Raw genomic sequence first — 72,089 nt, 5'->3', positions numbered from 1 at the left:
GCTGTGCAGTCTGGGCTTGGTGGAGAGGTAACAATTGCAATGTAATCCTGAATCTTTTCTTATTTTTGTGCTACACCCACGTGCTATACCCATTGTTGTGCATAGATAGTTGTTGAAATCAATGTTTTGGTGAGGGGAGAATGGGTGCTGGAAGGCCTTATGACACCATAGTGCTGATGTCTTCCCACACAATTTTTCTTTTTTTAAAATTTTATTTAAGGCATACAAATTTAATATACTCCATGTATACAGATTTAGAAACATAGTGATACTTCCCACCCTACCGTCCCTCTCATCCATGCTTCCAATTTTCCTCCTCCTTCCTCTCCTAGTCCATCTCTTAATTTTTACAATGATCTACTTTCAGTTTACTTTATACTCATAAGATTAACCCTACATTAAGTAAAGGGTTCAGCAAATAATAAGAAGAAAAATACTTCTTCAACAATAGAGACAAGGGCTGCAAGCAATCCTTGAAGCTGAGAATTTCAATTTCCCTTCTGTACATTACACATTTGGTGCTCTACTAGTTACCATAGTTTAAGGAAAACATATATTTGTCTTTTGGGGACTGGTCACTAAGTATAATGGTTTCCAGTTGCATCCATTTTGTTGCAAAAGACAGGATTTCAGGTTTTTTATTTTTACTTTTTTTTTTTAAAGCTGAGTAGTATTCCATAGTGTATATATATACCATAATTTCTTTATTCAGACATCAGTTGATGGACATCTGGGTTGATTCCATATCTTAGCTATTGTGAATTGAGGAACAATAAACATGGGGGTAAAGACAACTGTTTCATATGCTGATTTCATTTCCTTTGGGTAAATTCTCAGGAGTTGGATTGCTAGTTCAAGTGGTATATTTATTTCAGCTTTCTGAGTTATCTCCATACTGTCTTCCACAATGGCTGTACGATAATTGCTGTACGAGTTACATTCCCACCAACAGTGGATTAGAGTACCTGTTTCCCCAGATTCTCATCAGCACTTATCACTTGTTGATTTCTGTATGACAGCAATTCTAACTGAGGTGAGGTGAAACCTCATTGTGGTTCTGATTTGCATTTCCCTGATGGCTAGTAATCCTGAGCATTTTTTCATGTGTCAGTTGGCCATTAGAATTTCCTCTTTTGAAAAATGCCTGTTTAAGTCCTTTGCTAATTTCTTAACTGGATTGTTTGCTTTGTTGTTCAGTTTCTTGAGCTCTTTATAGATTCTGGATATTAATCCTTTATCACATCCATAGTTAGCAAGGATCTTTGGTTTCTCTTCATAGTGAAACCATTTAGTGTGTTAAAATGTATACTAACAGAGAATTTTAGAATACTGGAATATTTCCTCAAGTAGAAAGATGAGAAATTAAAGATAAATTTATGCACTCACCAGATATTAATTATGTAGCTGCTTTGTGCAAAATGCATAATAAATACAAATTTCCTGAGGATATTTATATTTTAGAATGATCTGGATATTGCATGAGGTTGATTGGAATGTCCTGTATTTGAGTGAACATCATTGCTGAAACCATGTGTAAAAGGATTTCCTGGGAGAAATGAATGACTCTATTGCATGAATTTGAAAAAAGAAGTCTTGATTTAGTAGTGACAGAGCCAAAATAATATTTTCTAGTAAACAATAGTGAAATAGTTCAGAAAGGAATAAATCAAATATGCCTTTATAGCATAAAGGCTTTGACTAATTGACTTGACCTAAAATAGTATGTATGGTGTCTTGGAAAATGTGGTGAATTAGATAACGATGTTGGGGAGGCAATAATACTGAATATCATAGCTAAGAAGTCAGTTGGACAGCATCAAATGGTTGAAGGGTTAATCTGAACTCTTTTTCTTATGTTTAGACCTATCTTCTGGAATGATAAGGCTTTCCTTTTTGATTTGCGAATAAGATTAACTTAGTTAAGGATCACAAATTTGAAAGAGAATATATAGCATCACAAAGAAAGGCAAATGTTCTACTCCTGGTACCTAGTGTAGTACCTGGAATATAATGTCAGCTCAATAAATAAGAAATATTCAGGCAGAAGATAAGTCCAGAGTAAGTTCATTTCCTCACCACCCTGAGCATTTATTGCACACATTCATTGTTGATCATCAATTCCACTTTCTCTGAATAATCACCACTCTTTATATTTTGAAAGCTTGCTCTTAATCAATTCATAAAATCTGAGAAACTTTCCTAAATAGAAACACTCCATCTGAACTGCAGTAAACAAGATGTTAAAGCTTGTGTAATGGAAAAATGGAAAACAAATTATGCAAAGGAACTTTGAGCAATGACTAAGCGAGGGAAAAAATGACAATTTTTAAACTTCTCCTGCTTCTTTAATTGTTTTGGCATATGTGAGTATCAGAATCACGCAGGCATAGGAACTTCCGTACACCAGAAGATGCCACCGGGCTGCTCAGGTGTCTTTTTGGTGTTCCTCTGCATTGTAGAATAGACTCGAAGCAAAAAAGTAAGTTTTATATTTGAAATTATTGGAAGTGTTTTTGAGCTTTGCAATGGAAGCAAGTGTCGTGGGGTTAAAGACTGACCAAGTCTTCAGTGAACCATGAAATTCTCTCTGAACCAGGATTGTGTTCATCAGCGAGCTTGGACACCTACCAGGGATTACAAAGTGATATTTGATAATCAAGGCTGCTTGTGGTATCATTTGTTTGGGTTTTTAAACTGAACATGTATGTTTTCTTTCCTTTGTTTTTATTGCCTTTCTATACTTTTTTCTTTATCAGTTTGAAAGATAAGCTTCAGAAAACCATAATGATAAGAGTCAAAAAAATTGCCAAAGGAGTTTAATGGAACAGTTAAGATTTCTTAAACATAAATTTAAAAAATTCTCCTTGCCACCATCAGGGCTGTTCTTCTGGTTGTGAATGGTAGAAGGGGGCTGTTATGATGACCACCTTATCACTACCATTCCAACTGCACTATTGACAGTAGGAGAGGAAGCCCACATCTACAAATGCTGTAACTGGGGCAGATGGACATTAATATACAGAAACCAAGGTCATGCTGCCCTGCTAGTAAATGGAAAAGCCATGATTTGAGACTAAGTTTTTCTGTCTAGGCTTTTATAATATATGCATGAAACAGATACTTATTGAATTCCCAGATTTTTTTATTATATATGAATATACATAATCCTGCTATTCTTGGTGATTGTGTTGCACAATGTAAGACATATGCTTGCTCTTCAGAGACTTTATACTCTTTGTCATTGAGACAAGAAATGTTTTAACAAAAACCCTTCAATGGGGCTGGTGTTCTGGTGTAGCAGGCCAAGCTCTGCCTGTATCTCCGGCATTCCAAATGGGCGCCAGCTGATGCCCTGGTTGCTCTTCTGACCCAGCCCTCTGTTTATAGCCTGGGAATGTGGTAGAAGATGACCCAAGTGGTTGGGCTTCTACACCTGTGTGGAAGACCTAGAAGAAACTCCTGGCTCCTGGCTTCAGATCAACTGAGCTCTGGCCATTACAGCCATCTAGGGAGTGAACCAGCAGGTGGAAGACGTATCTTTCTGTCTCTCCCTCTCTGTGTCTATAACTCTACCTACTAAATATATAAAATCTTAAAAAAGCCATCAAAGTACTAGGCAATGAATAAGATGTGAAGACTTAACAGGATCTCTACACAGGAAAGTCAAGATAAGTATTTATTGTAATTGAAGTAGCCTTGTGGTTTTGGCAAATTAGTTGTCTTTTTAAAAATCAAACATGCTGGCTGGCGCCGCGGCTCAATAGGCTAATCCTCTGCTTGCGGTGCCAGCACACCAGGTTCTAGTCCCTGTTGGGGCACCGGATTCTGTCCCGGTCACTCCTCTTCCTGTCCAGCTCTCTGCTATGGCCTGGGAGTGCAGTGGATGATGGCCCAGGTCTTTGGGCCTTGCACCCGCATGGGAGACCAGGAGAAGCACCTGGCTCCTGGCTTCGGATCAGCGCGGTGCGCTGGCCGCAGCGGCCATCGGGGGGTGAACCAACGGCAAAAGGAAGACCTTTTTCTCTGTCTCTCTCTCTCACTGTCCACTCTGCCTGTAAAAAAAATAAAAAATAAATAAATAAAAATCAAACATGCTGTCATTCTTCCAAGACCCACAAGTCTACTCAAGGAGGCAAGACCTAGCATTTGCACAAATGTAGCTCTGCAGGATTTCAGAAAAGATGGATAGGATCAGGGAGGGCTCTCCAGAAAGGTGGGGCTTGAAAGAAAGGGAGAGAGACAAGAGGGAGATGGACCAGACCACAAGAATTGTTCATACAAAGGCTTGGAGCCAAGTCTCTGTGAGGAATGATTATAAAATATTGCATGGATTGGCTTACTATTACCTAGGTTTTCCTAGGAAGTAGTACAGAATAAGTCTAGAAACATAATGACACCCAGTGAACAGCAGGCAGGAGTAGGGAAGCAGACTGGAGGGGAGGAGAAGACAGGCAATTCGCCCCCTGGAATTGCCTGGAATTGGCTCTGTTCACATATTCTTTGTTTGTCCAAGTTCTTTTCTTCAAAACTTTTGTTTTATCATGAGGCAAAAAGGCAAATGAATGTTGAAATAATTATCTGAAGAACAAGGTATACAAATTGAAGAATTATTTTCATTATAGCAGGGTATTTCCTGAGATGAAAAAAAAAGTGAGCTATTTCCTTTATTATTTTTAATACTTTACTAAATGCCCGCTGGTCTTTGGGGGATCAAACATGAGCTCTGATCTTCAGTCGTTCTTCTTATCTTTGAAACTTATCTGATGAAAGCATTTTCAGCTTTTGAGTTGCAGGAACAAGCATTCTTAATAAAATTATATGGTACTTTCTTTGATATCTGATTTCTTCTGACATTACTATTACTGGATGCTTTTAAAAAACAGATTGTACAGATATTTTATTCTTAAGTACATAGAAAAACTTCAAATAAAATAGACATTTATTGTATAAGAACAGGAGCAAGTATATACTATTTTCCCGCTTCAGTTGACTAATAGTAAGCAAAGTTGGTAGGCCAATTCTGGACATTTCAGAAAGCAATAATAAAAAAAATGAAATGCTCTATTTCCAGATGTGATATTTTTCTCCATCTCATAGCTATACCTGGGAGCATTTAGGAAAGTCTACATGCAAACGTCCTCTTGAGATGTATGCTCCATGCGAATTAATTGCTAAGGAAAGTGTAGTTTTTCCCTCCTCTCAGGAGCCTGTTATGTGTAGCTTTTGTTCTACTTTCAAGTTAGTTTCTTTTTTTTTTTTTTAGTTTCCTTTTGATTGTTCAAGGGAGCATATGAAGGTAAAAAGAAGTATATAGTCAAATAATTACTCGTTTAAATTACTGAAGTCAGACAAGCAAAGACCTTAAAGAAGTAGGTCCTTTAGGATTATGTAAATCTTGGTGAGGGAAAAAATACACGTACTAAGAAGTGGTGAAGTGACATTGTGGATGAGGATGCCCAACATTGTTACTATTATTTAAACAATGTTACAGGAATTTAGAGAAGATATGAGGTCCATGAGGGGTGCAAATCATTCTGGACAAATAGTCATAGAAGTAATTGGGCAACCTGTTCATGTGTGATAGCAAGAGAGGTGCTTTTCAGAGTTAGGGAGACTTGAGTCTGGCCTGGTCAGGGGTGGCTACCTGGGGTAGTATGGTAGCTTGGAAATAGTGGGTAAAGTTAGAGTCAGGGGCTGGCGTTGTGGCACAGTGGGTTAATTCCGTATCTGAATGCAGGTTTGAGTCACAGTCACTCTGGCTCTGATCTAGTTTCCTGCTCATCTGTGTGTTGAGGTAGTGGAACATGGACCACACTTGGGCCCCTGCCACCCAGATGGGGGAACAGGATGCAGTTCCTGGCTCCTGGCTTCTGCCTGACACAGACCTGGCTGTTGCAGCCATTTGGGTAATGAACCAGTGGATGGTTGACCTCTTGCTCTTTCTGCCTCTCCTCCTTCTGTCTCTTTTGCTCTGCCTTTCAAATGAATGAATGAATGAATCAGTCTAAAATATGCTGGGGTAAGACTTGAAGTTTAGGTTCAGACATTTTGGAACGGGGATGGCCATAGTAAACTTAGCATCTCAGGCACATTGTATCATACATCTACCCATCAATTAGTTACCTTCATAGTTCATTGAACAAATAGTACTGGACTCCTAATGTTTGTCACACACACTGTCAAGTGTTCCGTGTCCAGGATTTTAGGGGGAAGAAAGACTAGAACAAGAGGAACTTAGAGGCTAATGTATTTGTCCAGATAGGAGAAAATAAGGATTGGTATTGGAAGATGGGGACGGAAATGAAGAGGAGGGATTTTATTTGGATGCTTTCATATTAACATGAAGCTGGTCATTTTAAGTGATTGACTACAGGGCACAAAGGAAACGTAGAAGATAGCTGTTGAATTTTGATGAGATGACTGAGAGAATTCTGTTGGTAGAAAGAATGGAAGTAGGTAAGAACCCAAGTTTTGTATGAAGATGAAGTATCAATTTATTTATTTTTTAAAGATTTATTTGAGTTACATAGAGAAAGAAGGTGAGGAAGAGGGAGAGGGAGAGTGAGAGGGGGAGGGGAGAGGGAGAGAGAGGCAGAGGCAGAGAGAGAGAGAGAGAGAGAGGTCTTCCATCCACTGGTTTACTCCCCAATTGGCTGCAATGGCCGGGGCTGGGCCAATCTGAAGCCGGGAGCCAGCGGTCTCCTACGCGGGTGGCAGGGGCCCAAGGACTTGGACCATCTTCTACTGGTTTCCCTGACCATAGTAGAGAATTGGATTGGAAGTGGAGCAACCAGGACTTGAACCAGCGCCCATATGGGATGCCGGCACTGCAGGTGGCGGCTTTACCTGCTATGCCACAGCATTGGCCCCAAGTATCACTTTAAAGTAGCAGCACTCTATGGTTAAATAGAGATGTGGGGTCAAAGCCGAAATGAAAAATCAGAGTTGGAATTCTGGGTATTAGAGGAATTAACTGTATAAAGTTAAACCTACTACTGAGTCTAACTTGAAGAGACAGATTATTTCCCATGGTAAAAGATCCAAGAAAAAATACTGGAGATCTTCATATCTGGTATGGGCAGACCATGGAAAGATGAAGACATAAGAAATAGAGAAATTAGAGGAAAATGGGAGAAGCAGAAGGATTCACATGCTGAGATTTTCATATATATGTGATATATAAATATTATTGAGTGCCTACTGTTAGGTGTTATTTTAGTATTTTTTGAGACTTATTTATTTGAAAGTCAGAGTTACACACACACACACACACACACACACGAGAGAGAGAGAGAGAGAGAGAGGAGGGGAGAGGGGAGGAGAAGGGGGGAGGAGATGAGAGGAGAGGAGAGGAGAGGAGAGGAGAGGAGAGGAGAGGAGAGATTTCTCATCTGGTGGTTTGCTCCCTAGATGGCTACAATGGCCAACTTGGGCTAGGTCAAAGCCAGGAGCCAGGAGCTTCATCCAGGTCTCCCATTGGGTGGCAGACCATCTTTTGCTGCTTTTCCCAGGCAGTTAGCATGGAGCTGCATCAGAAGGGGAGCAACCAGGACACAAACCAGAGCCCATGTAGGATGATGGCAGTGCAGGTGGTGGCTTTAGCTGCTATGTCACAATGCTTTTTAGGTACTATGGTCATAGAATTGACTATAAAAATCTCTGACCTCATGTAGTAGATGAAACTATAGTTCCATGCAATACAACACACATTTTAATTAACTGACATGCAATATGTTATAAAGATTAAGAATAAGGGTGTAACCCACAAATAATATAAAAATGTTTTTAAATGCAATATTTCCCCCTTACCCTCTTAGGTTTATGACTCAATGATAACAATGACAATAAAAGATAGTCATAAAAAAGGAGATAAGATGAAGTGTGGAATGAAGAGAGCTTTAGATGTATGACAGATGTATATCATCATCATCATCAGATACAATATAGTTTCTTTACAAGACTATAAATGTGCAAGTCCTTGAAAAAGAGGGTTGTAGAGGGGTGGGGCAGGATGAGGTACTTAAGACATTACCTTGGGGAGTGTAGCTGCTGAGTCTGTTTTAACTACTAACCTTGGCCTTTTCTGGATTGTCAGAAGAGTGTGTAATAGATAAAGGAAATCAAGCTTCGGTAGGATAGACAACACCCCCAGATGGTAATCAAATATTCCCTTCTTTATAATTATACAGTTTGCATTTGGGAGAATAGTGTTGTTTGTCAATGAAAATATGAGAAATATCAGAATGCTCTTTATACTTACTAGACACGTGACCTAGCGGGCACATGCATGCATGTGCCAATGCACCCACACAGAGGCAAAACCACCCAATTTGCCCTTTGGTTACTGACATCATCACTTGTAATTCTTCTCAAGGAATTTATGATAATTTTGTTGTGATCACTCTGAGCCCAGAGTAAATGTTCCTTTAACTAGGAAGCATTTTTGTATGAATAGCAAGGTATAACTGTAAATGGGCTGCTGGTGTGTATGTGTGTATCCAATGCGTATTTTGTGTTATGAAGTAATATATGGTAGGGCTATTATTTGTTTTAAAAGTCAAAAATAAGCTAGGTGGCATGGAAAAGAAATAAAGGCAGTTTTAGTCTTTCAAAGACCTATAATACTTTAGAATGTCTATTATTCAACGAGTATACATCAAACACAATTGATTTGCCAGGTGCGGAGAAGGAGAAAGAAAACTAACAAAACAAGTCTTTGGGAAGCAGAAAAAGACTATGCAGAAAAAACAACTATGGAGGTTAGAGGAGACAGAGGATAATAAGGAGATAACTAAATCTAAAAACTAATTTACAGCATCTTACCTGATATAGCAGTATATGGCAGGTAAGATAAAGAGATTTCTTTAGAGATATTGTTCATGCTGGATGAGTGATTTTCTTCTTCCCTCCTTGGCCCTAGGGAGATGGGTGGAGATTCTCCATAAGCAAGGCTGGATTAAGGAGCAACTTCAAGAATAGAATATTGTTGATTGGCCTGGGGAAGGCATCAGTGTTTGGATTGAGGGAATTTCTCATGGTGAAGAGTAGGCTCTTCGCTGGAAGAAGAGATAACATTTCATAGTATGGCTGGAGATGCAGGGGCTAGGAATATTTTGGCAAACAATATAATGTGGAATTTAGAGATCAAAGGCAGTAAAACTCCTTATAATGTTGGATTTATCAGTAGTCCTTTATCTTAAAAGAATTAACACTTAGGTTATAAAGTTAATCATATTATGTTACTGCAGAATTTTGGAGAACATCATTTGAGACAGCACATTAAAATTCCCTGACATAATGAGTATATTAGTTTAGGATTCTAGCAAGGACTAATGAATAAATATAACATTTCAGTACATTCCCAAGAACCTACTCTAGATTCACTTGATAAACCAGATAAGCTTACTGTTAATGGTTTTGTTCTGGTTGACTGGGTTAATAATGTGTGCTTAAAAACATGCCTAATGCATATTTATTCAAAAGCCTTAGACGAATCTGAGTGATGACTCTATGTGCTGTTAGAAACCTAATGTAACAAATACAAATTTGAAAGAAAGGCTATCATTAGACATTAGAATTACATAATTTTCATTTTTTTGCTATCTTTCTGCCCCCACCTAACTGCTATATGGTGGGACTTCATTTTCATTACAATAGATATATAGTGTAATTATCCTTTAAAAGAATTTGTATATTTGGAGAGAACTAATAAAATTATTATAATCATGTTGTGTGCAAAATGAAATATTTCCAATACAAATCTCTACAGTAACTATTGGAAAATAAAAAAAGTAATTCCTATTTTCTATATCTGCAACTTATGTTTATTACTTTGAATTTAAATCCGTAGGGGAAGATTCTTCTGGCATGACAATGAGCAACATTTTTTATAATCTGATTGAGGGTCAATATATTGAATTTCACAAGTATGAATTAAGCTTCTTTTATGATAATGAGAGAAATGGCAAATTAAAGCTATTAGCCTTACCACTATGGGCTTTCCACATTTTTGTACCTCAAGTAAAATTCTATATGGAGCAATTGTGTCTCGACCTTTCCCCTACTTTAGGTTTTTTTTTTTTTTGTCCACTGTCAATGATTCCATGAGTGTTTGTCTGAGTACTAAGACAAATAACTGAGACAAATCCATTTACAGTGATCACCAGGTCTGAAAGTTAGGAATGTTCCTGCTTGTGAGAGGAATATGTCTATGCAAGAGCAGTTTAAGTTAGCAGGTGTTTCTTTCGCTCAGGTGTCAGGAAGCCTAGAGACAAATGGCTGTTGGCATCAGACAGCTATTGGCAGGGCTCCAGCCACTCAACCCTTCAGGGCTGGTCTCTGTGCTGTTCTGTTCCTGCCCTCATGGTCAGTACTGCAGCACCAGACAACTATTTGTCTTTTTTTTTAAAGATTTATTTTATTTATTTGTGTTACAGAGAGAGGTAGAGACAGAGAGAGAGGTCTTCCATCCACTGGTTCACTTTCTAGATGGCAGCAATGGCTGGAGCTGTGCTGATCCTAAGCCAGGAGCCAGGAGTATCTTCTGGGCCTCCCACATGGGTGCAGGGACCCAAGCACTTGGGCCATCTTCCATTGCCTTCCCAGGCCATAGCAGAGAGCTGGATCAGAAGTGGAGCAGCGGCCGGCGCCGTGGCTCACTAGGCTAATCCTCCACCTTGCGGCACCGGCACACCAGGTTCTAGTCCCGGTCGGGGCGCCGGATTCTGTCCCAGTTGCCCCTCTTCCAGGCCAGCTCTCTACTGTAGCCCGTGAGTGCAGTGGAGGATGGCCCAAGTGCTTGGGCCCTGCACCCCATGGGAGACCAGGATAAGCACCTGGCTCCTGCCATCGGATCGGTGCGGTGCGCCGGTCACAGCGCGCTGGCCACGGAAGCCATTGGAGGGTGAACCAACGGCAAAGGAAGACCTTTCTCTCTGTATCTCTCTTTCACTGTCCACTCTGCCTGTCAAATAAATAAATAAATAATTAAAATAAATTTCCAAAAAAGTGGAGCATCCGGGACTAGAACCGGCACCCATATGGGGTGCCATTGCTTCAGGCCAGGGCTTTAAGCCGCTGTGCCACAACTATTTGTCTTTAAGGTGGAAGGACACGTGGGAAGGAGCCATGTCAGATGCATCCATTACTGGTATGGAACATTGACAGAAAGTACTGAAGACTGAGTAGGCTCCTCCTGAAGCCTACTGTGTAACTGTGTAACTGCCTCTGTGTAACTGTCTAGATCTTTGTCACATGGTCACATAGCTGTGGGTGAAGGTGGAAACATGAACTTTAGTTGAGATGGGAATGGCAGAAGTGAACTGGAAATGAGCATTGGATTAACTGGATAATAGTGTTTGCCATGTCTGCAAAGCCTGTGTTTTACTGATTAGGAGTAGGTGTCCTAGAAGCAGTGGGAAGAAAATACAGATGACAGAAGTTACAGAACCCATTGTCAGGGTTTCTTCTTTCCTTCCACCTATATTTACCAAGACTGGGATATTGGTGCAAGGGGAACCATGTAAATCCTTGAGCATATTCTTATTGTTTTTTTTTTCCCCACTTGGTTTTATTTAGTTCTCATCTATCATATAATTATAAGGAACAACACTGAGAAATCAACCCACAGCCTTATTTTTTAAATATATATTTTCATGCCCATCATTTGCATGATTAAAATAAAGACAGTTCCAGTGTATGTTTTCACTTAACACTATTTCATCATCCTTTCTTTCCACTGTCTCATTTTGTTCTTAATGAATGAATGTGTTGTCTTTATCGATCCCTTTAAAGGATTGAAATTAGTGCTATAGCTTAGTAGCCTTGGCTGTTAGAGTGTTCCTCAGGGCTACGAGACATAAGAGTCTTCAGGCCCACACTAGAAAAAGAAAGAAAGTTTTAAAAACTCCCCTGGTTTGAGAAGAGTGTAATGATGATGACGTAAGCATCAGCCAGTCAGATGAAAACCTTGCTGGTTCAACAGGCAAGTAATCTTTGTACGTAAATATCCAAGTTACTACTTATAAAATTTTATTTATTTAATTATTTGAAAAGCAGAGAGACAGGGACAATGAGAGCCCTTCCATAAACTGGCTTATTCCCCAAATGCCTACAATGTCCAGGGATGGATCAGACTGAAGCTGGGACAAAGGAACTCAGTCAGGTTCTCCCACGTAAGTGGCAGGAACCCAAGTCCTTAGACCATCACCTGCTGCTTCCCAGGATGCAGAAACTGGAAAGGAGAGCAGAGCTGGGACTCAAATCCCAAATATGGGATGTGAGTTTCCCAAGTGTTGACTTAGCCACTGCACCAAATATCCACAACCGGAATTACTATTTTAAATTTTATATACTGATAGTATCTCTCTTATTCTGTATACACACATACACTTCATTGTATTTTACTCCCAGGAAAGACAATGATCATCCTTTAGAATGAGCTCTGTCCTATAACTTGGTAACACTGACCAGGCTTTTGAATATAATATTAGCAAGTTACTGGAAGGCTACATGGTTGAAATTTAGAAAAAAAGGAAATTTTATTCGATATCTTCAAAATAATTTTTAAATTTATTTGACAGGTAGAGTTATAGACAGAGAGACAGAGAGTTATAGACAGAGTGACAGAGAGAGATAGAGAGAGAAAGGTCTTCCTTCCGTTGGTTCACTCCCCAATGGCCACCATGGCCGGCACTGTGCCAATCCAAAGCCAGGAGCCAGGTGCTTCTTCCTGTTCTCCCATGTGGATGTGGGAGCCCAAGCACTTAGGCCATCCTCCACTGCCCTCCCGGGCCACAGCAGAGAGCTGGATTGGAAGAAGAGCAACTGGGACTAGAACCCAACGTCCATATGGGATGCCAGTGAGCACCGCAGGTGGAGGATTAACCAAGTGAGCCACAGTACCAGCCCCAAAATAATTTTTAATACCTGTGTATGCCTTGTATATTTTTCATTGATATTTATCATTTTTCACCGTAAGATTAAATAATTGCAGGTTCCAATTTGGACAAAAGTTGTAAATACAGCTTTTAAAATACTGAAATTCTAAAATTAAGCTATTAAACCATTTTTAACTGTGTTCAATGGAATCTTGTTCCTCTTAGACAAAATGCTCATTGTCTATTTAGAAAAAAAAAACAAGGAAATTCTGCTTTCATATTTAGGATTTGTCATCATTTTTATTCCTTCTTGAATTTATATTTTAATTCCTTTTCACTATGAAATGTAATGACATATTCATGAAAATTTTGACATTTCATGTATGTGTGGATGAACAGTGCATGGTGTATAGTGCTGTGGTCAATAGGATAGAATGTAGAATTCTTGTGATCATGTTTTGCTCACTTATCAGATGAGTGTCACTGGAAAAGCCAGTTAACCTCCCTCTCCACTATAAAAGGCTGGGGAGATGGTCCATGTTCCTTGTTGTTCTTGTGAGGGCTAATGAGCTCACATACGTAAATAACTTAGAAGACAGCCTGGAATGCTGGAAGCATTAGGTGAAGTTTGCTGTTATTGTTAGATTGAGGCAGTATGTAACATCTATTTAACATCTGTTTTGTTCCTTTTTGGTTTTAATAGACTTAAGTGCTGATAAACTTTGTTTACAAAAAGAGGTAGATGATAATGGGAGGACTTTTGATACATATTGCCACTCAAATTTGAACTCCTTGCAAGTTACATGCAAAAATAATAAAAAGAAATCACATAGTGGTCTGACATCAAAGGTTTTTTTAAATGTAAAAATTGACAACTTGATGGGATCCTTTTTCAGTTTTATTGAAAACAAAAAGATGGAAATACACATCTTTCAAAAGATTTCTGTAACTGCAGTCATTCACCGTTTCAATTTCTGGGAAGTAGGCTACCAAAAGATTTACTCGACATATCAAATAGCTCTTAGAGCCTGTTATTCTTCCACTCAGAGCCTCCAAATTTAATTCAGTGTTCTCAGAAAGGGTTGAGAAAATACAAATGTTGGATACATTTCCCTGTTACATCTTGGTCAATAAAATATCCATCAGTTTTATAATGGTAAAATTTACATAAAATAAGATTCACTAATTTTAAATATACAGTTCTATTATTTTTGGCAAATGGATAAAGTTGTGTAAAAACCACGAAAGTCATGATCTAGATGGTTACTATTACCCAAAATATTTCCTTATACCTTTGTGCTTTCAAGACCCTCCTAGATGTTTGGCTTCTGATTGGCTTTCTGTTACTATGATTTTACTTGTAGATATATTGAGTATATACCTAAGAGTGAGATTTCTGGGTTCTATGTTTACTGTGTATTTAACTTTATAAAAAGCTGACAAATTTTAATTTAAAAAAAATTTTATTTGAGAAAAAGCGAGCTTCCATTTGCTGATTCACTCTCTAAATGCCTACTATGACTGGGACTGGGCAGGGGCCAAAGCTGAGAACTGAAAACTGAGTCAAGGTCTCCCACATGATGGGAAAACTTCAGTGTTTGAGCCATCATTGCTGTCTTTTAGGGTCTGCATTGTGAGAGGTCGCAATCAGTAACCAGAGCTAGGAATTGAACCCAGATTCTAATACGGACAGCGGCCATCTTAACTGGTAGGGCTGCAAGGCTGCTCTACTCAAGTGTTTTCAAAAGTGGCTATGCTACAATCTATAAGAACTGCTATATACATTCCAGTCATCCCTACCTACTATCAGCATTTTTTCGTGTTAGCTATTTCACTGGGCATGTGTCGATAACTTATTGTGGTTTACTTTACACTGATCTATTATGGAGTATCCTTCGGTGTTGTTGAGAATAGATTTTTAAAATGTTTTTGCTTAGTGTACACTACTTGTCCATTTTTATAGGGTACAGTGCAATATTCCCACCCATGCATACAGAATAAACTAATCAAATCAGGTAGTTAGCATTTTCTTTTCATTATATTTGGAACCTATGGCCCCCTTTTTTAGTTTTCTATACAGTCTCTACTACATTCTTATTTATTTATTCATTTATTTGAATGAGTAAAATTACAGAGAGAAATGGAGAAACACACACACACAGAGGGCTTCCATCTGCTGATTTACTCCCTAAATTGCCTCAACGGCCAGGGCTGAGCCAGGTAGAAGTCAGGAGCCAGGAGCTTCCCCCAAATCTCCCATGTGGGTACAAGGGCCTAAGGACTTGGGCCATCTTCCTCTGCTTTCCCACACACATTAGCAGGGACCTGGATCAGAAGTGAAGCAGCTGGGAATTGAACCAGCACCCACATGGGATACCAGTATTGCAGGAAGCAGCTTAACTTGTTTTGGCGCAATGTGGACTTCTCTACCGCATTCCTACTGACTGTAGTCACCACACTGTGCTGAGGACACTCAGACTTACTGCTTCCAAAGGTGGACACCTCCTTGCCATTGGCATGACCTTATGGGCTTTAATTTCCATTCTTTACTGAAGCATGTATAAAATTTCTTTTGCTCTTTTTGAAACTGGATTGCTGGACTTATTATTGACTTTTAAGAGTTCTTCATGCTTTAGAGCAATTATTTTATAGTATTCCTTTTATGATTATGTTTTAAATATAGTCTTTAAATTTTGACAATGCAGAATGAGCTCACCTAATTTATAAAAAATGACCTTTATGTCACCTAAATGGCAAAGCAAGAACCATTGTCAAACCAGTCAGCCAAATTAGACTTCCTGTCTGTCAGAAAAGTATATCTGTTCTGATTTTCAATTCTAAAACATACCTGAATATGGGTCCCTCTGTGTTGACAGTATCACGTCTGAGTTCAAATTCTAAGGGAGTTAGATAAAATGCAGACATTTGCCATGGTGTGTTATCTCCTAGAGGGGAAAACGGTGTGTGTTCTCACAGTGTTTCTAACCAGCACTCCTATGTTTGTGCTCATGGGATCACCCCCCAGGGTGTTGCTGTGTCTGGGTAAATAAGTGGGGATGGAGTGCTGACTTCACATTGATGAAGATTCTCTTCATGTTCATGGAGACTCTTTCCAAACCCAGCCCCCTTTCTAGAATTTCTCTGTTCCAAATATTGCCACACAGGGCAATAAACTAATTCTTTTTTTTTTTTTTTTAATTTTTGACAGGCAGAGTGGACAGTGAGAGAGAGAGACAGAGAGAGAAAGGTCTTCCTTTGCCGTTGGTTCACCCTCCAATGGCCGCCGCTGCAGCCGGCGCACCGCGCTGATCCGATGGCAGGAGCCAGGATCCAGGTGCTTTTCCTGGTCTCCCATGGGGTGCAGGGCCCAAGCACCTGGGCCATCCTCCACTGCACTCCCTGGCCATAGCAGAGAGCTGGCCTGGAAGAGGGGCAACCGGGACAGAATCCGGCGCCCCGACCGGGACTAGAACCCGGTGTGCCGGCACCGCAAGGTGGAGGATTAGCCTATTGAGCCACGGCGCCGGCTGCAATAAACTAATTCTAAATTCTTAAATAAATATGCATATAATAGGTAATGAAGCTTCTCTCAGATATCAAGAGTTGTTTGTTTGGTGTTAAAATATCTTTCTCCCCTGGCCAATGAACTATAGTAATAATAGAAATGAAGAGAATAAGTGGAGAAACTCATCATGAAGGAGTAAAAGAGGAGAAATTAAGACAACACAATTTCTGCTCATTTCAGGCAGGGTAGTTTTGGGAAAACACACATGTGGAAATTGAAGCATGGAAAGTGATTTGTTATTTATGCATGTACATCCCTTGGATGATCTCAAGAACTCCCATATCACAGTGTGATGACTTGTTATAAACATACATGTGGTTTTTTTAAAGATTTTATTTATTTATTTGAGAGGTAGAATTACAGACAGTGAGAGGGAGAGGCAGAGAGAAAGGTCTTCTATTTGCTAGTTCACTGCCCAAATGGCCACGACGGCCAGAGCTAGACCGATCTGAAACCAGGAGCCATGAACCAGGAACTTCTTCCAGGTCTCCTATGTGGATGCAGAGGCCCAAGCACCTGGGCCATCTTCTGTTCTCTCAGGCCACACCAGAGAGCTGAATTGGAAGAGGAGCAACTGAGACCAGAACTGGCACCCTTATGGGATGCTGGCACCGCACATGGAGGCTTAACCAACTGTGTGCCACAGTGCTGGCCCCCATATGTGGTTTTTGAAGAGATGAAGACTTGAAAAACAATGCAATATCAAATATTCTGAACATGATAAATAGTTTCCTGCTGGAAGAGTAAGAGTTTCCTAGTTCGAGAATAAAGTGATGACTTCAAGGAGTCAAATGAAGTTAATAACCTGAATGTCTTCAAGTCACACTGTTTTTTTTTTTTTCTTTCAAACTTTTATTTAATGAATATAAATTTCCAAAGTACAGCTTATGGATTACAATGGCTTCCCCCCCAATAACGTCCCTCCCACCTACAATCCTCCCCTTTCCCACTCCCTCTCCCCTTCCGTTCACATCAAGATTCATTTTCAATTCTCTTTATATACTGAAATTCGGTTTAGCATACATTAAGTAAAGATTTCAACAGTTTGCTCCCACACAGAAACATAAAATGAAAAATACTGTTTGAGTACTAGTTATAACATTAAATCCCAATGTACAGCACACTAAGGACAAAGATCCTACATAAGGAGTAAGTGCACAGTGACTCCTGTTGTTGACTTAACAAATTGACACTCTTGTTTATGGCCTCAGTAATCACCCTAGGCTCTTGTCATGAGCTGCCAAAGCTATGGACGCCCCCTGAGTTCACTGACTCTGATCATATTTAGACAAGGCCATGGTCAAAGTGGAAGTTCTCTCCTCCCTTCAGAGAAAGGTACCTCCTTCTTTGATGACCCATTCTTTCCACTGGGATCTCACTCGCAGAGATCTTTCATTTAGGTTTTTTTTTTTCCCCCAGAGTGTCTTGGCTTTCCATGCCTGAAATAGTCTCATGGGCTTTTCAGCTGGATCCGCATACCTTAAGGGCTGATTCTGAGGCCAGAGTGCTGTTTAGGACATCTGCCATTCTATGGGTCTGCTGTGTATCTCACTTCCCATGTTGGATCATTCTCTCCCTTTTTGATTCTATCAGCTAGTATTTGCAGACACTAGTCTTGTTCATGTGATCCCTTTGGTTCTTAGTCCTATCATTATGATCAATTGTGAACAGAAATTGATCACTGGGACTAGTGAGATGGCATTGGTACATGCCACCTTGATGGGATTGAATTGGAATCCCCTGGTATGTTTCTAACTCTACTGTTTGAGGTAAGTCAGCTTGAGCATGTTCCAAATTGCACATTTCTTCCCTCTCTTATTCCCACTCTTACATTTAACAGCGATCATTTTTCAGTTAAGTTTCAGCACTTAAGAAGAATTGTGTATTGATCACAGTATTCAACCAAAAGTATTAAGTAGAACAAACAAAAAAATACTAAGAGGGATAACATATCAAGTTGCTCATCAACAGTCAGGGTGAGGGCTGATCAAGTCACCGTTTCTCATAGTGTTCATTTCACTTTAACAGGTTTCCTTTTTGGTGCTCAGTAGTTGTCACCTATCAAGGAGAACAAGTGGTATTTGTCCCTTTGGGATTGGCTTATTTCACTCAACATAATGTTTTCCAAATTCCTAACAGGGATCACTTTTCAGTTAAAATTTAAACACCTAAGAATAATTGAAGTCACACTGTTTTTAACTTTAATGCTTGACCTCCCTATCTGAAGTCTCTCTGTCTCTCTCCCTCCCTCCCTCCATCCTTCTCCTGCTCTCTCTCTCACTTTATTTTAGAAGATGGTGGCTTTATTTATATGTACATAAAATACTCTTATTATTTAAATCAACTATCATTACACTATTTAAATTTTTGTTGATTAATGTTTCCCCTGTATGATTTTCTTAGGGAAATCCTCAATCAATATCAGTAGGAGACATAATTGTTCAAGTATTTAATTAAGAGTTTCTTTCAGGCACTATTCAAAGGATAATTTAGCATCTGAGAAATTCCACCTTTCTCTCGGATTGAACAGTGAGGAAATCTGGGCAATATTCATAAAGAAAGATGCAAAACCACTAAACATTATAAAAATTATCTTCATTTATTCAAGCCTTTAAAATATTCATTTTACATGATACAGAGGCAATAAAATACATAATTTAATCAGATTTTCAAGCTCATTTAAAAATAGAGAGCTGTCATTTTAGAAAGCTCAGCTATTTTTTTTCCCTCTAGCACATTAGGGGAAAAACAGAACTCACAAGATACCACATTTGTACAAAAGCCAAATTCTGTCTCACTTATCTCGATCAACAGGGAGAGAAAACCTGCTGCTGCAGCTGCTGGCATCCGGGTCCTTGATTTTGGGTATGTTGAAATTATGATATGAATTCAGAATGTGTCTTTACTGCACCTGTCTGTTTTCTGTTTGATGAAGAAAGTGTAGGGCGTACTAAACAGATAGACTGAGTGTCTTCCTTTCACGTCATTGGAAGCATATTCTTTAATATTTCCTAAGAAGAAAATCTGTTCTTTCTTTTCCCCATAACCCTTTAAAAATCCCTTGTCCACTTTAATATATTTGTCTAATGCTATGAAAATATGGGAACTTGCTGGCACTGTGGCTCAATAGGCTAATCCTCTGCCTGTGGCGCCGGCACACTGGGTTCTAGTCCCAGTCGGGGCACCGGATTCTGTCCCGGTTGCCCTCTTCCAGGCCAGCTCTCTGCTGTGGCCCGGGAGTGCAGTGGAGGATGGCCCAGGTGCTTGGGCTCTGCACCCGCATGGGAGACCAGGAGAAGCACCTGGCTCCTGCCTTCGGATCAGCACGATGCACTGGCCGCAGTGCGCCAGCAGCGGCGGCCATTGGAGGGTGAACCAACGGCAAAGGAAGACCTTTCTCTCTGTCTCTCTCTCTCTCACTGCCCACTCTGCCTGTCAAAAAAAAAAAAAAAAAAAAAAAAAAAAGAAAAAAAAGAAAAAAGAAAATATGGGAACTTACAACTTATTCATTTGTAAATGTGAACCTATTGTAAAAAAAAATACTACAACTTTTAAAAGCAGAACACTGGCCAGCGCCGTGGCTCACTAGGCTAATCCTCCGCCTTGCGGCGCCGGCACACTGGGTTCTAGTCCCGGTCGGGGCGCCGGATTCTGTCCCGGTTGCCCCTCTTCCAGGCCAGCTCTCTGCTGTGGCCAGGGAGTGCAGTGGAGGATGGCCCAAGTGCTTGGGCCCTGCACCCCATGGGAGACCAGGAGAAGCACCTGGCTCCTGCCATCGGATCGGCGCAGTGCGCCGGCCGTGGCGGCCATTGGAGGGTGAACCAACAGCAAAGGAAGACCTTTCTCTCTGTCTCTCTCTCTCTCACACTGTCCACTCTGCCTGTCAAAAAAAAAAAAAAAAAAAAAAAAAAAAGCAGAACACCTCATCCTTCTATTAGAAGAGCAAAGTTGAGTTCTCATTGCTGGAATGCTAATTTGTATCAACAAGGTCCAAAATCAGATCACCTAGATGCAAAAAATCTTTGGAACCAAAACATTTGAAAGGCAATCTGTGAGACAGTGAAAATACCCAAATGGAAAATGGAACTAAGCTACTAATTACTGGGTTATGAATATGAGTGCATTTTGTTGCAGAATGTGATAAAGTTAAATTAGATCTCATAGTGGAAAGTCCAACACCTGAACAATTATTTCCCTGGGCACCCATAAACTCTGATGCTACTGGTCAGACCCTCTTTGCTTCCAATGGTTATACCTACTCACATCATCCAAAGAACTCAGTCAGCAGTGTCCTTGCCACTTTGGGCCCTGGGACGTGTCCTCTCCTTAAATACTGTTTGATATTCTTCTTTTGATTCCTTCCTGAGTTGATTCTTATTATAGCTACTGACTATTGCACATCTAACTCTAGTTAAACATTGCAACTAGGGGTTTTGTTATTTGTGCTTTTCTATGCACTTCTCATTTTGTACCACTGAATTAGTTCATCCAGTAGTCTTGATGCTTCTCCCAGTAAGTCTATTGTCGTTGCTCCTCCTGTCACCTCCCTGCTCATGTTTCCTATGAACTGAATAGCAGTCATAATAGCTAACATGGACCTATTTCACACAGGCAAAACTTGAGGAACTCCCTCTCCATGGATCGATGGGTTCTGCAAAATTCAAACTGTTCAAAGGAATTCTGTTTTTCCTTGAGAGATGTGATGGCCATAGTGGACCCTGAGGTAGAGCAATGGCGGTACACTATCCTTGATGAGTTATGAACCTGATTTTAATTTAGGTTTTGAATTCTGTATAGTAACACTGTTCATTCTTTTTTGTTTTTGGGCTGCCACTAAAGAGAGATTCTTTTTAAATATAGGAAGTCAGATATTTGGCCATGTTTTTCCATAGGCTTATATAAATATAAATAAGGTGCAAAGTTTTTAAAATAATGATTAAAATGGCAGTGGAAGGCATTTATGTCCATATTTTACAGTTATAAATACTGGAGAAAAATCTTGATTATATAATCATTAATCATATCTGTTTTAATATACAAAAAAATCAGGTGCTCATTGCTGGGTTATGAGAGTCTGAATAAGAATTCAGTTTAGGTGTTACAAGGTACCCAGTGTCAGATTTATTTTTAGAATATTTTGGGGCATGCAAGGCAATTTCAAAAAGAGTGTGGAAAATGAAATTAAAGATGTTTATTTTGGCATGAAACTTTTGAAATCCACACATAATTTTTTCCAGAATATTCATGTTCCATGAACTTTTTGAAGACCCCTTGTATGTCAATGACAGGGTACTTATAATTACAGTCAGAACTCCATAGTTGTGGGTTCTGCACCTGTGGATACGACCAACCCAGGACTGAAATTATTTTAAGAAAAAAGTGCATGTGTATCAAACATATACAAGCTTTCCTTTTTCCTTGTCATTATCCCCTAAACAATATAGTATAACAACTATTTACACAGCATTTACATTGTAATATGTATTAGAAGTGATTTAGATATGACTTAAAATATATGGGATGTTACATATGAATACTATGACATTTATGAAAGGGACTTGAGCATCAGTACATTTTCATACCATTGGAGAGATGGGGAGAGTGTCCTGGCACCAATCTCCCATGGATGACTATATCTATGTGGAACGTATATAACAGAAACAGTGTTTGCCACCTTCAGGAATTGAACTGTCAGTGACTTTGTCCTCAAACCAATATATAGAGTCAATAGTGATTGAATTTTTACTTCAACTTTTTCCTACTATCCTACCAAAACAAATAATTAAATACGTTATATCTTAATAATATTCTGTGCAGTTTTTCTTTGTCCATGTGGTGTCTACTTTCACTCTGGTTGAAATCCTCCATTCATCTGATGAAACGATGACTCCGGCTCTGTTTTGGTGTCTTTGATGTCTGGAAATTCTGCATCATTTTTCCCATGACATTTCCTATATGCGACATATACTAGAAAATAATACACAACAGGTTAAGTAAACTCCATAATGATAAACTGCAAAATTACTTTGAAGAGTGACTATAATATGCTACTCACAAAGCAGTTAACATTTTCTGTAGACTGAAAGCCACTTAGAGAAAGCAATCATCCTCAGTTCTGTGACCACTCATGTCACACAGGATGACTGTACTTCAGGAAGATCCAGTGGAAAACTTTGGGGATGTTTGTTCAGGGCAATCACATGACTTCAAGCATCCAGCCCTGCATGTCGTACTTGACAACAAGAACTATTTTTTTCTGTATCTACCATATCCCAGTTAATGTACTAGTCTTCAAGAATACACTACATGCTATGGTCAGTGTAAGGACCTTGGTGAGTCGGTCCTTTGGGGAAGGACTTGGAGGAGAATATAACACTCCTGGCCTCCCCTTGCCTTCAGTCACTCATTCCTTTTGTAGGAACAGCCCTGGCTGATTGGTGATCAGCTGTCATCGCCTCTGTGGAACTGCTAATCTCTGGTAAAACCTTCTCTAAGCTTATTTTTGAGGTCATATGACTAGGACTGGCTCTGCCCTGCAACAGAACACTGGCAGTTTATGAGTTGTGTGTGTGTGTGTGTGTGTGCCTGCACATGTGTGAGGCAGTAGAGAGAAGGGTGGTGTTAGCAAGACCATTGAGTTGTATACTCAAGCCTTATTTTCTAATTCAGTTTTTTTTTTTTAATTTTTTTTGACAGGCAGAGTAGACAGTGAGAGAGAGAGACAGAGAGAAAGGTCTTCCTTTGCCGTTGGTTCACCCTCCAATGGCTTCCGTGGCCAGCACGCTGCGACCGGCGCACTGCACTGATCCGATGACAGGAGCCAGGTGCTTCTCCTGGTCTCCCATGTGGGTGCAGGGCCCAAGCACTTGGGCCATCCTCCACTGCACTCCCTGGCCACAGCAGAGAGTTGGCCTGGAAGAGGGCAACCGGGACAGAATCCAGCACCCCGACCGGGACTAGAACCTGGTGTGCCGGCGCCGCAAGGCGGAGGATTAGCCTAGTGAGCCGCGGCATTGGCCTCTAATTCAGTTTTATGTGTAATAAAAGTGCTATTTTATTATTTAAATATCACTTTTTTCTTCTACCTCTTTTTGATTCCAAAGTCAATAATGGAACAGAAGGTATTATTTACTGGACCCTTCAAATTCCAATACATCACCTATAAAATTGCTATAATAACATTATCTACCTGTTAGGGCAAGTGTAAATATTAAATGATATAAAATTAAATATCTAGCACGGCCCATGGAGAGTCATTGTGACACACAGCAGAGAGAGTGTCCTGCTTCAAAGATCTTAAATAGTAAAGAAATTACATAATAAAGACAGCAAGAGGCAGGCTGGGAGCATGGGCCAGTGGAAGGGTAGGGTGGCAAGTATCGCATGCTCCTCTATCTGCGTATATGAAACACATGAAATTTGTTTGCCTTATATAAATAATTTCTTAAAAAAACTCAAGACCTGTATCTTCTTAGAATTCATGCCTGTACTTCTAGTCATATGAGTTTCAAAGCCGCTGAACCACACTATTGAATTCAATTAAGCCTCTGTCAATTTAATGATCTGACACTTAATAAAATCTGTTCTGAACTGTGTCTCCCTCAACTTATATTTATGCCAAGGGTTTTGTTTAACCAAACTATGCATCTTATTTGTGCATTTTTAACCTTTCCTTACTGCTTCCTTCCTTCCTTCTTCTCTTTGGTCCAAAAAATATTTAGTTTTGTAGTTTGATCTCCAGACTATGTTTCAAGATATTCTATACACTTAATGATGATGCCTTCTTTGTTTTCACATTTACTGATAAAATGCGGGAAAGTACATGACCAATTCTAGAGCTCCCCTTTTCTCATTCCTTTAAGTTGATGTTCTGTCAGTCAATCTCTTGTGGGTTAACTGTTCAGCTAGTGCAGTAACCTAACTGTTCTATCAACCAGTCTATTTTATCTGATTTGTCTAGAACACATGAAAAGCTAATTATTTAGAAAAATTTACCAATGTGCCATATTAGAGGGATGCCCATATAATACAATAAGTTTATTAAATAAGAAGATGTGATTATTAGGTCATGTATCTATGTCTCCTAGTCCTCTGATAAATCAATGGGTGTTTTTGTTGATCCAGAATTTCCTGTTCTAGAAAGGAGGCCTTTGATTTGAGAATGGCAGCCCAGACAGTAGAGCACAGGGCTTTGGTACCCTCAGGCCAGACAGCTAAATAGAAAATAAAAGTCTATCCTTGGCATTTTGTAACTTAGTTTGTCATTCACCTCCACTTTACATCTCCCATTAAAATGCCGAAGTAGCTTCTTTATAAAAAGATAAAATTTAAAAATAGAAGTTAAACATCATCAGCCACTGGAAAGCAAAATGTAGGGGAAATATTCAAGTAGGTAAAAACCAATGGGACCAAATGGGAGAGGATCAAAACTTTCTGCTACAGCAGAAAAAAATTAAGGGTCAGGTGAACCACCCTGGTGCTTTAAATCAAGAAATTATTTCCTTAGATTTCTTGCTATCTGAGTGTCTAAAAAAAGATTATATGTGTGTGTGTATGAATGTGTCTATATATACATACACCTATCTGCCGTATCACTTAGCCTAAGTATCCTTTGTGTACCACTTTTCTGAGAAGCATGCTAAATTTACAAAACTCATCATTACAATGTTTTGCAAAGAATCACCACTTCCTGAGCTCCTTGGAAACATTGGGAAGGCACAAAGTACAATGGTCCTAACAGGTCACTATGCCTCTCTGATTCTTGCAGGAAAGAAAGTCAGTGGAGAAAGTTGGCCTTCTCTGTTTTTTACTGAAAGAGAATCTTCAGTAGGACCTTTTGGTAAAATTATGATCTCTCCGCCAGCATTGGGAAATCATTGTGATAATATGGTTGACTTTTCTCTCATATTCATTTGTACAATTCACTGCCAAGAACAAAGAATTTTAAAACTTGCTCTTTTAGCAAGTCCAGGACTCCTCAAAGAAGAACATCCTAATACAATGTGATTATCAGTATTCCTTACTTCCTAAGAAGATTGCTGCAAAGGCGATCTGGAAGATGCTGTAAATGAGCGGGAAGGTGAACACATAAGTGAGGTCCTCGGGGCTGAAGGAGAGCTGCACGATCGTGGAGCACAGCTGTGTGTTCTGCATCCCTGTTTCCAAAGCAACTGTTCGGCACCTGCAAGAAACAGAACAGACGTTTCAGATCCCTGTTTTATTTTGTTATTGGAGAACCTTAAAAGCAGATGGGAAGAGAGTAAGGACATATGTGTAGGGGGTTTGTCTGTGCTGTTAATGTACATACGTAATAAATCTTCAATAAATAACTTTCTATTGGCCGGCACTGCGGCTCACTAGGCTAATCCTCCACCTTGCGGCGCCGGCACACCGGGTTCTAGTCCCGGTGGGGGCGCCAGATTCTGTCCCGGTTGCCCCTCTTCCAGGCCAGCTCTCTGCTGTGGCCAGGGAGTGCAGTGGAGGATGGCCCAAGTGCTTGGGCCCTGCACCCCATGGGAGACCAGGAGAAGTACCTGGCTCCTGCCATCGGATCAGCGCGGTGCACCCGCTGCAGCGCACCGGCCGCGGCGGCCATTGGAGGGTGAACCAACGGCAAAGGAAGACCTTTCTCTCTGTCTCTCTCACTTTCCACTCTGCCTGTCAAAAAAAAATTTAAAAAATTAAAAAAAACCTTTCTATTGAATAATATATATTATAGAGCAATATATAAATATAAATATCTATACATAATATAAACACATTTAACATATGCATATGTCAGGAACAGACTATTTATAGTAGTGTGGCATACATGGCAAAGCTCCATCCTTTTCAGTTATGTCCTTGGGTAAAGCACAGAGGAAGGGCTCAGAAAATATTCAAGATATAGATTGTTATAGTTGTCCTGTTAAATTAGTTTTGTTCTGATTAATTTCTGATTTAAAAATCTGCAGGGTAAAAATCACTTTCTGTGTTCTACAGATGAGAAAGCTCGGAGAGAGTGGGGGGCTAGCCTGGGCCCCACAGTTGATAAAATTGTTAGAATGCAAGCCCAGATCTGTGCTAGGCATTGCACTTTTGTTGTGCCCAGTGCTGCACTTGTATTTCCTGGCATCACATGTGCACCATTTCCTCTACCTGCTTTTCTCTGCCTGTTGACTTAGATGGATTAGTGGGAGAGGAAATGTTTTTACCCAGTGCCAAATCCATAAATGCTAAACTCATTCTAATATTCAGCACTTTTGTATGACGACTTTATCCTGTTGCTGCCTGGGAGAACCCTCCGATATTACAAGACCAACCTCATCAGCAGTTTTCTGAAATTCATTCTGCTTGGAGAGTAAGACTACATAACAATGGAAAAGCCTGACTTGTACTGGATAGGGAATGGTCCAGAAGAATTTGAGCAAAAACAGGCAGTCAGTATTTTCTTTTTTGGTGACTTACATCATTTAAGAATGAATGAAGCTACTTAGAATGGCATACGCAGGAATTGAGTGAAGATGATTAAACATGAAGGATTTTGTCATCAGTATATATAATCATTATTGGTTGAGTCTACCACCCCCATTACCCCCAACTGCATTTATTGAAGTCCTAGCCTCTGGTATCTCAGAATGTGACCCTAAGTGGAATAGGGTCAGTGAAAAAAATGTCATCCATTAAGGTGAGGTCATAAGAGTGTGTGTTAATCCAATATGACAGGTGTTCTTCCAAAAGGGGAAATCTTGATGCAGAAACAGGTGTGTACAGAAGGAAGATAATGAAGAGATTCAGGGACATGATGGCCTACTACAACCAAGGAGAATGTGCTACAATAGGTCTTTCCACAGAGCCCGCAGAAAGAACCAATCCCGGAACACTTTTATTCTGACTTGTGGTCTCTGAAACCATGAAATAATACATTTCAGTAGTTTAACCACACAGTGTGTGGTACATTGTTATGGCAGCTCGCAACATCAATATAACAGCTGTTACAAATGAGAATTCCCAATATGGTTTAACCAAGTACCATACCTGTACCATGGCTGACCAGCTATCCTAGCCAAAAAAAAGCCAAGGGAGTAACCGGCCATGGGAAATATCGTCCCTATAATCCACAGCTTGGGTTCGATGATCCAGGCACTTTGGTACAATATTCCTCCTACCACAGCTATGAGCACAATAAGGACTGCACCTGCAATGGATCCAACCTAGAAAAAAAAAAAAAGGTATAAATGAGCACAGCAATCCTGTGTCAAAGCAAATGCAAATATGTTTGTAAGAAATGCAGCCTTGGGAGTCTCTTTCCCTCCGGGAAGTATAATGAAACTGGCTAGGTACTGAGCCCCCTGGGAATATTGGTGCTTGTCCCATGTTTTCATTTTGAAGAAAACCACAGGACACGGAGCTTCCTTGATCAACTGGCCTGAAGAAAATTTTCTAGCTTGCAAATGATTCTTGTCAGAGAGAAAGCAAACTCATTGTAGGTGACAAGAAGCCTTGACTTGCAGATGGAACATGGCCTAATCTGTCTCCTTTGGTTGATCATGAACCTTTCTGAATCTTAGTTTCTTGGCTCGCAGTTGGGGATAAAATCTTGTCCAGCCACATTTTCTAACTGTTGTAATAATAAGAAAATGGCTTTACTACTCAATAAGAGTTTAACAGGCAAATACAAACATAAGCCACTATTGTTATCTTTTCCTTTTCCCACTTTAAATATATTGAGACACTGTAAGTTTGCCCAGAGAAGCACAGAAGAGCAGCCAGCTTATTCTGCCCCCTGAGCTGCAGAATCCGTCTGTACCATCTCTTTCAGGTCCACACTATCCAGACTATAGCTGGTGAAAGGCAATGGATGCTTACTTTGTAAACAGCATCCACCAACTGCCAGGCATTGAACTGGCCATATGGTCACCGAAGTAAGAAAGATAAGTTCTTTTTCTACCACCGTTGCCTTGATGTGTTTTATAACAGAAATTCAGGAAGCAGAGAGAATAGCAATGTGTTTTGAGAGTAGAATACAGTTTTCTAGAAATTGGCCCTATGGGAGAGGAGACTGAGTGACAACCTCAAGCCCACATGGAAGTTAATAATATATTGAGAATATCACTTGTTGGCCTTTTGGCTAAGATCAACGCAGCATATGTTCTTATCAGTTTGGTATAATGAGAATAAAATAATTTAGTAGATGAAACAATTGTATCATTTCAATTCTCACTGTTGGGTGCAACCATGTGGCTCGCAGCATGGGAGACTTACTTTAAGTATAATCTTCGCCTTTTGGGGCCACTTGTGATTAACAAACATTCCGATGGAAACGGGAACAACAAGAGCAACCAAGGAAGTACCTATAGATGGCAGAAAGACAACTTGGATCAACAGAACATGCAACACCGGAAAGAGAACAACCAGAGTAAGCAGCCTGAAGAAGACTTAGGTCATATTTCAATCTTCCTTCTGAAAACACAAAGAATACTGAATTAAATGTACACACACACACACATGCATGTACACATGGACACAGCACATACACACACATATATACACACACATACACACATACTCTACTTGTTTACTTACCCACTCAAGTAAATAATTTAATATTATAGATAGAAAATTGGAAATATAAATCCTTTCCCTAAATCCTAATGCTGCCAGTATCCTTTAGTTTCAGTTTGCCAGAATCTTGGCTACTTTGGTCTATTGGATCTTTATATTCTAGAAAAAAAATAACTTGCTAAAGTGTGTGTGTGTGTGTGTGTGTGTGTGTATGTTCCACTCATAGTCATAGATAATATTTTATATCTGTATTTTACTTCATGGTAGTACAAATAGAAGAAGTATTTTAGATTTTCTTAAAAGAAATAAAATATTCCAAGTTAACTCAAGATATCCAGGCATTCTGAAGGTTAATGACTTCCAGTTAGAGCCAACTTCAGCTATTCACATCTAGAGCAGAGAGGTTAGAGAAGAGGGTGGAAAATCATGCTTTAAATTTTCTGTGAGATGATATATTTGGCGACCTCTCATGTAATTATAATTCTTTGTAGCAGCGTGCTCACCCAGCCAGATAAAAGAGTCATACTTCAATTTCACTGTGTTAAATTTACTGCCATTCTTGTGACATATGGTTTGTTTCTCTTTACTATTTAATCCACATTTGTCCAACAGCTGCTTTTATATAAAGTAGCACCAACAACTTCTAACATCTCATGGGCTGTTTCTTTTTCAAACATCCTTTTAAAGCAGTAAGAGAAAGTGAAATTGAATAATGAAATTCTCAGAGTGGATGTTGCCTAGTATTGCGTAAATTGACCTAGGGCTGGAAACACATTCACAAGAACATGAATGTTAATTTAAAATGAATACAATAATGATAAAAATATAATTTCTTTGTAGCCTTCTAACTGCCTGGAAAAACAAAGGTCTGCAAATACTTCTGCCCAGAAATTACTTGGTGAAATTCAGTAATGGCTAAAGAAATCAAGAGCAGGGGAAGAAAAAGACGGACGGGAGGGAGTAAAGAGAAAATGGTGGAATGAGGATATGGGAAATGCCCTGATTCACTGGTTAGACCTCCAGAGAGAGCTCCTTTGAGTGTCCTTGCCTCCAGCTATTTTGGGAAGGGACTTCCTTTGTTGCATGCCTAGACCATTTTCCAAATTTTGTGGAGTTTGCAAGCCTTAAATTAAAACCATCTTGACACAGTTGGTTTTTCTTGTGCTAGCTTAAGTGTGGGTGCAAATACTATACTTCGGACACAGTGTGGTAAACTTTGGTCATATGTTCTTTACTTGATGGATCTCTGGGGCTCTTCTCGCTCAGGGGCAGCTCAAGACAACAGGATGGATGTGCAAGCAGGATGCTGGCCAACATCTGCAACCTGTGGCAGAAGCGCTCTTCCTCTCCTGAGCAGAGGAGGCCATGTGAAGTTTCCTGGGATTTAGAGCTACCTGGGAAAGGCAGCCCTGGTTCCTGCTGGTAGAAGTGAGATGTGGTCAGTCTCTTCTCAGTGTGCCAAGGGGCTGGACTGGCTCTCTTCTTCGCCCAGGCTCAATGTGCTTGATTTATTCCTCATTCAAGGGGACTTCTAAAAGTTCATGGAAAATGCAATTTTAACATTATGTGCATTTTCCCATGAACTTTCTGAAGACCATTTCTATGCCCATGCTTTTTTTTTAAAAAGATTTATTTATTTATTTGAAAGGCAGAGCTACAGAGAGGCAGAGGCAGAGGCAGAGGCAGAGGCAGAGGCAGAGAAAGAGAGAGAGAGGTCTTCCATCCGCTGGCTCACTCCCCATTTGGCTGCAACTGCTGAAGCTGTGCCAAACTGAAGCCAGGAACCAGGAGCTTCCTCTGGGTCTCCCATGCAGGTTCAGGGGCCCAAGGACTTGGGCCATCCTCTGCTGCTTTCCCAGGCCATAGCAGAGAGCTATATCGGAAGTGGAGCAGCTGGGACTTGGAACAGCTGGCCTATATATGGGATGCTGACATTGCAGATGCGGCTTTACCTGCTATGCCTAAGCACCGGCCCCTGCCCATGCTTTCTTTGTAAAATTCTGGTTAATACAGATGAAAAAGCTTCTGCTCACAGTTCAACCATTGGAACTGTCACTTGGTGGGTAGTCAGATATGCACAGTAGGTGTAGGAGCACAAAAAGAAAGAAAGAAAAATGAGCATGAAAGAGAGTGGTGAGCAGATTCATGTGGGCAAATGGAGCCAGATAGGCTTGGAGGAGACCTTGCTTTGCTCACAGACTGGGGAAGCTGTGTAAATCCTTGAACCCCTCTGAGCTTGTGTCTCCCTATTGGTAAAATGGGCAGAGGAGTGAAAAATTGTGTCTGTCATGAGAATTAAATGATGGCATGGTTATATGTTCTTGGAGTGAGACACTCACAAATGTGGGGTCGAAAGGCATCGGTACATTGACTCACTACAGCATTTTTTAGTAGTTCTAGCAGTGCGGTGGCTTCCTCTGTACAGGTATCGGCATGGAGGGGACTCTCCATGTAGGTACTGAGCCATCGGAGCATGCTGGGCACCATACACAACCCCTGCCCACAGAGCGGGGTGGAGAGCTGACCAGCGAGCTGCTTCCAGCTCTGCGGAGGTGGTGGACCGATTAAAGAGTTAGCCTGAGCTTCTGTTTCCTCATTTATAAAATGGTGATAATGTCTTCTGAAGCAATCAGCTTACTTGTATTTTCTACATGAAAAAAAAAAAATTAGGAAAAGCAACAGCCAAAAGTTAGGTTGGAGAATGGGCCTGGACAAACATTATGGTGGACAAGCAGGGTTAATGTCTTGGCTTTTTAAACTCCTCTCTAACCTTATTTCTTTTCTCTCTCTCTTTTTTAAAGATTTCATTTATTTATTTGACAGGTAGAGTTATAGACAGTGAGAGAGACAGACAGAGAGAAAAGTCTTCCTTCCGTTGGTTCACTCTCCAAATGGCTGCAATGGCTGGAGCTGCGCCGATCCGAAGCCAGGAGCAAGGTGCTTCTTCCTGGTCTCCCATGTGGGTGCAGCTGCCCAAGGACTTGGGTCATCCTCCACTGCTTTCCCAGGCCATAAGAGAACTGGATTAGAAGAGGAATAACCGGGACTAGAACTGGCGCCCATATAGGATGCTGGCGCCACAGGCAGAGGATTAACCTAGTGCGCCACAACGCCAGCCCCTTCTCTTTTTCTTTCCTTTTCTTCCTTGACTTCTTTTTTTTTAATTTTTGATAGGTAGAGTTATAGGCAGTGAGAGAGACAGAGAGAAAGGTCTTCCTTGCATTGGTTCACTCCCCAGATGGCCGCTACTGCTGGCGCTGCACCGATCTGAAGCCAGGAGCCAGGTGCTTCCTCCTGGTCTCCCATGCGGGTGCAGGGCCCAAGCACTTGGGCCATCCTCCACTGCACTCCCGGGCCACAGCAGAGAGCTGGCCTGGAAGAGGAGCAACCAGGACTAGAACCTGGCACCCATATGGGATGCCGGCTCCACAGGCGGAGGATTAACCAAGTGAGCCACAGCACTGACCCCCTTCCTTGACTTCCTTGGTGATGACTTTTTCCTCTACTTAGGTGTTCATTGATTTCTCATTTTCTCCTCCTTTCAAAATTTATTCATGCTAAAGTCTGTGCCACACGCCATTCACATTGTATAGAATTGGCTGGAACTACTAAATATTCAGATAGGGCATTTTCTCGGAAGGGAATGACTATCATGAGAAAACTATTTTAAGGTTTAACTTCTTTCCTTAAACAGTGAATAAAGTAGAATCAAAACTCCTCACTCAGAAGGCAGGTTTTCTGAGAGGCTCACAATGTTTGCCTGTCACATAAAGTATTCTTGAACTCGGGCAGGTGTCTGGGGTGGGAGCAGCCAGAGAGTTAAGTAGCAATGAGGTGCAGGTAGGTGGTCAGGGAGTGTCGCTCTAACATCTGTCTTCAGGAGAAGATATTTGCTAGGAAGGAGTTTTCCAAAAGTCAGCAGAAGGTTCTCCTATAGAGAAACCCAGGCTGAACAGGGTGTGTTCAAGAAGACCTCACTTTAGTTTCTTAGTCTAGTGGTAATGATAGGAGTGCAGGAGAGAGAAGAGATGAATTGGAAACTTTGCAGTACAGTTCCTCCCTAATTAACTTTCACAAAGTCTGTCCTCATTCAATTGTATAGATCCTGATTCATATTCAGTTGCAGAAATCATCTTAGAAGTGCAAGTGCATTTAATCCAGTGTCCCACCCTTCTAAGTCACTGCTTGGCCTTTACTTACTTCTCCCTTTCAGTAGGAAACATAGACCTTTTGAACATAGCTAATCAACAAGACACTTGTGTCTGGTGCCAGCTTAAAGACTCTTTAGCATATAATGTAGTTGGTGATTGGTACCGATACATTATGTCACTACATCTCCCATTTATTATGGTAATTCTATGAGAAAGCATGCTTTGAGTAGTCCAGGAACTCCCTTGTCTTTCCCTTTTCCCATATCCACAACTTACTGTTCCACCATCTGTTCTCCCAGAGATAGAAAAGAAGCTCCTTTGGGATAGGGATGAACAATGGGAGTTGAAATGAGTGGAGACATACTAGCAAATTTGACTTCCAGGGCAGGAAATATAGACTGTGCCATTAATTCATATTTTGAATCAAGATGTAAAACAGAGTTGAGGTTAACAAAAATATGTTTCATCTGGTGGTTTCCCACTGTGACACCTGTGATTGTTTACTAGGTAGTCTATTTTGAAATCACTATCTAAATATTTTTTGCATTTCTCCCAAATTTAGTATCTGAGAACAAACTCATGTTAGATAGGCTCACTACATTGTGGGGTGAGGTCAAGATAGAGACCTCAGGCACCAGCAGCCTAAGCCTCCGTGTCTAAACTTCTGGGGGTACGTGTAGGAGGATGGGTCTCTTAAGTTGGGTCTTCTTGGTGATTGAATTGAGGAAAAGTCATGTTCTCTCATCTTTTCAAAGCTTGGAATTTACATTCTGTAAATAATCATACAAATACAGGGGTGACTTTGTCAGGGAGTTCTGATCAGGTGAAAACTGTAACTTGTGTAAAAGTTAAGTAATGGTTGCACAAGAGCCTGGCCTGAGATCCTGGCAGAGAACACGCAGAGTTGGAGGGTTATGTTTGAGCCTTTTAGAGGAATGACTTACCTATGTTATCGTAAGGAATTACAATGGTCCCAGAGTCCACCCACATTTTGGTGTAGACATAAAGGCATAACGGCATCATTCCGAGGGCAAGCAATGTGGAGCAGGTGGTCATGCTGACACTGAAAGGAAATGCGCAGGTTGATGCATCCACCTGTTTTTCTAGGGGAGCAGCTGTTTCATTTTCAAAGCATGATTAGAAAGTCCTGCAAGAGCCTTTCTCAACCAGTACATCATCTGTCTGATGGACAGAAATACACAGACACCTAAGTTTGTGCAGGGCCTGGCTTGGGGCAAAAGATCCCATATTTGGTGCCTTTCTACTTTGCCTTGTGCCATCCTTCCCTCCTCATTGTCCTCAAGAATCAGAGATGGCTGATGATGTAAAGATGGTTTAAATGAATTCTTAAGCAATGTACAAGGTGCCTACAAATACCATGTTTGAACCTTCATCAGAGAATAACAAATGCATTTGCATAGGCCAAGACTCCAGGAGACTTCATACATATATCTGTGCTGGTATGAGAGGAATGTCCCTGGGTTCTTAGAAAACACGTATCTGAGGGAATAGGCCACTGTGTGTTTCCATAAGGCACACAATTATTACCCAATTGGTGATGGCTTGAGAAGAGAGGAAACTGATTTAAAAAAGAAGAAGAAAAATCATCAGAAGACAAGGTGGGCTTGGATTTTTAGGAGTGAGGAAGTCCCTAACAATTCACCAAACGTGTGTTCAGAAGACCCCAGGGCTTGCTGTTTTTCCCACTGATAACACTGTTACTTTAGTGAGGCAGTCTGTCTGATGGGTAGAGTTTGGCTTTTGATACGGAGGACTCAATACCAAGTGATGCTGGTTTTTATGCTATGATTATGGGTACAAGAGATTTTGGGGAATAGGTCTTGTTGTTCCTCTTCAGAATTTCCTGTGCACCAGGGCACACTCTCTACTTATGTATCAGAGTAGTTCAAAGACTGGCTTCTCAATTCATACACTGTTTGGTTCAGATGCAGGCCATACCATTTACTTTGTGGCTTTGGGCAATTTATGCGCCTTCTGTTTGCCGGTTTCCGATCAAAACTGAAGATAATAACTGTCAGTAGGTACCAGATAGGCCAAGAGGGCTAAATGAGCCAATGGCATGTGGTACTTAGAACAATGCAAAGTACTTCTTAAGAGCCAGTTGCTATGGTTATTTCTATAGCCAAGAGTGCATGTGTTTTGTAAGTTACGCTACAATATATATGGAACCAGGGAAGTTAGAGTGATTTTTCTGAAAGGCCATTTTCCCAATAGCTGTGGCTTTGAGAAGATCACACTAATAATTTCCTTAGGGTATTATTATGTGTGTACTTGAAGGGCAGCACTAAATTTTACACTTCCAGCAAACAACAACAACAAGAACTGTATATTACATTAAGGAAAACAGCTGAAAGGAAAGAATGCTGTTTGAATGCATCTGACTAACTTTGCACAGTTTTGGCAAAATAAAGGGAGGGGGGCACACACTCTCAAAGAGCTTAGCTTCCCTAATAGTCACTTCTTAAAAAATAATTTTAAAAAATTTCATTTAAAATGGGTTTTAAGGTTTTAAATAAAAATGTTTGTGTTAGTAGATCTTAAATCATGTAACAGTAGAGAATGCTGAGATGTATTTATAATACCTTCCAAGATGTCCAGCCTATTATGGTCATGATTAACTTACGTTAGATATAAAATAGTTTGCAAAGGCAGAGTCTTATGCCAGAAAAATAAGTTAATTTTTATTAATCATGCTTTGTCCTATTTATAACTAAAGTGCTGAAATTTGTAAAATGAGATTTTTTTCTTCCTCCCTCCCTTCCTTTGCTATCTTATCTTTAATTTTTAAAATATATTCTGATGGTTTTAAAATTTCACTATAATAAAACCATTTTTATACCTGTGTGTCCAATATGCTTTCTATAGTAAGGATGGGTCCTTATCTGAATCACAGTGAAGAGGAGGCTGAGAATTTTTTGTTGTTACTGTGAGAGAAGAAGGAAGTCAGTTTCTCTGCTTTCAAATTTCCTAATTCTAATTCTGAATTATTGCTAAGACCATTTGAAGTTACGTCATTATTTTGAATTTGATGAGAACAGTTTCTTAGAGACCATGTGGAGTGATAATTTGGGAGTTGGAAGGAGGTGGTTTAAATCTAATGGGTACTCTTGCAGATAAGATGCTACAGAGGAATGACAGAATAGGTGGCTGCAAGTCATTGCGGAACTAACACAGGATCAGCGTCAAACCTCTCAACAGAGAAGGAATTTAGTGAGCAAGATAAGGGAATAAATGAGCAAAAAGTTTTTTTTATGTGAAAAAATATGAAGTTCTATAAGGGATATAAATGTCAGAAATACTACCATGAATTTATTATATAATGAGAGTAAATGCTAATATATAAGACTATAAAAATACTTTGCCTTTTATTCTTGGCTTTAGCTTTATTATCTGCCACAGGGAATTATTTTTGTGCTTGGGAATCAAAGAGGACAAAAATGAAAAATCAGTGAATATTGTGAATTTCAGTGAAATTAGTGATAAGCAATGCAAACGGCTGTAATCATAATAGAAGTGAAACACCCACTTTCGAAGATTAACAGAAGTATATGTAGGTGGTACTAGCTGTGGAAGAAATGAAAAGAGAAATCATGTACAGCAAAGTTAAGAGCTTGGATGGCATAAGTAGGTAGATGTGGATTCCAATTCTAACTCTGATATCCACTGATTCAATGAACTTGGGTAAGATCATGAACCCTAAATTTATCTGCAAAGTACAGAAACTAATAATACCAACCTTGAAGGATTAAATAAAGCACAATGCATGGCACATGATGGTGTTTAATAAATTTTAGCATTGATTTTAATTAACTAATGCCACATAAGAGAAACAAAGCTTGGTTCCTTTGAGTGAGAAGAAAGACAAGAGTCAAATAGGGTTAAGTTAGTTCTTTCACAGCAGAAGAAAGATGGAAGTTCATGTGGTTGAAATGGGAGGAATTGCTTTGAATTTGTGATAGACCAGAAGAATGTGGATCTTGAGACTAACTGACGTATCAGTGAACACTGAACTGGAAGATAGAAAATGTAACAATATTTGGGTAAAGAACAAAAAATATTGTAGGGAATTCTAAAAAATAGGCAATCTAGGAAATAATAAAAAGACATGCAGAGAGTAGGTTCTAGTGAGAGAATTGGTGAATTATTCTAAGAAAAGTTAGTGAAAGGAAACTGTGAAGTCCTTGCACGGTGTGGAGAAATCACAGCAGATGCAAAGGAGGTGGAAAATCTGTGTTCCTTACACTGTGGGCTTTGGCCTGCAAAGTGTCTTCCTGTCTCCCTGACACTTTGGTGCCCATGGCACTGGTGCATACCATGCCTTAGGCATTGCTTCAACTTGCGTGACAATATCTGTGCACTGATCAGATTCACAAATGACAACTGGCCGATTGTGATTAGAGAATGAGCTGAAATATCACTTGCTGTATTTCAATGTGCAAGGGAAACTATTTATTGTTATTATGATTTTTAAAGTCACTACATATTACAAAATTCAGTGAGTTCCCAGATTCAGAAGAAATGATAGGTTTTGGAACCATGTCCAGGAAAATGAAAGCCAGGTGGAGTCATTTTTCTAACACTGTAAGACAAGAGCTCAATTGGTGAAGGTTACTCTGCATAAATAATCATGTTTTGATTATCATTTTCAGAGGTCAAGTGGAAAGGGAGAAGATAAAAGTCAGTCTATGAGTACAGAATTAGAAATACAAATGGTTGATAGACTTGTACTTAAATGACCATAAGACTTGAGTTATTCAATACTCACTGTAGAAGAATAGAAAATTTTGGAAAACTGATACACAGTAGCTAAACTTTTGTTCTCCTAATTTGCTTTAAAGAAATATTTGAACAGTTTCATCTGAACATGTGCAATGCATAAAGTCATCTTCTTATATAGTGGCATAATTCAATGATTAAAGGTCCACTGTAATAAACATTATTATGCTAAAATATGATGATGTCTTCTAGGCTGTTGTTTATGGAGTTGTTTGTCTATAGAATAAGCAATGTGAAATGCCATGCTTTGTGAGTTGCTTTCTTGGTAGTACAGGCATTTTGGTTGTCTTTCCTGCTGCTGCAGGATATAGGTTTCCCTCTCTAGTACCTGCTTTCTCCCTCACTTCTTGTTTAGGACCCTGTGCACTGGGGAACAGAACAAGAGAGCTTAATATTTAGGAAAGGCGAATAGGTCTGGCAGAAGGATGTTTATGAGATTAAGTGGGATTTGTTTCAGCTGAGCAGGGTTTTATCGGATCTTAACTGCGTTCTGAATGGGTGAGAGTTCTAGAAAAGTGACTATCAGACTGCATAGATGTTGGTGTTATTTGTACTTCACAAGACAAGGGGGATGTGTGGTGTGTATATCTTGTGAAACTAAAGTTGCATTTTTCAACGCTGTATGTACATTTGAGGGCATGTATGGACTTGTTGAAGGGTTCATTTCTACTATTTCAGCTGGAACCTTTCTACAAAGTTTATATCCTACTTTTGGTTCTTATTTATTTAAAAAGTAATTTTTTGTGATGGTATATAGGTAGACAGATTATATAATCATGTCTTATTTCAAGATAAACAAGATTTCCTTAAAACCATAGAAAAGTGTGACTTGGATCTTGCAGATTTAGGTTGTAGCCTGCAGATGAAAGTTTATTGAAATACAGTCAAACACCATAACATCACACATACTTTTGCTATCTTATGAAATGGTTCATGTGTGGCACTATATTGAGGTGCAAGTTTCTTGTGTGTTGTTGAAAAGCTACAGATATTATATAAAAGCTGTTTATTGAAGGTCTGTTTTGTTCATTTCCTTCTGTTTAGTAGGTACTAGTTCTCAAAATTCTTGCTCTGTGCCTGGGTTCAGGTAGCGCTAACTTGAAGTCTAAAAAGAACTTATTGCTATATTGCAGTTCACAGATTATCTAAACCTGAACAGAACTTGCCTCCAGAAATTTCCTGGGAAATATATTGCAAGGTAGAAGCTATATTTTCTTATGTGAAAAATAAATAATATGAAGGTATAAGGGTACTCCATGAAACCCATGATAAATTGTATTTAAAGATGCATTCATTTTGGTGAAAAATGTTTGAAATATATGCATAGTTGTTTCTTATTACCCATTTTAATGGACTTTATAAAATTTGTTTATTTGAGACATAGAGGAACACAGAAGGGAAATAAAGAGAGAAAGAGATAAAGAAGGAGAGAAAGAAACAGAGAAAGAGAGAGAGCCGGGGTGTGAAAACAAGAGAGAGACATACAGAGAGACAGAGGGAGCACCCATCCTCTGGTTCATTCCCCAGATGCTTACAGAGTCCGGAGCTGAAGCCAGAAGCTAGGAACTCAATGCAAGTTTCCCACCTGGATGTCAGGATCCCAATTACTTGATCCATCACTGCTGCCTCCTAGGTTCTGGAGTCAAGAGGCAGGGCTCATATTAAACATTCTGATATGGGACTCAGTTGTCTTAACTGACATCTTAACCATGAGATCAAGCACGTGCCCTTTTTCATAAACTTTTGGAAGACCCCTACTATAAGAGGATTTCAAATTTTTGCTCCCAAATAAACTGATTTTTAAATTCCAATTTCTATGATTTTTTTAGATTTATTTATTTATTTCAAAGAATTACACACAGAGAGAAAGAGAAGCCAAGAGAGAGAGAGGTCTTCCATCTGCTGGCTCACTCCCCAGTTGGCTGCAACTGCTGAAGCTGTGCCAAACTGAAGCCAGGTACCAGGAGCTTCCTCCGGGTCTCCCATGCAGGTTCAGGGGCCCAAGGACTTGGGCCATCTTGTACTGCTTTCTCAGGCCATACCAGAGAGCTGGATCAGAAGCATAGCAGCCGGGACTCGTACCCGCACTCATAGGGGATGCTGGCACTGCAGGTGGTGGCTTTACCTGCTACTCCACAATGCTGGCCCCAATTTCCATGAACTTTTGAAGTGCTCTTGTATAAGGAGTATAGTTTTGTGACTTTTGCCCAAAGCTCCTGGAGAAATCAGAACCACTTGAGATGAGACAGAAAGTCCCTAATTGCTCACTAGACACTTGATCAATCCAGTGCTTACATTTCTGCACATTGAACTTCTCTCCTTTGCACAGAGTAGCTGGGGATAAACTGAGCTGATTGTCTACTGTACAGTATTTAATGAGTATATGTTGCATTAATACCTGGATGGTTGGCAGAAATGCACACCTTTTATAGGAAATGAGGACGTGAGGTAAGGAAAAAGGCATTTGTCTATTCAACTTTCAGAATTAAAATTCTCAGTCTAGTCACATCAACACTGCTGCTTATTTCTATTAGTTTTTTCCCCCAGTGCTAGTTCAGACTGGCACGAGATGAATTGGGCAATCATTACATTTAGATTACTCAGTGGGAAGTGGAGAAACCATTTTCTGTTTATCTTATAGCAAAGTAAGCATAATTTTAAAAGAAGCTGTTGTGGGTTTTTCCCCCCTTTCTCTGCCAATGAAAGTAAAGCAAATTTAAGACTTTTTCTTTAGGTTTTATTCTTAGAAAATGTTTGCCTAAATAACTTGCTGTGTTTATGGTGTTGGCTGTTGTTTTACCTTAGGTTCCAATGTAGGATGAATAGTTTAATTCCATGATTCATTAATAGCTCTCACCATAAAAATAAAGTAATTTTTTTTTTCTGATACCAACAGGACAGGCTTTCTCAGCTGTAGCTTGTGGGTTGGAAAATAGGTATTTTTTATAATGCTCTGAATTGTTTTCAAGAGATAATCAGTAATCACACAACTCTTTGTGAGCTATTAGATTTAAAACCACAAACACTAAATATAAACCTCAAATTCTAATAGCTAAGCAGCTGTGCTGGGAAGTGTGAGGATGCCTTCTTTCCTGTTTCATTCATGACAGAGTCCCACCTTTGACCCATGGCAGCTTAGATGGGCACTAACAAGTCTCCACAGGCTTCAGAAAAGCTTAAGCCAACACCAGTGCAATAGCTGGAAGTGCCGAGAACTTACCTCAAGTCCATGTCTCCATCCACCCAATAGGCCAGGATGTTGGAGGCCGTTCCTCCAGGGCAGCATCCCATGATGAGCACCACCACGGCCTGGATGGGCATGATCCCAAAGGCCACCGCTAGGACAAATCCCGTGAGGGGCATGATCCCAAACTGGCAGAGGAAGCCAATGAAGATGCCCCAGGGCCGCCTTATGTGCCCCAGGAATTTCTTGATTTCCACGTTGCATCCCATGGAGAACATGACCAGAGCCAGCAGGATGGTCAGCACGGTACTCAGAACCACGCTGAGGATGGCATTGAAATTGCTCTCAGGTGCCACACAGGAGGCACCTTCACAAACTGTCGCGTTGGCCAAGCAGCCCACTGTCAAATTGCTCATTGCTGGGTTTGCTGTTCAAATGGTGGCGTCTGCAGAAGCCCGGTGCCCTGGTCCTGACGCTATTGCCAGCCAAGAAAAGTAGCACTCACTTCCACCACGGCAAACTTTTAAACCCTTTCTAAACATGTGTCACTTGGTGTCTCTTTCAAAAGCCACCGTAGAGAAGCAATAAAAAACAATAAATGTTAGAATGTCAGTTTCAAGAGGGACTATTACAACACAGCACAAATAATGAATCACAGAAGTCCAGCACAATTACTGATCCAGACAGAAAGTTATAATTAATCATTTATTGGCATGGTAATGAACTATGTCACATAAAAATAGCCCTGTTAATGTTTAATGCCAGGAGGGTTTGTGGAATAATTTGCATTGTGACACTTAAAATCAGCTCTGAAAACTATTGAATGTTGTAGGGGCTGAGGTTTAGAGAGCATATTGTTCCCTCATCTCTCTTTAAATAGGGAGAATTGGGTTCCTGGAAAGTTGAATGCGCTGTCCCAAGTTATATTGTAAATTAGATGTCAGATACCAAACTGGAAGGCAGACCATCACTTTCCTCCTGCAATATTTTTTGATTGTTTTATTCTGTTTTCTCATATTGGTCCACGGTGCTCATAAAAAAAAATACGTGAGTTGGAGAAACTTTCAGGAGTTTGGTGCAAGCCTGTGAGAGAGTAACATTAGTGGGATAGAATGTTTCCTAGTGGAAAACACAGAACTTGTAGCGCCACCCTCAATTACATGCACATGCAATTATGCAAGCGTTGCCATAGTAACAAAGTGCTTTATGGAGACAATACAATTATTTAGAGGATGAACCTCAGAGGATTAGGTCAAAGTGACAGGATCTCTTTGTGCTTAGAGTCAGGAATGAGAACTTTTCTTGTGGGAGAGGGGCTCTCAGGGAGATTGATTGTTGTAAATGTCAAATATGCAAACTCGTTATGAGCAGAACATTGTACTTAGGTGTGTAGGGAAGACAAAAAGTGGGAGAAGAGAAATTGTCCTGTTTTCAGGAGTTTACAAACCAATTATTGGATCAGAACACAGCACAGGAATAAAATTGAGAATTTCTAATGATTCACAATTTGTAGGCCAAATTCTAATTTATTGTTCACTTCAATCAAACTAAGTAGGAATAGCATCCCCACATTACAGGTGAGGAATTGAAGGTTGAGAAAATGAAGTGCATTAGGCAAGGTTACGCAGCTGGAAACCGGAAATAACTGGAAGTACTGGAACTCAGCCTTGTGATTCTCCGCAGAAGATAGTCAGTTTGACTTGATGGAGGTGTGGCACAAAACCTTAGAACAGAGCTTCTCAAAACTCAGCACGCAAAAGAATCTCTAGGCCTGGGCAACATGTGGCTTCTGCCTCTGGAACCCCGGAGTAGGCTTTGATTTTTTTCTAACAAGCTCAGAATTGACGCTGCCACTGCCGATCCTGGTACTATGAGTGTCAAAGCGTGTGGCTGTCATTGTGACAATTGTACTCACCCTGGTGGAAGATAATTTAGTGGTCAGACTTGCAGAATATCTCCATGTGGGGAAATTCACCGTTTTTGTAATTTGAGTCAACATGAGCTGTGGCTGATTGAGTGGGCCACTGGGCACAAGAGTGAAGAGACTTAAATGTCCCAGTTACTGGGTGCCTAGAGATGTCCTTTTACTCTGAGATAGAGCTACTGAGAAAAGTCCGAGTCCTATTCGTCAAGGGGTGACAGTAATGTGCACTCACTGTGGATGCAGCTGCTGACCCACCCGTCTTCCTGTCATTTTGCACAGCCTGTCTTTTATGGCACAGGGGCAGGGCTGGGGTACAGGGCTTGCTGGTCACACTGGACTGGCTGCCTGCCAATCCTCCAGTCCCTCCGGCTGCCCTCTCCACCCCAACAGTTAAATGATTAGCAGGGTAATTCCCAAAGAGGCCTCTGCTCCCATTCCTGGCCCTGGAATGACTTGTCCCTGCCCTGCTAGCCTCTTCAAACATCCCCTGGGATTGCCCTCTGGGTCACTTCTTCCTCAGGTGCCAGCCAGCCAGCTCCTGGTGCAGGTGAGCCCAAGGCTCCCCCTGCTGCTTACCTTAGGGCTGTCAGGTCATGTAGAAATCAAGAAGTTCCTAGGGCACAAGAAAGTGGCCATGGGACATCTTCATGGCTTCCTCTGCCAGTTTGGAATCATGCCCCTTATGGGATTTGTCCTTTCAGTAAGTAGCCTTTGGCATCATGCCCATCCAGGCCACGGTGGTGCTCTTCAGTGGCTGCTGCCCTGGAAGAATGGCCTCCAACATCCTGGCCTATTGGATTGATAGTGACATGGACTTGAGGTAAATTCTTGACACCTCCAACTATTGTCTCCCAAAGCTGGGTAAGGCAGATGTGTGTGTAATGAGGATCAGTTTTCTCCCGCTCAGCCAGATTTCATTAACCTCAAACATTAGATGAAAGCCAGAAAGCTCACCTAAGACCTTACAGCAAACCGTGTCTTTATTTCACTAGGTCTTGCCTGCAAAGGAAAATTTGAGCCCTGCAGATCAGAAGGATTTGCCTTTTGAAATTTCTCTAAAATTGAGGAAGGTGCAGGACACGGCCAATACACAGGACTCAGACAGAAAGACTCAGCAAAGGTTGGCCAGGGCAAGCTTCATCATTGGTTGGGGCTGTTCTTGTTGCTGGACTGGCCAGGTGTAATCCACACTTAGCCTTTCGCCCACAGAGCTGGATGCAGGGAAGAGAAAGCAAAGAGAAGAGAAAGCAGGTTCAGAACAAAGCTCTTCTCAAATTTCAGTTGACTTGCTAAGGAGATTTTAGGCTCCCAGGGGCAGAACGCTTTGCATATAGACAACTTGCAAATGAGCAGTCTGTTTGACTAGACAGAGCGCTACAGTTATGGTTAAAAAAATGTGCCAATGCATTTCTAATTTTCACATTGTTTTTACATAAATTTGCACATTGGGCTCGAGAGGCCTCCTATTCAAGTATTGGAGTGATTCACAATTAATTAGTGTCCTTAACTTCAGCTACATCCAGGCATTGAAAATATCTGAATATCTGAATACATAAAAGTCATGTTCTTTATTTATAACACAGAATCTGGGTGGGGGGCAGATGCATTCCAGTGGTAGTTGGAAAGTTGGAGCTTGATTTTTCCTTGTTCCCTTTCTCAGTCTTTCTGCTCTGTTTCTTCATACACTGGGTTCAGAGTTGGCTAATCCCAAGAAACCAGTGGGGATGCAGACGCTGTGGTTTCATTTGAGCTCTGAGGCTTCCCTCTGGCTCCCACATATCAGTTTGGAGAACTGAGGTTTCAACAGCCTGCTCCTGTGTTTGCCCTGAAGTCCAAGTGCTACAAAATGAGCTTTCTATCTTCTGTTACATTCTGTTACCAGGTGCTGTTCAGATCAGCAGCCATCTGGGACTGGAGAGATTCTGGTCACCACTTGATTCTGACTGAAATGATCTCCCTCGCCTTTCTCTTTAGTTTCTTAATATGGTTAGGGTTATTTGGAATCTTCCCTGACCCTCTCTGAAGCAAAAACACCCTGGGGAGAATATTTATGAGTTAAAGGTAAAAGGCAGCATGATATTCAGGAGAGAAAGAAAGCATAGAGAAAGATCTAGAAATAACCGAATATGGGGCCAGCTTTGTGGCGTAGCGTTTGGCATCATGCCCATCCAGGCCATGGTGGTGTTCCTCAGTGTGTGCTGCCCTGGAAGAATGGCCTCCAACACATGGGATATGGGCATTTCACCACCTGAAATGCCATATACCATATGGGTGCTGGTTTGAGTCCCAGCTGCTCCACTTCTCCACTTTCAATCCAGCTCCCTGCTACAAATGTGCTTGAGAAAGCAGCAGAAGATGGCACAGGTCCTTGGACTCCTGCCACCTCTGTAGGAGACCCAGAAGTTCTCCTGGCTACTGGCTTCTGCCTGGCCTAGCCCTAGCTGCTGTTGCCATTTGTTGAGTGAACCCAGCAGATGGAAGATTTCTCTCTCTCTCTCTCTCTCTCTCTCCACCCCCCATAACTCTGCCTTTCAAATAAATAATGTAAAAATCTACAAAAAAATTAACTGATTGGATAAAGTTCTGGATTTGATATTAGAAGACCTGGATTCCAGGTCAACTTACTTTGAAAATACTGTGCAGACTACTGAGGTTTTTATGAATGAATGTGAATTCTACTTCAAGGTCTGGACAATGGTTCAACTGCTTCAGAAAATTCTTAAATATAAATGATGCCATCGTTCCAGTCCTAGTATTAAGGCAAACAGGAAGATAGATAGGAGCCCAAGTGTGAGAGAAGAAGAGAATGGGAGTTCATGAGGAAGGAGCCTGGAGGTCTGGAGAGCAGGCCAACATTTGCAGATTAAAACTTTCTTCCCGATACCATTCCATGGGAGGTCTTGTGGTTCAGAAAATTTCCTGCCAGATACCATTCCAAGGAAGGGGTCCCATGCCCTGGAAACTTCTTGCCCAACAACATTCCAGAGGAGAAAGGAGTAGGAAAATCAATGGGAAGACAATCACCCTTTCTCCATAAAACCTCCAATCTGTGCACAGACAAGGCACTTGGTCCTCTGCAAAGCTTCCTCCCTGGTCTGTCAAGTGTAACGCTCATTAACCTTCACCGGCTTGCTTACTGCTGATAATCTGTCTCTCGTCAGAATTATTTCCTATGGAGAGACAAGGGCTAAGACCTTTCAGTCTTATTGGTAACAAACCATGATATCATGAGCTTATAATAAAATACTGTTTGGTTAATCAATTCTAGATAAGTCTTCAAGCAAATCATCTTGATAGAAGGAAACCTTTGTGTGCTTTCGGGTTCACTGGTAATATGATCTTAAAGTAGGAAATTAATTCATGTGTTTGTTAATGTTCTCACATTCTTGACGAAATATTTGTTAGTTACATTTTTGACTTGGCATTTGGAGCCTGCATGAGTAAGTAACTTCATGGAAAGCCATGGCCAATCTTGAAGTAGACTGAATATGTCTCTGTTCATTGTGTCTCACTTCCCTCTGATGCAAATCTATAGTCACACCTGTGGAAATGGACTTGCAGTGCTTTCCAGTAGAAGGAACATGGCCAGTTGCCAAGTGAGGGTGTCAAGCTACTGAAATTGCTTTGGCTGAGTAAATAACAGTGATGCTGCCTCCAAGCAGAAACTCTTAGAGCCACTGTGTGTTTGTTCGTCACCTCCTGATTCTTTTGCCATTGCTGTGAGAATGGAAGACCCTGGGTAGAAGCAGCTCCTTAGTCTGTTTCTGGAATGAGAAGACACTTGGAACAAAGCCACAGTGACCCATGGCCAATAGGAGATTGTTTTGGAAGCTACTGAGAACTTGGGGACTTACTACAATCTAGTAAAGCTGACTGTTACTTATCTGTTGTGATTTTTCAAATGAGTTAGACAAGCATTTCCTATGAGCTTTTAGGAATTATCTCTGTTATGGGTTGACTGTGTCCCCACAAAATCATGTATTGAAGCTCTAATCCCCAGCACCCCATAATGTATGCTCATTTGGAGGTAAGTTCATTAAAAAGGTGATTAAGCTCAAAGAGGCCATTAGGTGTCCTCATAGAAGAGCATGCTTGGACGTCGTGAGAGACAAGTAGAGATGCCAGCGCATAGCACACTGAGGAAAGACCTTGGAAGGACACAGTGAGAAGCAGCTGTCTGTGAGCCAAGAGAGGCCTCAGAAGAAACCAAACCTGTCGACACTTTGTTCTTGAGCCATTCTGGTAACAGCACTGATGTTGAACAAATAGTAAGTGACTCAAATCCCACTTTGTTGCCAATTTCTTATTGCCAGTGGGTAGAGGGGCTGTGCAGAATTTTCATTCTTACTCAGCTTGTGACCTTCCTTCCCCAACCACACCATTTCCCCTGGCAAATTTCCCATGGCCTGGCAGCAAAGGAAATTGTTGAAACTTTGATCTCTGATCTCAGAGAAACGTACTCCCATATGACTTAAGGTGGACCAGGGGAGCTATTTAAATAGCACCTCTAATAGTCACCTTGATCTGATCTATTTAGCAGAAATTCTCTAAAAACTCGATTTACCTTCCTGGCATCCGCAGTTTCATAGCAGGAGCCAGTGCTTAGTCAGATGTCACTTCCCTCTTACGAATTGCTTCTCAAGACCCTCTACCACTTTCTTTTTTTTTTTTTTTTTTGACAGGCAGAGTGGACAGTGAGAGAGAGAGACAGAGAGAAAGGTCTTCCTTTGCCGTTGGTTCACCCTCCAATGGCCGCCGCGGCCGGCGCGCTGCGGCCGGCGCACCGCGCTGATCCGATGGCAGGAGCCAGGAGCCAGGTGCTTTTTCTCCCATGGGGTGCAGGGCCCAAGCACCTGGGCCATCCTCCACTGCACTCCCTGGCCACAGCAGAGGGCTGGCCTGGAAGAGGGGCAACCGGGACAGAATCCGGCGCCCCGACCGGGACTAGAACCCGGTGTGCCGGCGCCGCTAGGCGGAGGATTAGCCTAGTGAGCCGCGGCGCCGGCCCCTCTACCACTTTCTTCACCAGGCACATTATCATATATCCCAAGGGCGACCCTCATCACCTCCCCACTACTGCCCAACCCTGATGTCAGCATCCATCATCTGAACTGAAGCCCCTCCCTCCTGTATCTGTATCCCTAATCCTGTATCTGGTCTCCACAAAGCAATCCTCAATAACAAAAACAAGAAACAGCAAATTGAATCACTAGATGATGCCGTTACCCATTCAAACACCCCACTATGCTTCCATTACAACAGAATGAGACCCCAGCTGTTGTGTTGTTACAGGCCCGGATCAGTCTGCCCCTGTCCCTCTGATCTTCCTCACTCTTGCTCCAGTCGTTCTGGGATCCTTGTTGTTCTGGATAAAACAGCTTTGTTTCTCCCTTAGGATTTGGTACTTGTTGCTGCCTTGCCCAGGATACGTGCATTCTCTCAGTTCATTTGTCTTCAAGCACGATTCTTCAGAGATTTCCTGATGACCTTGTTTTACAAAGAGCCCTTGCCCCCAGGTTGAATCCCTCTGCATGTTCTTCGAAATCCTCTCTTCTCCTGGGAGTCACTGGTACGTTTATTTCTCTACTCATTACTGTCAGTTTCAACTGTATGGTTTTCTACAGCTGCCATTAACAAAGTACCACAAGTGGGGTGGCATAAACAATGGAGAGCTTTCATGCGTCTTTCTCCCTATGTCCAAATTTCCCCTTTTGATAAGGATGCAGTTGTATCAGATTAGGTCTCACTATAATGATCCCGTCTTAGCTTGATCACCTTTGAAGACCCTATTTCCACATAAGGCACCTTCTGAGGTACGGGGCATTAAAGCTTCAAGCAGGTGTGTAGGGAGTGTGGAGAAAAAGTTCAACCCAGAACATCACCTCTATAATTCCTTCTCATTACTCTGTTTGGCTCCAGAAAACTGGCAGGTTGGCAGTGCGTGCTGACCACACGAGTGGTAACTTTCTCCTGATCCTTCAGTTAGGCCCTTACTTAATGCCCTGGAATAGGTGTGGAGGTTGTCGCTCCCCCTCTTCGTGGAGGAGCAACACTAAGCCCTGCCTAGGCTTCATATCCGAGTCACGGCACCATTATGTCGCTCCCCCTCTTCGTGGAGGAACGACACAGGACCCTGCGCTGTTCCTTCGTCTGCTCGGCCCTCCCTGGGTTTGCTGCTGGTTCCTCCCGGGTTGGCTACTATCCCTTCCACCTCCGTGGAAGGGCAGTTCCCCCTGCCACATTCCCCACTTCCGCAGGGGAGCGGCACACCGCCGGCCGGCTCTCTCGGGGGCTGCACAGGTGTTCCCCTTAGATGTTCCCCTTAGATGTTCCTGGTGCATGCCGTCTCTCTCCTCCTTTATAGTCCTCCTCTGCCAATCCCAACTCGGCTGCCCACACGCCGAGTATGCTGCTCTCCTCCAATCAGTAGCAAGTCCTACAGTTTATTGGTTGAACTGGAGGCAGCTGTGCGGAAGCTGTTTACTTCTCTCCCAGCGCCATATTGTGGGAGAGCAGATGCATAGAATAAGTCTTAATTCCAGTAACTCAGTCCAGTCCGGGCTGCTCCCCACAGAGGTTACCATGGCCAGTGTGCGGTTACGGCTGTCCCAGTCCTGATCATGTCAATCATCCCCAGGCTTTCTTCTTTCTTCACCTTCAGAGATGCCGTTTGATTAGCATGACTTTCACTCAGTCATGAGAGGGTCCTGCTGAGTCACTTTCTCTCACCGTCTCCAGCCTCAGACTTATTGTCAGCCCCAGCCTCACAAACTCTTCATGATAGTTTCTCTCTGATCTCTGCTTCCACTCTAACAATGCCTGGTTTGTCATCCTCTCTCCTGGCTCCCAAGGAGCGAGGGTGTGTGGACCTGGTGATGTCCACCACAGCTCAACATCACATCCATGGCAGAGGGACTTTCTGACTTACTAGGTATGTGGGGGTTCTGGGCCTTGGCCATGGCACATCAGTCATGTCAGGAGGCCCATGTCCAATGACACTTTGAAAAATAAAGTTTAAGGTGACAATCTTTCCATGCCTTCCCTATGAGCTTGCTAGAGCTGTCATAATGAAGTACCACAGCCTGGGAGACCTAATAGAGATTTATCTTCTCATAGTTCTGAAGGCTTGAGGTATGAGGCCAAGGTGCCACCCAGTTTGGTGTTTCCTGAAGCCTCCTCACTGTGTCCTCATCTGGTCTTTTCTCTGATGTCTTCCTCATCTTACAAGGACACTAATCCCTGTGAGTTCATATTAGCATAATTATATCTTTAAAGACTTTATCTTCAACTATAGTCACCTTCTCAGGCACTAGGTTTTAGGGCTTCACCATTAGATTCATGAGAGATGCTATTCAATCCATGCACATTTTATATTAGCACATTTGCCATTGCCATAATACCAGAAGCCAAATAATGTATAAAGAAAAGAGGTTTATTTAGCTCAAAGTTCTGGAGGCTGAAGAGCGTGGTACCGGTTTCTGTGCAACTCTGGTAAGAGCCTGTGGTCGGGCATGTCACAGTTGAAGGAGCACATCTGAGAGTGATCCCATTGTGAGACAGGATCCAAGAAAGCAGGAAAGTGCCAGAATTGCCCTCCATGCTGGGGAGAACTAACTCACCTTGTGAGACCAACATTAATCCCTTCCAAGGATAGCATTCCTGCTGACCTAAATACTGTTGCTCTAAGCCCTACCTGTTAACGGTTCTACCACCTCTTCACAGTGCCACATTGCAATACATGGACTTCTGGAGGACACACTCAAACACTGTGCAAACCACAGTACCTCCCAAAACATGAAGAATGGGATTCTGATCACATAACTTTCTAAGCTGCAGGGGCAGCTGATGGAGTGGAGGGAGTCACAGTGGATTTGTGCCCCATCATTGTCCTCATTTTCAAATTTTTGACATTGTTTCCCCTTTGGGTTCCATACGTCCCTCCCATATTCCTCATATTCTACCTTCCTTGGAAACCTCCAGCTTGAGGGAAAACTGAGACAAGTAGCTAGACAATCTTCCTTTGCTTTCCCCAGCATTTATGAAACAGGAGCCTTTTTAAAGGGAACTTTGTTATATACTAACAGAAAAGGAGATAAAGATAGTAAGGTATAGGAAAGTGAAACCAAGACTGGTTGTCTAGGGTTTGAGAATGCAAGAGAGGTTCTTAGGCTGGGGAGAGATTTTGAAGTGGGGTCAAGGATGGAGTCTCGAAAATTATAATGTGTGAAGGAATTTGCATTTCTTTCATTACAAGGGTTTTGATCATAGCAGTGGAATGAATGGAGCATCAGAAATGGATCAGAAACACTGAAGTGAGGAACAAAGTGTTATGGGAATTATGACATGGACAATGAGGGCAGTGAGCAAATGGAGTGAAAGCAGATTGTTATTGAGAAACTGAGACCCCTGCTTGCCTGGAGGGGTACCCCAGGGGGCGCTCCATCAAGGACTGGGGATTAAGAACTTATTTAGGAATGCATATTAATTGATCAATTCTTCTATGTAGGGGGGTCTGTTCTCTTTTTTTAAAAAAATGATTTATGTATTTATTTATTTGAGAGGCAGAATGACTTACTTACTGAACAGTTAACAAACCTTAGCTTGCCAACCACTTGAGACGTGACAATTTAGGACATGTTGCCTTGTGGTGTATTCTGGTCAGTAATCTATGGGTATGTGAGACTTTTTGTTCTTTAACTATCAACCTTTTGATTTTCTTGGGGCAATGTCTTTTGTCTAATGAGAACATGGCAGGTTTCATACAAACACCGGGTTCTACATTCCCACAGGGGCTCTTCCTAACGGCCCATTAACCCTTCTAATGCCACACAAGAAGGCACTGGATAACTAGTTGCCATGTAATACAAAAAAAGTCAAAAACAGATTTTAATTTCAAGTTTCAATGTCATAAGTCTACCTCATCTTTGATGTAGCATCAGAAAACAAACCTGGGGTGAAAAGGGTAAGGTGAATAATTTCTTTGTACATGTTGAATATTAGCTACTTTGAGGACACGTGGGTAGAAATGACTCAGTAAGCAGTGAGTAATTTATTTTTTAAATTTAACATTATAGTAATTTTTATAACTGATATTTATAATAAAGAATTTAATTAATTCAAATGGAGTCAGAGAGTGAGCAATTGTCCAAATATCAGTCACCAGAAATAACATTTTTTGTTATTAAGTGTACATTGATTCAGAGTTGCCCAATGTAGCTAAACAGAGAAAGATAAGATCTTTGTTTCTGTGTAGAAAGGGATGATTACAAAATTGGGATTATGTTATGCTCACTCTTTTATAAATTAGATGTACTGAAATACCAGTTTAACAGAAAAATATAGAATTAAAGGAATTATAGAACTTAAGATAAATATTGTGAAGTTATCATGGAAAACATAATATGTTCAAGGTATTTAAACATATACTCAATTTTATGCAATGTTGACTCCCTAGCATGAAAGGTAGGGAAACCAATATTCTCCTATTTCCTCCCTCCCTTCCTGACTTCTATATTCCAAATTATAGTTATACACAGATATTGAGTACTTACATACAATGAGGCAGGAGCCATCCAAGGTGTTTAAGATAGATCAGTGAATCCCAAGAGAAAGACTCTTATGCTTACGGAACTAATGGCCTAGTTAGGAGACAGAAAATAAAATAAATATCAAATAAATATCACAATAATGTAGTAAATAAAAAATAGGAACAGCTGAAAGCAGAGGGGAAGAGTGATGAGGAGGAGTACCTGGAATAGGTGTGAGATGAAGGATTTTCTCCTAAGTAATTAATTATCAAGGCAAGCTAGGAGATGGGTTGAGACAGTTACTCAATCCAACATCCAGGTACAGGAAAGCCAGGTCCAATCCTGAGGGTGTGCTGGCTGTTCTAGGACCAATGAAGAGAGGACTGAGTAAAGGGAGTGACAGAAAAGAAGAGCAAGTGGGAGGGTGGAAGGACCTATGGAGTAGGGCATGGCTTCCAGGCATGGAAAAGACTTTGGCTAATGCCCTAAGTGACATGGGAGCCATTATAGTGGAGATTTTTTTCTCATTGGTATTATAATAAATACATTCTGCTTTTATAGCAAGAATTTTTTCAGATGTTTAATGTTTTAAATGCATTTGGTACTTACTGTCTACCCTTTTATAATACTGTTTTAGTTTTGCAATATTATGAAACAAAACACCTGGAAACTTAATGATTTAGAACAGCATCCCGGCCGGCGGCACGGCTCACTAGGCTAATCCTCCGCCTAGCGGCGCCGGCACACCGGGTTCTAGTCCCGGTCGGGGTGCCGGATTCTGTCCCGGTTGCCCCTCTTCCAGGCCAGCTCTCTGCTATGGCCAGGGAGTGCAGTGGAGGATGGCCCAGGTGCTTGGGCCCTGCACCCCATGGGAGACCAGGAAAAGCACCTGGCTCCTGGCTCCTGCCATCGGATCAGCGCGGTGCGCCGGCCGCAGCGGCCATTGGAGGGTGAACCAACGGCAAAGGAAGACCTTTCTCTCTGTCTCTCTCTCTCACTGTCCACTCTGCCTGTCAAAAAAAAAAAAAAAAAAAAAAAAAAAAAAGAACAGCATCCATGAATCTTCTCCCATGATTCTGAGTAGTGGCTGGGTTTCTTACTGCACCTTGTGGCACAAAAGGGTTGCATTCGTCAGGCTGGAACACCTAAGGTGGCACCCACATGCTGGTCCTTGATGTTGCCTCTGTCTGGAAGCTCAGCTGGAGCATTTGCCAGCAGCAGCTGCACATGGCCTCTCTAAGTGCCTGGCACATCACAAGAGAGGATTTCATGTATGTAGAAGCAAAAGTTGCCAGTCCACTTAAAATCTGGGTCTCAACTGGTACAGCACCATTTCTGCTACAGTTTCAGAGTAGAAGGAAGAAAACTCCAACTTTCTTTGAGAAAAACCAAAGAAGATATATGACTAATTGTAATTCACCATACATGGCTTTTGTATTTTTGAGGATTTTTTTTCTTAATTTCCTTCTTTTTAATGATGTGTGTTCTGATTAGTTTCATCTGGAAAGGGGTTTGTATTCCCCGGCTCTTCCCTATTTGAGAAGGTATTTTTTTTTTTTTAAGATTCTATTTATTTACTTGAGAAGTAGAGTTACAGTGAGTGGGAAAGACAGAAAGGTCTTTCATCCACTGGTTCACCCCCAAATTGACCACAACAGCACAACAGCTAGAGCTGAGCCAATCTGAAGCCAGGAATCTGGCGCTTCTTCCAGGTCTCAGATCTCATACATGGGTGCAGGGGCCCAAGCATGTGAGCCATCTTCTACAGGCCACAGCAGAGAGCCGGATCTGAAGAGGAGTGGCCGGGACTAGAACCGGCACCTAAACAGGATGCCCGCATCACAGGCGGCTGCCCCACCCGCCACGCCACAGCTCCTCAGCGCCATGCCGATGCCTCAGGTGGAGGATTAATCTACCATGCCACCGTCCGGCCTGAGAAGGTATCTTTTCATCTTAATCAAGCAACAACTTGAGAGGTAAAAATATCCCTGCTTCATAGTATTGCCTCTGACCTCTGTAAACAGACATTATTGTGTTATGTCTTGGCACTGAATGTTGTTTGGGAAAAGTCAGCGACTGACTTAAGGTGTTTCTCCTCGTAAGTAGTATTTTTTCCTGTTTGTGTACTTGAAGAATTTAGTCTTTGCATTGAAGTTCAGGAAGCTAATCAGAACAGGTCTCCGGGGTGATCACACTACATCAACGTATATTTTGTTTTCATCAAGAAAGTTTTCTTATTTTCTGTGTTTAGATATTTTTCATATTTTAGCTTTTTTTTTTTTAAGATTTGTTGGAAAGGCAGAGTTACAGAGAGAGAGAGAGAGAGAGAGAGAGAGAGAGAGAGAGGTCCTCCATTCTGCTAACTCACTCACCAAATGGCCACAATGGCCAGGGCTGCCAGGACTCCAGGTCTCCCATGCAGGTGCAGGAGCCCAAGCACTTGGGCCATCTTCTACTGCTTTCCCAGTTCATAGCAGGGAGCTGGATTGGAAGTGGAGCAGCTGGGACTCGAACCAGTGCCCTTATGGATGCCCATACTGCAGGTGGCGGCTTCATCTGCTACGCCACAGTGTCGGCCCCCTATTTTAGCTTTTATACTTGAGGAAAATCAAGTATCTTATCTGGATTACTTATGTTGGTGCTTTATTTATGTTACCTACTATCTAATTTAAGAGCAACCTTGGGTGAGTGCTGCCATGCAGTGGAATAAACTGCCACCTGCGATGCCTGCTCCCACACTGGAGTGCCCGAGACCAAGTCCTGCTTTGGCTGCCAATCCAGCTCTCTGCTCATGTGCCTTGGAGGCAGCAGATGACTGTTTTAGTACTTGGGCCCCTGCCACACATTGTGTCACCCAGATGGAATTGCTGCCTCCTGGCTGTCGCCTGGCCCAGCTTTGGCTATTGCAGGTATTTGGAGGAGTGAACCAACTGATGGAAGTTCTCTCTCTGTCTCTTTCTTTGTCACTCTGCCTTTCAAATAAATAAAAATAAACTTTAAAAAACAGAAATCTATCCCTCCTTCCCTTTGTATTTATAATGATTATCTCGAGTCTTGAATGTATCTGACTCCTTATCATTTTAAAATTATTTCTTACTCTGGAAATGATACATTGTTTACTTAATTCTACAATATTCATTTTCATTTAATTCTATACTTTGCTATTAATCTGTTACGTGTTACTTCATTAGATTTATTTTTAACTGTTCTCATGTGAAAGAGCTCAAAAAGAATTTCCTTCATTGACCGAATTAGATTTCCATTCAGAGTAGGTTCTTTAGTTTCTTGCAAACACTGTTTCTTTCCTTTCTCTTCATTTGTCTTTCTTTTTTCTATATAATTTCCTTTTTCCTCTTTCCATATCTTTTGCTTTTTTAGATGTAATATCAGTTCTATCTGATTTTATTCATGTTTGTATATGACTTACCAGGAGTGCATGTTTTATATTTTGTCATACAATTCCACTGACTTTAAGTTTTTGGTCACTTATCTGGGATATTTTTCTTTACTTTTCTGAATGATAGTTTTAGAGCTGGAATTGTATCCTATTAAATTTTTTGTGACCCTTAGTACACAGCAGAATTTGTCTAGTGTTGTGTGTTCCAATAGTGAGGATTAGTGTACTTTTCAGATTTGATAAATACCTTACCTTTAGCAGAATTTGTCCTTGGAATTGGGGAAGATGCATCCTACAGATTCTGATGTGTATACACTGACTCAGCTCCAAGAAGTTCTCACTCTTATATTCATCTTTTCCCTTTCATTGAGAAGATCTGAACAGAAAAAGTACAAGGTATCACATCAGCTGGCTGGATTCCATATTCTAGGATATTGACTCTAATTATCATGGGAGAGTGGATAGTGAATGATAGATGGGTTTAGGAGCTTTGCTGGGACAAAATCTAGAATGTTCTTTGATTTAGCTTTGACATTATCTGTTGAAATTCTTTGCTTTCATGTGTCTCAATTCCTGCTCCCAGATTTTTTTTTTTTTTTTGGTAGGAGGAAGACATGTTGGAGTTTACTATTTTTTGAGGCAAAGGGTCATATTTTAAGGTCTGTAGAATTTCTAAAGCACATTAATTTTTCTCTTGACTATGAGTCCCATTTTTGTGTTTCTTTGCATGTTTAGGTGTTGCTTTCTGTGTGTGCACTGGAAATGGTGCATTACCTGTTGCAGAGACTCTGGTCATGGATGAGCCCACTACAGGGTATTGCTGATGGTCCAGCAGGAAGTTAAATTACCAGTTATTATATTGACTTTTTCTAGGTTTAGTTTTTCACTTTGTGAGGATGAACTTTCTGATTTCGCACTTGGTTTTTCACAGACTTTTAGTACTGAAACATGGGTTTTGTTCCCAAGGCACGGCCCTTCTTAGATATTGATGGAAAGCCTGTGGTGTTCATTAAACCCCTCAAATTTGAACAAACTTGAATCTAAACTTTGTTTCACTGGAGGTGGGCAGAAGCTAAAAGCGCTGATCAGACATCCCAACTCTTTCTATTTGGGGTCTCCTCTGCATATGAGCTCTCCAGGAATCAGCCAAGGATTGGAAGGGAAATTAAATGCACAAATAGAGGGTATTTCTATATAGGCTTCTTCCTGGGATTTCTCCGACAGCTCACAGATGTGCTAGCAGATCTAGACTCCCTGCTCTAAGACCTCAAGCACATGTGGCTTTCTGCTTTATTCCACCCACCGCGCTGCGTGAGTTGATAACAGCCTTCAGGGGAAAAGCTTTGCAATGATAGATCTCACCCAGAGTGGTTCTCTTTTATGATGAGCCAGATGCCTTTTGGTGTCTTCCTGCCTTTGCTGGCTATTCATTACCTTCAAGCAGCTCCATTTAATGTTTTGTCTAGAATCTATCTGACGGATACCTGCAGGAGTATGAGTTTATTATAATATGCTCTGCCGTGACTGGAACCAGTCCTATAAGATTTTTGCTCACTGAAAATGCAAAAAAGAGGAAAAGCATATGGTTTTGGGGATACATGCTTAGGCAGCAACATTTTAGAGAAAAGCAATGAAGTGGTTACCTGGAAAATCGTGTCATCGTTCAGTAGAGGAAGGGAGCAAATGCTGGGATGTGGGGGTCCATAGAAGGCACCTGGGCTGCTACAGATGTTCTATGAAACTTGAGTGGTGCTTATGAGAGTGCTCACTTTATTAAAGGTTAACCAAAAGTATGTTTTTAATGCATTTTTATTTTTAGGCAATATACACTAAATTTTAAAAAACAGTTTAAAAGAAAACTGGAATCACTTTTTAATCACTAAAATTTGACCCATTTCAACAGAATGTGGGAGTGCATTCAATATTTTAGTCCAGCTACAAAAAGTGTACTTTAACAATTCTATCTTCTTTCTGATGATTACATTTTAATGTTTTTACTTTAAAACAGAAAACTGTGTGATTTTATTTTGTATAAAATAATGGAATATTTAAACATATGTAATCACTGAATGTGATATCTCACATAGTTGTTATTTTTGTGGTAAGAGGGCATAGTATCCACTCTCTTTAATATGTTTCAAGAATATAATATATACTCATCAACTCTAGTAATCTTGCTGTACAATAATCTCTTGAAATTTATTCCTCCTGCTTTTAATTGTTTAATTTTAATCAACATTTACCCATTATTTTTTCCCATCTACTATCACCATTCTACTCTATTTTTATGATATAAACCTTTTTAGATTCTATCTATATGTATAAATGAAGTCATGTGGTATTTGTCTTCCTGTGTCTGGCTTATTTCACTCCACATAGTCCTACAAGATTATTCATGTTGTTGTAAAAGACAGAATTTTATTTTTAATGGGTGAATAGAATTCCATTGTGTGTGTGTGCATGTGGGTGTGTACATCAAATGGTAATAATGCTATAATGAACAAGAGAGTTCAGATCTCTTCAAGATACTGATTCCTCTTCCTTTGGAAATACAGCTAGTGAAGGGATTGCAGGATTAGATGGTAGTTCTGCTTTTCATTTTTTGAGGAATTTTTATATTGTTTTCTGTGATGGCGGTACTAATTTACATTCCCACCAGCATTGTGTGAGTTCTCCTTGCTTTATACCCTTGCCAACATTTGTTTTCTTCTGTCTTTTTGATAACAGCCATTCTATTTGGGGTGAGGTAATATTTCATTGTGCCTTTAATTTGTGTTTCACTGATAGTTAAACATTTTTGCATAAACCTATTGGCCATTTGTATGTCTCCTTTTGGAAAATATCCATGAAGTTCTTTTACCTGTTAATTTTATTTTTTCAACCTAGAAACCTTTTATTTAAGGTATACAAACTTCATGCATTTCAGATATACAAATTTAGGAGCATAGTGATTCTTCCCATTCAATGAAATATATGTCTTTCTTATACCAAGTTAGAGTTTATTTGTTCTGAAAATTTGTATTATTTACATCTAATGTGATTTAGTATATATTTGAATTTAAACCTTTAATTTACCAATTGCTTTCTATTTGTATACATTTTTTATGTTTCCTTTTTCTTTTTTGCCTTGTTTTGGATTTATAATTTTCTATGATTATGTTTTCCTGGAGTGTTGCTTGGGAGTTTTAAAACTGTTACTAGTGTTGGTATTATTTTAGTTGTTTAGAAGTTACAGCATACATCCCTAACACATTGCTATCAAATTATTATCAAACAACATTGTTGATACTTTTGTCTAAATCTCAGATAGTATAAGCAACCCCCACCCTGACCTCTGCCACTGATATTGTGGATTTTATGCCTTACTTTTATATAAATGAAATATAATTTTCATCTGCCAGTCAGTATTCATTACACTTATCCAAATTAGCATTAATGTTGGTATTGCTCGGCATTCCTTTTGGATTTTTTTTTTGAAGAGAGTGCTGTGAAATTCTATTTTGACAGTGATTTACTTTCAGCAGTTTGGAATTACAATCACACTTTCTTCTGAATTTCAGGAATTAGCTGAAGGCTCATTGTAGCTCTTTGAAAGTTCGTCTTTTCTCCGCTCTGGCTGATTTATTTATTTCTTTGCTCTGTGTATTTGGTTTTCAGTATTTTACATAATGTGTTTACATAACATACACTTTAAGTTTTGTGTATCTTGCTTGACTTCATAGTGATTTTAAATGTTTTGTTCAAAATCTTTTCTCGGTTTTGGCAAGCTGTCAGCCTTGCCTTTGTTGAGTTGATATTGCCGCTGTCCCTTTCTGCCTCAGACACAAACTGACTGCCACACTCTCTGTGCCTTTAGAGTTGTGTACTTCCTCATATTTTGTCCATGTATTTTTTTGCATCCTTTATTCTTAATCTGTTCTTCTGGTCTATCTACCAGTTCACCAATTCTCTTTTCATTCAACTCTATTTCAATATTGTAGCTTTTGCTTTTAAAATTTCCATTAGTTTTAGATTCTCCAGTTTTCTGATGAAAATATGTTTTGTCTGTGGTCTTGTTGAACACAGTAAGTATACTTCTTTTAAAATATAGCCTTTGCTTTTTCAGATAGTGCAAAAAAAAAATGCTCTTTTCAGCCCGGAGCTCATTGTTCAGTATGAGCTTTGATTTATATTAGAAGGAATATTGTGAAAAAAGAAAAAAATATAGAGAGTCTCCAGTACTGGAATTATGGCTTGGATTTCCCTGCGCGCCCCCCACCCCGCCCCACTCCCCTCACTGGGTTTCACTTGTGTTCTGTTTCCTGGAGCTCTCTGTGATGTTTCGTTATGTACCAGTCCCAAACATCATCTTCCACCCTAAAAAGCTGTCAGCTGTGCGGCAGAGCCTCTCTGTATTCTGGAATTCGAAGACTAAATCTTGTGTGAGTGTGTAGGGGGAATGGCCTCTGCCTTTTCTTTAATCTCCTTGGGTGTCTACATTTCCTGTCTAATCCAGCTTTTATCTCCAAGCAGATCTTTTTAAAAGGGTTATAGATCTTTTAGTCTCCTGGAACTCTGGTCAAAAATGCTTATTCTGCCTTAACTTTGGTACTTTTATTTGATGAATAATCAAATATTTCTGTTTTGGTTTTACCTTCTTTTATCTCTTCTTTAATTATTAATACATTTATGTGAATTAAATTCTGTTTAGGAACTTGTCAATTTGGAATTTGAAGTTCATGTGCAAGATGTCTTCTGAAGATATGATCATCTATTGTGCTTGGTACCATCACCTCAAACTTCAGAATATAGCTTGAATGTGTAGTTTGTTGCTGTCTGTTTTATTTCTGTTACTCTGCCCGTTGTATTATGTTCCAGGCTCATCTGGTCCCTAAGTAGTATGGGTGTCATTGTATTTAGAATTCACCTTACCCATCCACCTTAATTATTTTCAAGATTTTTTTTCAAGATTTATTTATTTATTTGAAAGTCAGAGTTACACAGAGAAGGAGAGGGAGAGGGAGAGAGAGACAGAGAAAAAGAGAGAGGTCCTCCATCCACTGGTTTACTCCCCAAATGGCTACAACAGCTGGAGCTGGGCCAGTCCAAAGCCAGGGTCCAGGAGCTTCTTCCAGGTCCCCCATACGGGTTCAGGGGCCCAAGGACTTGGGCCATATTGTACTTCAAGATTTCTTTACTTATTTGAAAGGCAGAGTCACAGAGAGAGTGAGGAGAGAGAGAGAGAGAGAGATCTTCTATCTGCCAATTTACTCCCCAAATAGCCTCAATGGCTAGAGCTGGGACAACCACCAGGAGCCAGGAACCTCCTCCAGGTTTCCCATGCAGATGCAGGAAGCTGATGGGAAATAGGAGATGGGCACAGAAATTTCTCACTCTCATTTTGAGTTGATTCTCTCTTCATACTATGAGCTCTTCCAGTAAACGTTTTTAAAGTATATTGACGTGAACAAACCACTGAAAGAAAAGTTAGTTATCAAAGTTTCCAAGAATAAACATCAGAGAAGTATGAGAAATAAGTTAACATAATTTAATGTTATGAAGAACAAATATTTTAATTTTCATATATTAAACGTATAAAATATTGTCATTATTTTCAAATTTTCTGGTATTTGGGACATGTTAATTGAACCTAATTATAGAGTGAGTGAAGCTGATGATGTTATGTGGGAAACCCTTGTTTAAAAACAGTCTTGAGTTGTGGTAAATGTATAATTTCAAAAATCAATGGGTGTCAATTCCCATAAAGAGTTATGAGGCACTGCAGTTCACTCACACATGGGCTTGATTTTCCGATGGCATATCTCATTTCCAGACAGAAGCCCGCATTGATCTGGAAGTCGTCCGTCAGAATGCCCTTCTCTGTTTCTGTGAACCTATTAGAGCAGAGCTTCTCACATGCGGCAAAAATTCCAAAAATCTTCACAGCATCTTGAGGAATATTAATCTGGAATTTCGGACTGTCTGGAAAGTTGCTGTAGCCCTAATAAATGTTTAAATATTTAACTGTAACGTATTCCATCTGTTTCCCTGAGAGTTGTGTTATCATTTGATAATTATCCAGAAGAACATTTTGAATTTTTGTCACATGTGTTGCAGAATAACTTTTGAGATATTAACTTTTTGTTTGTGCTGTCAGAATTCATCTTTATTCTGAACAGTTGGCTCCTTTTTGGTTTCTATAGCTCAGGAAGTGCTAAGAGGATTGCATAGCTAAGCAGGAACCAGGGCAAGGGCTCCCCATGAGTATCTTAACTTCTGCTCTGCTAGAGCCAAGTAGTTGGAGTTGATCAGATTCCTAAAGGCTGACACTTTAAACAGCTTACAAAGCAGTGGTATATGATCCACAGTGACGAATTAAAGAAAGAAAATTTATTTCCAGTGTCTCAATCTGCATGGCTCCTTTGCAGTGTTAGGATACCTTACAGACACCCCAAATTTTGTTTTTGATATGGACAAAAGTGAAACAGATAATCGGGAAGACTGTCTATCTGTACCCTGCTCCCCCCACTGCCCCCAACTCCCAGGCTATGGAAAATACAGGGAAATGTTTTGCCTTCCAGATACCCCAATTCTAGAATGTCCTGGAGAAAGCAGTGTACCTGTCCTAGAGTCAGTATTACTTTATTTTGAGTGATATTGATTAATTTCTCTGCTTTGTATTTGCTTTTCTTTGGCCCCTTCCCAAGAATTCCCTGGATGTTTAAATATTTTTCCTTCAGAATGATAATGCTATTGATTATTCATTGATGTTCTCAATATCCAGTTAAGTATTTTTTTGGCTTATAGGGCTTTCTTTTTCAGAGTTTTACCTAGAAATATCTTTATTGAGACTTTTGCAGTAGAGCTGTTTTTTACTTGACGTGTTTATTTCACTAATTTAATTTAATTCGATCTCAAGTTTTTGGTGGGCATTATATAATTCTATGAATTATGTTTATAAGTTAATAGGTACATAAAAATATGCACAGATGTTTTGTGTCAACTACCCCAAAATAATACCCCCTACCATGAAATATCTAAGTTCCTGTTCAAATGAAGAGAGGAAGAAAATCACTTATTTGAAATGTAAATTGTCTGAGTCATTGACAGGCTTTCTTGAATGAAATCTTGAAATAAAAATGGGAAACAATTATTGGGAGGAATCCACATTCCCTGTCTAAAAGTACTAGGTGGGTGATAACTGGACTGGCTTGTTGGGGTCTTAAGCCTGCCTGAGGCTGGCCCCTGACCAGCAGGGGAGAGCACAGGCCCTCCCCAACAAGGCGAACCGGAGAGGTAAGGTCGACGGGTGATGAACACACCACAAGCACCGGTGAGTTCTGTTGAAGCAGGAACTACTTTATTGAGGAAGTGTACAGGCTTATAAAGCTTACGAAAGACATGTGCAGTAGGGGAGCCAATCAGCGAAAAGATCATGCAGGCGTGGGTGGACCATGCACAAGGGCATCTTGAACAAGGTATAGGGATCACACACTGTCCACGTGTCTGGAACTAAAACGGACCTATCCCTGCCAGTGGTCTGATCTCCTGTAGCTTAACCGCAGCAGACGCAGACACGCCCCTCGAACATCCACCAGGCGCTATATGGTAATGGAGATTTTAGGCAATGCCCAACACTGGCTATTGTCTTTGAAGGACTGTGCAGAAAGAAGTACAGTGAGGCTTGGCTTTGCCTTGCTCATCACAGAAGCCAGCCAAGGTTGTCCCCAGCTATCTCTGAACACTTTGAAGAGCTACTGTCGGGAGGCCAGGATTGGAACAGGCCATTGAAAACAATAGAAAGCAATATGGTTAAGTAAGAAAACCTTGGGATTCTTCAAAAGATGAAAGAATTATCAAATAATCCAAAATCCTACTTTTGGGTGTATTTCTAGAAGAATCAGAAAAAAAAATGTTGAAGACAGTCATTACAGCTGTGTTCACAATAGCCAGGGGTTAGAAGCAACATAAACGTCCATCCACTGATGTATGTAAGAAAAAAATGTGGCGAATCCACAAAACAGAAGAATGCTCAGCCTTAAACGAGTAGGAAATCCTGTCAACACGATTACTGAAGACATGTTACAGAATGAAACCAGCCAGTCACAAAAAAGACAAATGTTGCATACAGATCATGTGCCAGCAGGTAGTGTCTAAAGTAGTCAAACCCTTAAAAATGGAAAGCAGAAAGGTGATGGCCAGGGGCTGGCGGCAGAAATGGGTCACTGCTGTTCGGTGGGTACAGAGTTTCAGTCTTACAAGATGAACAAGCCCTAGAAATGTGTTGCACAGCAATGTGACTATACTTAACACTATTGAACTGTGCACTGACCAATAAGTTGGGTGGTAAATTTGACGTTCTGCGTTTTTCACCAGTTACAAAAAGAAGAAGGTCATTGATCCTATAGCTGATTTCCACCAGAGCAATGTAGGGGCACCTGCTTCCCTCCATTAGAGTGCTGCTATCCCACGGACCCCCACACCTGTTCCTGACCTGCTCTTATTCTATTTGAGTTTCTCTATCCATGGTTCCCAGTTCACCGAGGCACACTCCATGAGTATCCAAATTTTCTTGCAAGCAGTTGGAAGGCAAAGAAGGGACAGATGAAGAAGGAGATGACAGCTTTGTTGGAAAAGGGGGAAAGAGGTATTTTCAAAGCCCTTCTCTGATCTTGGCTCCTCTTTTTTGTTCTTTGTCTTTAAGCAATCCTACTGTAGATTTTTGGGTAGAAACATAGTCTATGAAGTTCTAGAAAATACTGTACAGTCACCTATATTCAAACTGGAACTGACCAGATCCTTAACCTTATACTATACCATATCAAAATGGGATAGAATGACCTTTAAAAATCTTTCAAACTCTAAGATTTTATTATCTGCCCCCAAATCTATTTATCTTTTATTGTTACAAATACAGGCCTTTGTGACATGTTTCCTCAAGGTGTCTCTGATGACATTTTATATTTTTCTAAATGTTATACAATTATCAATTCTATATGAAGTTCATATTAATTTACATACAGGACATTTACCCCCAAATAAGAGTATTTTATAGATTTTGGATATTTTGAGTCACTTGATTTACATGAGGAATTAAACAAAATTTGCTACAAGTTCCCATTTCTGTTTATCTTCTGAGTCTGAAGATGAAAGAGGCCATAGATTGTATATTATAGTTAAATGACTTTTTAAAAAGACTGATAGGGTCTTTATTTTCTTGTCTATATCTCATCTAGGGACAAGCAGATCCTCATTAACACTTTTACTGATTTTCTCCATTTTTTCTATTTTAAAAAATGTTTGTTCATTTTTACCTACATGAAAGGCAAAGTAGAAGAGACATATAGAGAGATAGATCAATCGATCTATAGATCTTCCATTTTCTGTTTTACATCCCAAATGCCCTTAAGAGCCCAGGCTGGGCCAAGATGAAGCCCAGAGTCTAGAATGCCATATGGGTCTCCAACATGGGTGGCAGGGGCCCAAGAACTTGTACCAACATATGCTGCCTCCCAGGATGTATTAACAGGAAGCTGGGTGGGAAACAGAGGTGATGGAATTCAGATTGCTACTCTAATATGGCTTGCAGGCATCCCCAGCTTCAGTTTAACTCACTGTGCCACAGCACTCTCATATTTCATTTTTTGATTTATTTGGGGCCATATTGTAGCAGAGTAGGTAAATGCTGGCATCCCAAATGGGCACTGGTTTGTGTCCTGAATGCTCCACTTTTTTTTTTTTTTTTTTGACAGGCAGAGTGGACAGTGAGAGAGAGACAGAGAGAAAGGTCTTCCTTTTCCGTTGGTTCACCCCTCAGTGGCCACTGCAGCTGATCCGAAGCCAGGAGCCAGGTGCTTCTCCTGGTCTCCCATGTGGGTGCAGGGCCCAAGGACTTTGGCCATCCTCCACTGCACTCCCGGGCCACAGCAGAGAGCTGGACTGGAAGAGGGGCAACCGGGACAGAATCCGGCACTTCAACCAGGACTAGAACCCGGTATGCCGGCGCTGCAGGTGGAGGATTAGCCTATTGACTGAATCCTCCACTTCTTTTTTTTTTTTAAAAACTTTTATTTAATGAATATAAATTTCCAAAGTACAGTTTATGGATTACAATGGCTTCCCCCCCAATAACGTCTCTCCCACCCGCAACCCTCCCCTTTCCCACTCCCTCTCCCTTTCCATTCACATCAAGATTCATTTTCATTTCTCTTTATATACAGAAGATCAGTTTAGCATACATTAAGTAAAGATTTCAACAGTTTGCTCCCACACAGAAACATAAAGTGAGAAATACTGTTTCAGTACTAGTTATAGCATTAAATCTCAATGTACAGCACACTAAGGACAAAGATCCTACATGAGGAGTAAGTGCACAGTGACTCCTGTTGTTGACTTAACAAATTGACACTCTTGTTTATGGCCTCAGTAATCACCCTAGGCTCTTGTCATGAGCTGCCAAGGCTATGGAAGCCCCCTGAGTTCACTGACTCTGATAATTTTTAGACAAGGCCATGGTCAAAGTGGAAGTTCTCTCCTCCCTTCAGAGAAAGGTACCTCCTTCTTTGATGACCCATTCTTTCCACTGGGATCTCACTCGCAGAGATCTTTCATTTAGGTTTTTTTTTTTTTCCCCAGAGTGTCTTGGCTTTCCATGCCTGAAATACTCTCATGGGCTTTTCAGCCGGATCCGCATGCCTTAAGGGCTGATTCTGAGGCCAGAGTGCTGTTTAGGACATCTGCCATTCTATGGGTCTGCTGTGTATCTCACTTCCCATGTTGGATCATTCTCTCCCTTTTTGATTCTATCAGCTAGTATTTGCAGACACTAGTCTTGTTCATGTGATCCCTTGGTTCTTAGTCCTATCATTATGATCAATTGTGAACAGAAATTGATCACTGGGACTAGTGAGATGGCATTGGTACATGCCATCTTGATGGGATTGAATTGGAATCCCCTGGTATGTTTCTAACTTTACCGTTTGAGGTAAGTCAGCTTGAGCATGTCCCAAATTGCACATCTCTTCCCTCTCTTATTCCCACTCTTATATATTTAACAGTGATCACTTTTCAGTTAAGTTTCAGCACTTAAGAAGGATTGTGTATTGATTACAGTATTCAACCAAAAGTATTAAGTAGAACAAACAAAAAAATACTAAGATTGATAACTTATCAAGTTGCTCATCAACAGTCAGGGTGAGGGCTGATCAAGTCACCGTTTCTCCTAGTGTTCATTTCACTTTAACAGGTTTCCTTTTTGGTGCTCAGTTAGTTGTCTTTGAATGCTCCACTTCTAATCCAGCTCTGTGCTAAAGGCTTGGGAAAGCAGCAGAAGCTAACTCAAGTGCATAGACCCCTGCGCCCATGTGGGAGACCCAGTTGAAGCTCCTGGCTTCTGACTTCAGCCTGGCCAAAACCTGGCTGCTATGGCCATTTAGGGAGTGAACCAGTGGATGGTAGGTCTTTCTCTCTGTGTGTCTCTTCCTGTCTCCCTGTCTCTCTGTCTCTGTCTCTCTCTTTTTCTCTGTTTCTTCTCCTCACCCCGCCACTCTTCATTTCCAATACATACACACATACATACATATATATATATATATCTTTTTAAAAGATTCACTTGTTTATATTTCTTAGAAAGCCAGAGTGACAGAGAGATGGAGAGGCACAGAAACAAAGATTTTCCACCTACTGATTCATTCCCCACATACCCACTACAGCCAGGATTGGGCCAAGCTGAAGCCAGGAGCCATGTTCTCCATTCTGGTCTCCCACATGGGTGGTAAGGGCTCAAGTATTGAGTCATCTTCTGTGGTCTTCCCAGGCACATGACCAGGAAGCTGGATTTGAAACAGAGTAGCCAGGACTGGAACTAGCACTCTGATACAGAATGCATCACAAGCAGCCATTTAACCTGCTGCAAAACAATATCAGCCCCTGTGTATTTTTCTCAAACTGTAATTTATTAGCAAAGTTTGTTCTACACTAATCTAGTTCTAACATAATGCATTAACCTAAGTGGGACTTAAGCACTGAGGGCAAACCACAACAATCTGTGTTATTCCAAGCAAGACAAATATTTCCTGAAGATGAAAATCTCTTTATGGGCACTATCAATTCTTTATCTCTTCCCAGAGTAAAAATCATTTTCATTTGGTACCTACTGGTATTCTTGGTAGCTGAAAATTAAATCATGACATATTTGTAGAAGTCTCATCTGTCAAGAAGTGAGAACAAGGGAGTATCCTATTTAGGGAATGGGGGTTTGGAGTGCTTCTAGATGAATTTCTTTAGGAGTTAAGTATCTTCATTCTACACAAATGGAAAAATGAGAACTTTACACATTCTTCAACAGCCTCACACAGGATATATTTCAGAAGTAACTAGTACTTTAGAATAGTCAGCTCAGCATTATTCAGTTTATAGTTTTGTATGCGTTGAATGAAATAAATCTGTTCTAAAACAGTCTCCACACTTAGCTAAGTTTGGTTCAAAGCAGCCTCCATACCGAGTAATGTGTCATCTCGCTTGATGTACAAATTGTAACCTGACTGAAGAGTGTACACTTACAGCCAAGCAACTGAGTTGAGTCTCAGCAAGACACAATAGCTGAGCTTTTAGCCAACTGGGGGCTGAAAGCTGCCAAAACATGACCAAGGTAGGTAAACCCCAACTGTGTGTAGCCAATCAGGTTGCTTCTTCATGTCATTTCTTTTTCTCTGGTTATAAATATAACCTGCACAGTTGATTAGGTGGGGAATTCTGAAACATCTTTGGTCTTGTTTATTTTTTTTTACATTAAATTTTATTTTTTTCCTCCAAATAAAACTTTTCTTTAAGGAATACAAACTTCATGCATTTCATAAGTACAACTTTAGGAATATAGTGATTCTTTCCACCTTACCTACCCTCATACCCATTCTTCCACCCCTCCTCCTTCCTCTCCCATTCCCAGTCCCATTCTCCACTAAGATCCATTTTTGATTAGCTTTATATGCAGAAGATCAACTCTATACTAAGTAAAGAGTTCAACAATTTGCACACACACACAAAAAAACCAAAAGAAAGAAACAAAACTGCTCCTCAATAGTTGAGACAAGGGCTATTCAAAGTCATTGCATCTGGAAGTTAATTTCACTTTTTTTTAGAAACTTAACTAACTGTAAAGAAGCACCTAAGAATGATAAATCTTTTGCAAACACTTAGACCTAAGTATAATACAACTCTCTGTGGGCAGAGGTCCTAAATGGGAAGTTAGTGCACAGTGACTCTTGTTGATAATTTAACTGCAGTGATCATCTGAGGGTCTTGACTTGAGCTGCCTATGATGCTCATCATGGTCCGATGGAGCTCCTCAGGGCCAGCCTGGGGAGCTCAGGGGCTGAGCGGGATGATGAGTGTCGGCGGCAAAGGAATCACACCAGAGCCGGGAGATCAGTCAATGCCCAGGGCGCAGCTGAGTTCTCGACTTTATTGGGAGGGGGAAAAGCTTTTATAGATCAAAAAGGGGACTGTCCAAGGCACAAGGGAACCAAGCCAAGCAGCTGAAAGGTCAGGCAGGACACAAGCCGGGCACGCCCTCAAGGGCCTATCACAGCCGAGGACACATATTGTTCACGAGTATGGAAGTCTCCTGTCAGGCTAGGTACCTCCTCCAGGGGCCATCTTGGATTGTTGGAAATGCTGAGTCACTGGAATGCAGAAGTGTGGCAAACTAAGCGAAGGCTTAGTGGCCTTGTTTCCTTTACAATTGGAGCCCCCTGCATGCCTAGGCTATGGAAGCCTTTTGAATCCACAGACTCCGTCAGTAGTTAGACAAAGCCATAAGAAAAATTGAAGTTCTCTCCTCTCTTCAGAGAAAAGTACCTCCTTCTTTGATGACCACTTCTTTCCACTGGGGTCTCACCCACTGAGGTCCTTCATGTAGGACATTTTTTGCCACAATGTCTTGGCTTTACTGCCTGAAATGCACTCATGGGCTTTTCAGCCAGACCAGAATGACTTAAGGGCTGATTCTGAGGTCAGAGTGCTTTTTAAAGCAACTGTCATTCTGAGTCTGCTGTGTGGGCTGCTTCCCATGTTGCAGCATTCACTCCTTTTTAATTCTATCTATTATTATTATCAGACACTTAATGCTATCCATATGATCACTTTAGCACTTAAGAGTATTTTTACCACCCCTCTTAAGGGGATTTGGGGTCCTATAGTGAGTTTTTATAATAGAAAGTCTGTGGTAATGTATGCAGAACTATACAGCTTTACAGTTACAAACATCATATATTTAAAATGACAACTTTAGGAACATAGTGATTCTTCCCACCATGCCCATCTTCCCACCCCTCTTCCTCCTCCCTCACTTATTCCCACTCTTATTTTTACTGATATTTCTTTCCAATTGACATAATACACACATGTTTAACTCTATATTAAATAAAGAGTTCAACAAATAGTATTAAAAAAACTGTTTCTTAACAGTCAAGACAAGGACTGTTCAAGCCATTGCTTCTCAAAGTGTCAATTTCACTTCTACAGATTGCCTTTTAGGTGCTCTGTTAGTTGTCACAGGTCAAGGAGAACATGATATTTGTCCCTTTGGGACTGGCTTATTTCACTAAGTATGATATCAGGTCATAGATTAGATCTTTAGTTCATTTTGAGTGGATTTTTGTGTAAGATGTAAGGTAGAGGTCTTGATTCATACTTCTGCATGTGGAAATTAAGTTTTTCCAGCACCAGCACCATTTGTTGAAGAGACTGTCCTTTCTTCAGGGATTCATTTTAGCTTCTTTGTCAAATATAAGTTGTTTATAGATGCTTGGATTGGTTTCTGGCATTTCTATTCTGTTCCATTGGTCCATCCATATGTTTTTTGTACCAGTACCAGGCTGTTTTGATTATAACAGTAGTATGTCTTTAAATCTTATATTGTGATGCCTCTAGCTTTGTTTTTGTTGTATAAGATTTCTTTAGTTATTCAGGATATCTTGTTTTTCCATATGAATTTGTGTCATTTTTTCTATATCCAAGAAGAATGTACTTGGTATTTTGATTAGTTGAATCTGTAAATTGCTTTTGGAAGTATGGGGATTTTGATGATATTGATTTTTCCAATCCATGAATATGGAAGATTTTTTCCATTTTTTAAATCTTCTTCTTTTTTCTTTTTAATGTTTTGTAATTCTCATCTTAGAGATCTTTGACATCCTTGGCTAAATTTATTCCAAGGTATTTGAATTTTTTTGTTGCTATTGTGAATGAGATTGATCTTAGAAGTTCTTTCTCAGCAGTGGCATTGTCTATGTATGCAAAGGCTATTGATTTTTGTATTTTGATTTTATATCCTGATACTTTACCAAAATCTTCTATGAGTTCCAATAGTCTCTTGATGGAGACTTTTGGATCCCCTATATATAGAATCATGTCATCTGCAAATAGGGATAGTTTGACTTCTTCCTTCTCAAATTGTATCCCTTTGATTTCTTTTTCTTGCCTAATAGATTTGGCTAAAACTTCCAGGACTATATTGAAAAGCAATTGTGGGGGTGGGCATCTTTGTCTGGTTTCAGATCTCAGTGAGAATGCTTCCAAATTCTCCCCATTCAATAGGATTTGGGTTTGTCACAGATTGCCTTGATTTATTAGGAATGTTCCTTCTATACCCAATTTGCTTAGAGTTTTCATCATGAATTGGTATTTTTTTAAAGATTTATTTATTTATTTGAAAGGCAGTTACAGAGAAAAAGAGGCAGAGAGAATGAGTGTGAGAGATAGAGAGAGATCTTCCTTCCACTGGTTCACTCCTCAAAAGGTTGCAATGGCTTGAGCCAGGCATATATGAACCTGGGAGCCAAGAGCTTCTTTTGAGTTTCCCACGTGAGTTCAGGATCCCAAGGATTTGGGCCATATTCTTCCTGTTTTCTCAGGTTATTAGCAGAGAGCTGGATTGGAAATGAAGCAGCTGGGACTCAAACTGGTGCCTATATGGGATGCCTGCACTATAGGTAGTGGCTTTACCCACTATGCTACAGCACTGGTTTCATGGTGTTATATTTTATCGAATACTTTCTCTTTATCTATTGAGATAATCATATGGTTTTTGCTTATGTGATATATTACATTGATTGATTTGTGAATGTTGAACCATCCTTGCATA

At 40.6% G+C, this 72,089-nt stretch overlaps 1 protein-coding gene and 1 pseudogene across 1 annotated transcript; one reads left to right on the top strand and one right to left on the bottom strand.

The window, feature by feature from the left end:
- Positions 1–22,288: 22,288 nt before the first annotated feature.
- SLC10A2 (solute carrier family 10 member 2) lies at positions 22,289–41,534 on the bottom strand. The gene is made up of 6 exons (NM_001082764.1): positions 41,155–41,534; positions 34,082–34,200; positions 28,687–28,775; positions 27,460–27,635; positions 25,467–25,624; positions 22,289–22,410 (listed from the first exon to the last, which is right to left on the bottom strand). The coding sequence occupies exons 1-6, from the start codon at positions 41,532–41,534 to the stop codon at positions 22,289–22,291; spliced, it is 1,044 nt and encodes a 347-aa protein (NP_001076233.1).
- An 18,526-nt stretch (positions 41,535–60,060) lies between these two features.
- On the top strand, positions 60,061–60,151 carry LOC127492219 (small nucleolar RNA SNORA40; annotated as a pseudogene).
- Positions 60,152–72,089: the final 11,938 nt, after the last annotated feature.

Source organism: Oryctolagus cuniculus, chromosome 9, assembly GCF_051225735.1.
Source record: "Oryctolagus cuniculus isolate XC-2025 breed Fujian yellow rabbit chromosome 9, ASM5122573v1, whole genome shotgun sequence".
Taxonomy (NCBI): Eukaryota; Metazoa; Chordata; class Mammalia; order Lagomorpha; family Leporidae; genus Oryctolagus; species Oryctolagus cuniculus.
Note: the sequence above shows the minus strand (reverse complement) of the source record. Positions and strands in the feature narration are given on the sequence as shown.

Coding starts and splice junctions, on each gene's coding strand:
- SLC10A2 (NM_001082764.1), bottom strand. CDS start 41,534: ATGAGCAATTTGACAGTGGGCTGCTTGGCCAACGCGACAGTTTGTGAA. Junction 34,201..41,154: donor GATGGAGACATGGACTTGAG/GTAAGTTCTCGG, acceptor ATTTCCTTTCAG/TGTCAGCATGACCACCTGCT. Junction 28,776..34,081: donor AATTCCTTACGATAACATAG/GTAAGTCATTCC, acceptor TGCCATCTATAG/GTACTTCCTTGGTTGCTCTT.